The 68,702-nt window shown below is 58.2% G+C and overlaps 8 protein-coding genes across 8 annotated transcripts in view; 4 read left to right on the top strand and 4 right to left on the bottom strand.

The window, feature by feature from the left end:
• The window catches only part of VOLCADRAFT_120238 (uncharacterized protein), a gene marked incomplete at its 5' end in the record, with an annotated part of 13,000 nt that extends 9,107 nt beyond the window's left edge, over positions 1-3,893 (top strand). Inside the window, 2 exons of the mRNA XM_002946227.1 lie at positions 1-174; positions 534-3,893. The exon at positions 1-174 is cut by the window's left edge and continues 681 nt beyond it. Of these exons, the coding sequence (XP_002946273.1) occupies positions 1-174; positions 534-3,356 (2,997 nt within the window). The 3' untranslated portion in view covers positions 3,357-3,893. The remainder of the gene's footprint in view (positions 175-533) is intronic.
• A 5,010-nt stretch (positions 3,894-8,903) lies between these two features.
• Positions 8,904-13,491, bottom strand: VOLCADRAFT_120237 (uncharacterized protein; the record flags this gene model as incomplete). The annotated part of the gene is made up of 8 exons (XM_002945870.1): positions 13,232-13,491; positions 13,098-13,148; positions 12,295-12,424; positions 11,837-11,899; positions 11,085-11,319; positions 10,489-10,666; positions 9,666-9,769; positions 8,904-8,947 (listed from the first exon to the last, which is right to left on the bottom strand). Exons 1-8 carry the CDS (start codon positions 13,408-13,410, stop codon positions 8,904-8,906), a joined length of 984 nt encoding a protein of 327 aa, XP_002945916.1. The 5' UTR covers positions 13,411-13,491.
• A 5,085-nt stretch (positions 13,492-18,576) lies between these two features.
• VOLCADRAFT_86378 (uncharacterized protein) lies at positions 18,577-25,989 on the bottom strand (the record flags this gene model as incomplete). Its single annotated transcript, XM_002945869.1, has 4 exons — positions 18,577-19,626; positions 19,798-23,493; positions 23,837-24,364; positions 25,966-25,989. The coding sequence occupies 4 exons, from the start codon at positions 25,987-25,989 to the stop codon at positions 18,577-18,579; spliced, it is 5,298 nt and encodes a 1,765-aa protein (XP_002945915.1).
• Positions 25,990-26,904: 915 nt separating this feature from the next.
• On the top strand, positions 26,905-29,700 carry VOLCADRAFT_55328 (uncharacterized protein; the record flags this gene model as incomplete). The annotated part of the gene is made up of 6 exons (XM_002946226.1): positions 26,905-27,033; positions 27,555-27,680; positions 28,050-28,186; positions 28,580-28,767; positions 29,159-29,214; positions 29,461-29,700. Coding segments are annotated over 6 exons (876 nt in total), but the record flags the coding sequence as incomplete, so codon positions are not given.
• A 3,339-nt stretch (positions 29,701-33,039) lies between these two features.
• On the bottom strand, positions 33,040-38,748 carry VOLCADRAFT_86376 (uncharacterized protein; the record flags this gene model as incomplete). Its single annotated transcript, XM_002945868.1, has 13 exons — positions 33,040-33,174; positions 33,592-33,714; positions 34,062-34,182; positions 34,523-34,643; positions 34,846-34,924; positions 35,437-35,613; positions 36,157-36,348; positions 37,208-37,465; positions 37,743-37,800; positions 37,913-38,058; positions 38,140-38,219; positions 38,449-38,568; positions 38,694-38,748. 13 exons carry the CDS (start codon positions 38,746-38,748, stop codon positions 33,040-33,042), a joined length of 1,665 nt encoding a protein of 554 aa, XP_002945914.1.
• A 5,444-nt stretch (positions 38,749-44,192) lies between these two features.
• On the top strand, positions 44,193-45,292 carry VOLCADRAFT_46734 (uncharacterized protein; the record flags this gene model as incomplete). Its single annotated transcript, XM_002946225.1, has 3 exons — positions 44,193-44,279; positions 44,422-44,557; positions 45,129-45,292. Coding segments are annotated over 3 exons (387 nt in total), but the record flags the coding sequence as incomplete, so codon positions are not given.
• A 9,517-nt stretch (positions 45,293-54,809) lies between these two features.
• Positions 54,810-56,141, bottom strand: nuo21 (NADH:ubiquinone oxidoreductase 13 kDa subunit). The gene is made up of 4 exons (XM_002945867.1): positions 55,922-56,141; positions 55,732-55,809; positions 55,572-55,664; positions 54,810-55,451 (listed from the first exon to the last, which is right to left on the bottom strand). The coding sequence occupies exons 1-4, from the start codon at positions 56,034-56,036 to the stop codon at positions 55,372-55,374; spliced, it is 366 nt and encodes a 121-aa protein (XP_002945913.1). The 5' UTR covers positions 56,037-56,141; the 3' UTR covers positions 54,810-55,371.
• Positions 56,142-56,453: 312 nt separating this feature from the next.
• Positions 56,454-65,837, top strand: VOLCADRAFT_102865 (uncharacterized protein; the record flags this gene model as incomplete). The annotated part of the gene is made up of 18 exons (XM_002946224.1): positions 56,454-56,550; positions 57,361-57,503; positions 57,891-57,983; positions 58,392-58,640; positions 58,847-59,056; positions 59,268-59,634; positions 59,736-59,835; positions 60,745-60,855; positions 61,069-61,213; positions 61,419-61,579; positions 61,900-61,987; positions 62,202-62,507; positions 62,817-62,934; positions 63,300-63,463; positions 63,903-64,043; positions 64,469-64,638; positions 65,037-65,385; positions 65,724-65,837. The coding sequence occupies 18 exons, from the start codon at positions 56,454-56,456 to the stop codon at positions 65,835-65,837; spliced, it is 3,126 nt and encodes a 1,041-aa protein (XP_002946270.1).
• Between the last annotated feature and the right edge of the window lie 2,865 nt (positions 65,838-68,702).

The raw sequence follows: 68,702 nt of genomic DNA, 5'->3' as shown, positions 1-68,702 counted from the left end.
GAATTGGTTGCGGCGGCTGCTGGGGGCGGCGGCAGCAGCGGGCGGCACGCGTCAGGCTGTCCGCCGCCGCCTCCTCGGCCTCCTCGGAATCACAAGGGCCCGCTGCTGTGCGCCAACTGCGGTACCACACAGACGCCGTTGTGGAGGAAGGACCGGGAGACCGGTTGCACAATGGTGCGTGTCTGCTATGTGTGGCGGCTGGGCAATATCGGACTGGTAGTAGTGTGGGTGGGCTGGTGTGGCTGTTTTGCACGTTACCGAATGTTGAGTTAATTTCGTGTTGATTGGTGGGTTGCTCGTGATTTGGCTTGGTTAAGATGGGGCTGTGCTTTCTTGCCTGTGTAACAGAGGAGCATCTTAATGGTTGGCGATTATGCATGGCCGGGTTTGCATGTTGCACGTCCTTGTCCGGCGTCCCGTGACTTCTTGAGGGAGCGTGAAAACCAGTTTCCTTTCCCTGCTTGTCACAAAACGCACCTGCCTGACCCTGCATTTGTGCATCTCGGTTCCCCGACCCGTCTGTCTACCTGCAGTGCAACGCATGCGGTATTTACAAGCAGACACATGGATTTGATCGGCCGGTTGGCGGCCGCAACCAGCTTCCGCAGCCAGTTTCCAAGCGCTGTGCCGCCCTGCGGACCATGCCAATGCGCGGCAGCGCCGCGGGCGAACCACACGTCACTGGGCGTGCCTCAAGCTCGCATGTCGAGCCCGCCATCGGCGCCGTCGCTGCATCCTTGGCTACTGGCGGTGCGGATTCCTCTCTCTGCGCGCCTGCGCCGCAGCCGCCGCAGCCCGCAGTGGTAACCTCCGCCATGCCATGGGGAGTTTCGCCCTCTGCAAGTACCACCGCTACCAACACGACCGCCGCTGCTACCGCCACAGCCGTCGCCCGCAAGTGCACAAGCACGGACGGCGAGGACCGCTGCATAACCACCAGTGTTACGGGCAGGTCGGAAGCCGTCAGCGCTGTTGGCGGTGCAGCCGGATGGCAACACCAGCAGCAAGAGCAGCCGTGCAGTGTCAAGCGGGAAAGTGGTTCGGCGACTGTCGGCCTGGAGTCTCAGCAACTGCGAGCCGACTCGGATCAAGGTGACAAGACGGAAGGGGGCCAAGCGATGACAGCAGCTTGTCACGGTGGTAGTGCCGTGGGGGCGCTTGAACCTTCGGTGCAGTCAGGTCCGTGGCGACCGGTTTCAGAGCTGAAGCCCCCGGGAGAATCTGATTCTCATCACCAGACTTCTGTCCCATCGCCGCAGACATCAGGTCGTGGAGCGTCGCCGTCGCCATCGCCCCAGCAGGTGTCTGTGGGAGCTGTGGATGATGAAGCTGCTGGAGGGGATGCTGCGGAGCCACATCAGCGTTGTGCGTGGCGCGACGGAGCGCGTTGCAGTGCCTCCCTACAACGGCCCTCGTATGAGAGGGAAAGCCTAGAAAGAAGAGGGCTGGCGGACGAGGCTGGCGACCACGCACCGGGTAGTGATGGCGCAAGCGATGGTGCTCCCCTGGCCCAGGATTTAGGCCCCCGCACGGCTGGCGGCCGTGCCATCTCGCCTCCGCCCAGCACCGGACGCGGTGGGTCTGGAGACAGGCCTGCTGGCAGCAACAGCAGCAATAACAGCAGCAGCGGTGGTGCAGCGCCTTCCAGTGATATGGCTATCGGCGAGCATTTGGATGCTGTGGATGCGGTGGCAGGTGTTGCAAAGGTCCTAGAGTCAAATCACTCTTCAGTCACGTTAGAAGCGATGGTTGCAGACGAGGCCGTCTTCCGCAGTCGCATTCCTAAAACCCCACAGCGACTGCAGCTGAAGAAGCGGCAGCGGGTGCAGCCACCGCACGCGGACTGGGAAGAGGCCGAGGGTTGCAAAGGAGGCGACGAGAGACAGTCGCAGCATCCAAGACTATGTGCGTCCTCGCCGGCGCTCGCGCGTTACTTTGGCGGTGACGCAGAAGGGGCTGGTGGAGTCGGCAGCCGAGATACGTTGTTTATGGAAAAATTGGCGCAGCAAGCGGCATGGCTTGCGCAGATCGCTGCCGTAGGTGGTCATGACGGCGAGGATGGTCCGCTTGGAGGTGGCGGTGGGCCGTTCCAGCAGCGGCAACATCATGAAGATGAGCTGGACCGGCAGCGTCAGCTGCTCCTGCTTCTGCGACGGGACTGGAATCTCAAGCGGGGCCGAGATCAGGTGGATTGCCTAAGCCAACAGCAGCAGGACCGCTCTCAGCAGCAGGTGCCTGTCGTAAGCCAGTCGACGTTGCTGCAGAGGCGTATATCGTCCGCGGAGGTAAGAGCCGCAGGTCTGGCAGTGGGAGCAGAAGCTGCACCGTCGCCGTCTGCAGCGGTCGCAGGTCCTTTGCAAAATCAGGAGCAGCAACAGAAGCAACAGCGCCCGTCAAATCAACAGCGGGAGTTTTCACCGCCATCATCATCGCCCGCTCCCTCGGGCCCCAGCCGGCGGCTGACAGCACAAGAGCAACAAGACTCCCACCGGGGTCCGTCTGAGCAACAGCTCGAGCGCGCAGCGGGCGCCATGCGGCAGGCCGCTCCAACACAGTCATCGCTGCACGTTCATGTGCCGCTGACTCAGCAGCAGCAGCCTCTCCAGTCGCGTGTCACAGACAACACACCGCACCTGCGCGTTCATGACTATAAACCCCGCCATCACACACATCCATTCCCGGCACATAATTCGCAACCGCCGCGGCAGCATCATCAGCAGGAGGAACACCCGCCGGCGCGCCTACGGCCCACTACTGTTATTGTGTCGGGCTCAGGCACCCAGCAGCCACAATGTGTGCGGATCCACGCCAAGCCAGTGCCCGTCCACCAGTTACAGCAGCTGCAACACCTTCGGGCAGCGGGCGTATCGCTAGGGCACCTCGTAGTTGGACAGCAGCAGCAACAGCCTGCGCCACAGGAGCAGGACCCGTCTCGTAGCGGCCCGCCGCCACCACAGTCAAAGCAGCCGCATCTCTACACGCACCGGCAGTTTCCTTATGTCCACCACAACCAGCAACAGAAACAGCGCAACGGGATATCTTCAGCGCAACCTTCAACACAATCGCAGGAAGCCGAGCCCCGGCAGCAGCACCAGCCTCGCTGGCAAGTGCAGGTACGCCATGGCCCGGAGCAGCACGAGCAGTTGGGTCATCCGACGGCTGTTGCGGCTGCATCTTTCTTTGGGTCCCCGGGGCCCTATCCTGAGGCCTTGTCTGGCGTTGCTGCGGCGCAGCGGCCCCAGCGGGCCTCATCAATTTCTCATCCGGCTGTGGTGCCGTTGCGAGTTGTAAGTCCATCGGCTGTTGTGGCGACCGAGCAGCTGGCTAAGTCAATCCCAACGCTGGCTTGGATTTAAAAAAAGTATAGGATTTCTTATGTGTGAGTGGGGCGAATTCACGTAGTATGTATTGGCCTTGCGATTGCCTGTCACCATTATTAGCAACTTCTGCTGCACGCATCCCATTAATAATGGTCATTTTCTTATCGTAAGGAAGCAGGCTGCGGGCAGACGGCCGACGGGGGCCCCAGATGGACGGGCTGCTGCTGCTTCCACGGCTGTGGTATGGCAACGATGACGGGTTGGCAAGTGCGATTGGTGATTGGGACTTGTGGGTAATTTAGTTTGCGCTGTGTCACAAGATAGCAGATGGCGTCTTGCGCGGATTGGCACACTAATAGGAAACATTAGTATGGCTTGGACTACCGATAGGTCCCACCCGAGGATTGTTCGGAGGCGGCGGTGCACTACTACCCTTCCTCAGGTCGTTCTCGTGCGCGCCGAGGTTTTGTACATTTAGTGTGCATGGATGAGTAGTATGCTCCTCGCTCCGCTTCAAAATAATTTTTTTAGGTGGTGTTGTGAAATTGTACATATTTGGACCGGCTGCATTTCAGGGTTCCAGGGGGCATTTGATCGAGCTGGTTGCCGAGCTGTCTGAATTCCCGGCGCTTTGATTGGGGGTGCTTGCGGCTCATTTATGAGACCTGTGGCGAGATTAACCCCACTCACTTCTCACGAGTTCTGGTTTCTTTGCGTGGTGTGTTTGTTGTCTTTGTCACATCGGCAACCGCACCAGGGTTGTCGGGCTGCGGTCCGGTCTGCATGCTAACTAAGAAACCCCCAGTCGCCCCCTATTTTTGTGCGTTGGAGTGCTTTTGGCTTGAGATTTCACGCCGGTCTCCACGCAATCACAAAGACTGGTAAATTTAGTGTGATCCTTGATTTGACGCATACGATAGGTATGCCGCTTGCATTTAGCATTCACAACTTGCACTCTTCATCCATACATCATTTGGTCGAGCCCAGCTGGCTGGAATGTGGCGGACTGACCTCATGATACGATGTGTCGCAGTTTTCAAAGCGACGGATTAGGAAGGGGTGACGCGCCATATTCATTTTATCAGATTGTCACTTAACTTCACTTGTCGGCAAAACTCCATTGGTGTGTCGCCACTCGGCCAAAAGTCTTGTTTGTATGACAATGGCATACTGTTTGCAGGTGTGTGTGGGGCCTGGACCGATGTGTATCGCGCCGTTAACTGTGCGGGGCTGCAACGTATATAGGCAGTTTCCACATAGGCTTTTAGCTAGTCGACGGCAACTGCCTGGATTGCCGAAATAATGGCCTTCCGATGGTGCTTGTATACTACTATGTAATTGAAGCTGATTGTTCGCTTCCTCATACCAGGTCACCAAGCAAGGCTGTGAGAAGCTCACTCTAACCGGTTGCCAAGATGCGGGGTATTGTAACGTGACGAACAGGGCCTTATTACGAGGAAGTGTAACATAAGCTGTGGCAGACGGGAAAGGGGGCCGCTGGCGAAGTTAACCACCCTGTAACAACATACATACACGCATGTCGACATGCATGAAGGCACGCAGGCATGTCTCAGGCAGGGCAAGCTACGACACGGTGTACGGCTCTCAAAATCAGGGCTGGCACTCTCTGGGCGGGAAAAAAGATATCCATTACGGCTGCAACTTGAAATAAAGGTCAAGCCAGCTAGTGTGGTTTAAAGCAGGGTGTTGACAGCCAACAGGCAGCTAAACGTATGTGCTTGGATGCAGCAGGCCTGCTGCACAGGCACATGCCGTTGGGCGTTAGGCTTGTGTATGTGTGTATGTGTATATGTGCGTATACGTGTGTGTAAGTGCGAGGTAGGATGGTGCTTATAGGCGATCTGGCAGCCCTTGAGCCCTCGGCTCGTATTTGGGCGGTTTGCAGGTACGGGGAACGCACTCACGACCATGTATCAAATTCATATGTGCGTATATGTGTGTGCATCTGAGTATATGTATATGCATGCGTATGTGTTGCACACTCCCCCTTGGCTGGAGGACTAGCAGGCAGCAGCCTCTCACCGATAGGGTCTTTCAGTCCTGTCATGGTGTCCAGCACCATCTTCGCCATCGACGTCTGTCGCATCAACTGAGGGTGTGGCAACGCCGAGATATCAACGGCGACAGAGGAGGGAAGGAGTCAAACGGTGCTCGTGGGCTGCCACCTCCAGCGGCATGGCCCGCTGCAGGATTCGCTGGGTCGCCGAGGGGCGGCCATCCGGAGGGAGGCCCGGGAGCTTCTGCAACCTGCTGAGCCAGGCCCGTGAACGGCTGCACCAGGGCCTTGGCCATCTGGTCAGGCACCCCACGATGCTGCGCACGGCGCTCAGTTTAATAGAAGTATCTTCAAAAAATCCAAACCCTCATCGCTGGAGTAGCTCGTCTGCCGTTCGTTTATCTTCTCCCTCATGTGATCCACCAGGTCGAAACACTGCGTTGTTTCGTCGTCCGTAGCAACAACTGCCTTACCGCGGGAGACATTAATGGGTATATATAAAACCTCCGGGGAAACATCATGGAGAGGCACTATCGTTGTACCACCAATTATACCCGGTTTGGAGGGTCCATCAGTGCAACCTTTTCCAAGTTGTTCCGAAGCGGGCAGAATAAGCCTGCAGGGGCTTGCAGCCTCTCCTCAATGAACTGTGCCTGTGCCGTTGCGTTGGCTAGGGCTTCAAGTAGGATAGAAGCATTCACCATGTTGCCTGTGATCTGTGAGATTTGTAATCGTAAGGATGCTAGGAGAGGCTTGTGTGTACAGGCTTACGAGGATGGTTCCAAGTTTCTTGGTTAGTCGACTCTGTAACGAGGTATTGTTCATCGTGTACTACCTGAAGGCGGGTGTTAAGTAATAATAGCCAACTGTTGGGACCTTTGGTGCCACGCACGGGCCCTATGACATCCAAGAGCAGTTTCCGAAAGGCCCCAAGCTCCGTAAGCTCCTGACAGGTAAACGGCAGCTTCGCAACAGTTTCTTGCCCATCATGACACCATCGTTCTCTCAGCATCGCAATTAATAACACCCTGTAGCGCACAATTTGATTTTGAAAATGACACAGTAAAATGGTAATGCAGAAACTCAAAATCAATTATTATGGGTCTTCTTTGATCAATTTGGGATCAAGGGTTTTAGGGTTTGTTTGGGCATTCACACTATTCGTACAGATAGCCGATTGGTGGGCGGTTAAGTCCCGTTGCGCTGCAGCGGCAAACCAAACAATGGCATTTATTTTATTATCATTGCAGGTGAAGATGTTTCAGCATGTAATACTCTGTAATGATATGTTGATAGGTGGTCGTCGCGCGCTTGGGCCCCTGCACGGGCTTCTGAGCCGTTAAGCTTTCGAGCGCGGCAAACAACATATCCTGTATCGTAGGGTGGACGCTCAACTTATAAATTATTAAATTGTATAAAGTGTGATTTTCGTCAGGCATTTGTGGCATAAGCCGGAACCATGGCGGAAATCAGCCCCGCGCCGCTGAGCTGCAACGAAGCTGACTGATGCCAGTTGCTGCACTGATGCGATTCGGGCCTTGTTTCACATGGGCCCTCTGCACCAACGTCTGATTTTCTGGCAGCCCATCTGGACACCATGGCAAGCAAGAGCGACGACGTCTCCAAGCCCGAATTCCTGGGACATTTGGCTAAGTTGACTGCTCCAGCCTTTGCTCAGGTTATCAAAACAAGTGTGACACGGGACCTGGTCGAGATTTACGGGGTGTGCGTGATCTTGATTACATCCTTACTTGCTTGAGTTGGGGTAGGGTATATGTACGTGCGTAGCTTGAGTCTCCGTTAGGGCGGCCCATCGTGTGATGCTTTGCTGCAATGGAGACCTGGGACGTCCGCCGGCGGCGTGTGATTCGCTCCTTCACACTTCGAATGGTTCGGCACATCCTGTTTATGTTTCATGCCTAAATAGCCCGCCTGGTCACGGACCCATTGTATTAACTGGCCGCTGGAAAGGCCTCTGTAGGCCTCTCAAGATGCTGGCAGAGCGCCTTAGCGCGTTTTTGTAGACGATATGTGTGCCGTACTATGTACAGCCACTACACCCATGCACTCTCCCTCCGCACAAACAACGCTTGCTACATCATTGATCCTAATCATCCTTTACTATTGCAGTTCTATCCTGTTCTCTGTTGGACGACGGTTTGTAAGCAAGTGGTTACAGTTATTGCCGCACCACCCAATAACGTAGCCTGTTATTGGCGTAACCAATAACCTGGTTATGAATTTGTGGTCGTCTCAAACGTGCGAGCGTACGTTGTAGTTAATCGGGGTCGTGGTCGTGGTCGTGCTAGTATGCTGTACTAGCCGTACAATGGATTTAAGTCGCACGTGAGTGATGGTCCCGAACGAAGGTAGAGTCCCACACGATATCTCACACACATGCACACACATACATACATACACACATACGTACATATATACGTACGTTCACATAGGGTTTGGCACCACTGGTAAGGCGCGACCAATGCCCCCGCGAGATCCCGGGATCGATACCCGTTAGGGTCAAAGTCCTTCCGATGGTGGAAGGCATTGCGCCCCGAGTTGATGGACGGTGGTGACCTGGGGCAAAGTTAACCTGCAAGTCGACCAGGAATGGAGTTGCGCCGCAGTCGACCCGGCAGATTCCGTTAGATGCTGGTGGTGGGTGCGTAACCTGAGCGATCCACTGAGAAGGTGACTAGGGTGACTGGATGAGGGTGCCCCGAAATACCGGGGAAGGCAGGATTTCGCAGGGTAGCTGCCACGGGCGAAGATACACCTCCCTGTTTCACACATCATGCACGGTACAGTCCCTCGCTGTTCCTCGGTGGGTAATCTATCGGCGAGCAGGGCGCGTATATATGTGGGGTATGGCGATCCGTTTCTGTGGAGTCAGCAACGGTTTGCCCAGGCTCTGTGGTATGGTCGACCAGATCGAGGACAATAGACAGGTGTTGCTGGATTGTCCGGCACGCGAACGAATATGAATAACGAAGCAGGTGCCTTGCGAGAGATGCCGAGTGGGTGGTTTCACAAGCCTCTTCGCAAAGAGGTTTGGAAAATAATAATAATAATAGTCCCAGCCGCCACATGTGAAGACCCAGTCGTGCCGTGACACTCAGAATACGGCTAAGTACGGATACGAGGATTCATTGGTGAGCAGCAACTTATGGGTGGCAAATGGGCTGCTCGCAATAAAAACTCATGCTTGTAAGTTCCTACTCAAGCCACGACAAACAAATAAACCAGCCGAGCACTTCACTTCCATTCTACAATCTACAAACCAACCACGGGGGGTTTTAGCAGACGTACGAGGCCCTAATATAGCGCTTAGCCGGCTAGACACAATAAACATTCCGTGTAGCTGAAGGCCATCCGCAAGCAAACAAAAAAAATTAAATTTAGGAAAAACATCTTCGAGGAGCAGCATATGTTACTACCGTCTTTTCCGCCAAAAACTGGACGGCCGTTCGAATCCGTCCGTCGGCAGCATCTATTACAACTTGCGGCAGCTAGACACAAACAACAAAATCTCGCTTCGTGCAAGCAAGAAACAGTCTCACACCACCTCACACGCGGCCATCAAATCCATCGAAAAATCCCGTCCATTTGCCTGGGCGCCATATCATCACGCGCGCGGCGAGCACGTCGTTATTACACAACGCACATGCAGTTGTTGTTGTCGGCAGTAGCAGTAGTATGCCGCCACCGTCGCCGCCGTTTTTGCCGCAGTTTCAGCATGCGGATCGGCACACCGCGGTTGGGGATGGGGACAGCGGAAGGGCCGGCCGGGTCGGGGGAACCATCAGACAAAGCCTTAGAGGAGGAAGCGGAGGAAGCGACACTGCATGCAAGCATCGCATGCAGTGGGTGGTCCTTTGTGTGCTTTTACGCTCCTTCCAAAACCTGCGTGGCAGTTCGCACCTGCCCACCCACTCCACTACCCCCAACCCAATGCGCTGGTCGAGTTCCTTAGTTTAGTAGGCAGCGGCAGAGGCCACTAGCGACAGCCATTACACTACACAACACACAACAGAGACCTCCACAAGCTGGGAAGCAACAAGGGTTACTCCACTCACCACTCACCACTCACCACTACTCACCTCCCCAACCCGGCAACTCGCATAAATGACCTCAAACCTCTCAACAACTCCCTACCCCGGACCGCCCAACTCGCAAAACCCCTGAACAGGGGGCTACCCTTCGATGACCAAACCTTTTGCGATTGGAGCCGGGCCGAGCCGAGCCGAGCGGAGCCTATTGCTGTCTGGAGCCGCATTTGATGCAACGTGTAGCTATGCACTGCATATCCCCACCCCCCTGCGACCCACCATCGCCCTCCAGGGGGGCGAGCTCCAGGGCATATCGCCGCCAGGGCGGTCGTCCGCTGCCACTGGACCGCACTCGACCATCCAGCCGAAGCCCAACAAACAAACTGTTCGATTTGGAGGCCCGGGGGTAAGGGGAGCGGGAGGACGTGCGGGACATCGGGGGAAAAACACACGGACACGACACACGTGATAGGGCATGGGACGGATAGGCGGGTGGGTTGGCGGTTTCAAGCCATTAATCGAGACCTTCACGCCTCTCACAATATACATAAAGAAATCAAATGAGGAGATCTACACGTCTCCGTACTGCACATGTACGTACCCACCAGGGTTCGACACTGACCTTCCTGAAACTTGCGGGCTCCCCCGTACCTCCCAAATTTTCCTTACGGAGGGGCCCCCGTACCAGGCTCCTGTACCGGCCGAAAACCTTACGGGGGCCCCCGTAACCCCCGCAAAACCTTTACGGGGGCACTGTCCTTGGCTGAAACGCAAATATTGCAATATGACTTATGTCTGCCAAGTGTGTGGCCTTATCCTTTATATGGTCCGTCCTCTCCCCTACAAGGGACTTTACGGGCCCCGTACGGCCTCTTATAAATCCTTAAAATCCTTACGGGGCCCCCCGTAACCGGCCTTCGGCCGGTCCGGGGGCGGCCCCGTACGGGGGCGCTTCGCGCCCCAAAATCCTTACGGGAGCCACCGTAAAGTCCTACGGGCCCTGACGGGGATACCGAAAAAAGGCCAAAAACTTACGGGCCCCGTACGGGGTGTCGAACCCTGGTACCCACACAACACCCCTCAACACGCCCAGCACGCCCACCCGTTCTCCGGCTTCGCCTTGGCGCTGTACGTCAGCTGTTCCTTAAACCAGCCCTGCCACTCGGCTAGCCGCTGAGGCTCCGCTCGGAATCTCTGATCCGCTGGGGTTAGCTGGGGCAGCTCCTCCGGCTCCTCCGTTGCACCCCCGCCAGCAGCACCGCCACCGGCACCGGAAGAAGCTACAGAGCCGGCCGAAGAGGCGGAGGTGGAGGGGGAGGTGGAGGCGGAGGGTCAGCAGTTTAGGAGACATGGGCAGGTGAGCATGCAGGGGCAGAGGTTGCACGGCACCATGGTACACACTACCCCACTCGATAGACCCCAGCAGCAAACAAGAGGAGCACAGGACACCTCCCACGTGGCCCCCTCCGCCGCCGCCGCCAGGACGTGTCGGGCCCCATGTGTACCCCGCTATCCGGAACCCTGCAGGCCCACTTAGGGGGCCCCTTCCCCCCTCCTGCCCCTTCCTTACGCCCCTTTCACTTCCACCTCCATCTCCAATTCCACTCCCCTACACCCATCCCCAACCCACCTCCGTTCCCCCAGCAGTCATCCTGCATTCCCCACCCCTCACCCTTCCAGGTTATCACCATGACCCACCCAGTTCAAAGAGAACCACGGGCACCACCAGCACACCCCGCTTCACGAGCTCCTCCCGCAGCGACTCAGCCTCCCGCAGCGCCGCAGCCACCTGCCGCCGAGTGCCCGCCACCAGCACCACTCGGGCGCTGCCCCGCAGGTCCCCCAGCCGGAGGCTCTTGCCGCTGGCCAGGCGGATGGGTAACGCCCCCAGGGTCTCCTCGCGCTGAAGACGGGCCAGCTGCTTGGTGCGGGCCTGGACGGGCGGGGCGGCCGAGTTGAGGAGGGGGACGCTGGACGAGTCCACCAGGCAAATGACCCACATGCGAGGGGTCATCCAATGGGGCTGTTCGGCAGCAAGAGCGGTAAGGGCTATGTGGAGGGAAACCACCCTGGCCACCTGTACCCCTACCAGAAGCCTGCAAACTGCTTTCAGACAGCCCTTTGCCAATGGGAAGAACCGCCGTCACCCCGCGCCCTTGCAGCTGCAGCCACCCGGTCCTATTCCGCAGGAGCTATAACCCGCTCCATCCCGGATCTGACTGGCTACCTCCCCCTCCTTTGCCCCTCAAACTCCCCCCCATACGCCTTTTGGTGCGACCTCCGTACTGCCTTCCCCCCCTCTCCTCCGTCCCTCGGGAGGAACATCATGCCGAATAAACCGCCTCGCCCGCTGCTCCCATCACCACCCCGGGTTCCACTGCTAGCTCGCCCCACCCAGCCGTCCACTCGCCCGCCAGCTCCTCGCCCCAATTTCACCCCCCCCTCCTTACATCCCAGTCGAGCTTGAACAAGAATGCGAAGACCGCGACAGCGCCCGCGTCGATAGCCAGATTCTGCAGGCGTTAGCCGTTAGTACGTGAGTACGTGAGTGCGTTACAGTACGACGGAGGGAGGGCTCGGGAGGGACGCGAGAAGTAGACGGAGGAAGCGCACAAGAATGACCTGATTACTAATCAGTGATCAGCACTCCGATCTGGCGCTGTTCCATCCCGGGCTCCGAGACCAACCCGGCCTGGCACCGAGGTATGCGAAGACGGCACAGCCTGACAGAGAGCATCAAACTACCACCACAGGTGTCCAGACCTCCGCCGGCCCAACTTCTCTTTACAAACCCCATGTCAGGGTTAGGCTACACTACTGTGCTGTACCGCACATGTGGAGGTCTTCCTTCCTCCGCGGAAAACAGTGGTGCCATACAGTAGTACTATAAGCTGCGGTACATACGTACCTGCTGTACTTGCTCCAGTGGCAGTGCGCTCCTCGCCCCGCCCAGGGCCCCAATCAGCTGGGGGATACTGATAAGGAAGCCCAGGCCGGCGGATACCACCGAGAACCCGCTGAACACCAGTCGGAGGGACCTAAGGAGGGAGAACGGGGGAAAGACGAACCACACGCGATTGAAGCTGCTGCCAGGGCAAGATAGTAGCAACCGAAAGAACTGACCGAAAGGCGTCCGTCCTCCGAAGGAGGGAGAACGGGGGGGGGGGGAAGAGAACGGGGGGGGGGGAGAACGGGGGGGGAACGGGAGGGGGGAGGCGCGGCCCAGGAAACCCAGGCGTTATGTCACAGTGATAAGAGGGCCTTGCGGGAACCGGCTGGGTGCTGCTGGTGGTTAAACACACGTGTGAATGTACGTGTTAATGTACGGAATTATGGAGGAAACGCTGAGTAGCAATGAAGCAAGAAGGCGGCATGAACTGCATGAAATGAGGCAGAACGATCGGCAAAAGTTCCGGAGGAAGAGGGAAATGAAGGAAATGAAGAGTGGCGATGATAGTGGTGATGATAGTGGCGAAGAGCGTGGGGAAGGGGCCAAAGAGGGGACCCGCGGATGTTACGACGACCCCGGGGTGCAGACGGTAGGATGGAGGTAGACGTGGGGGAGTGGTTGTGGTGGGCCCTAGCGCTGTAGGCCGTTTCCGGCGTTCCAAGAGCCTCATAGCAACAGGCACGTTGGGACGACGGACACGCAGCGGCTTCTAGTGGGAGTATTGAGGAGAGAGAAACAGAGGGCGCGCCGGGGACACGCGCCTGAAGGGGGCCTCTGCCTCAGCGCGCATCTGCACGGCGTCTTCCTTGCCCCTGCCAGGGGCACGGACAGTACTTTGTGAACTGGTCAGACGACGGCTTTTGCAAAGTTAAGTTGTTCATTGCTTGCATCTCACTTAATGTTAAAAGGTGGGGATTTGGTCCTTCCTCCATCGCCGCTTGATGCAAGGCAGGGCTGCCAGCCTCTCGTTCGTCTGGCTTGGAACGGACGCACGCGGCACACATATCCGGGCGCTGAAGCTATGCATGGATTATTTGTTTGATGACCTCTTAGTTGCATCTTGGGTGCGTTCATTTAACAACGCCTCTGTGTCAAATCTCGTCGTTGGTATCGCCACTCCAAGCGGCTTAACACTTGCAAAATGCATCCGTTTAGTAGCTTTCTTTAGGATCCAAAATATAGCCCGCACGTCTGGAGCACAGCGACACACAGCTTTGCTGTACAATCTGGCCCCAAAGCTCTGGGCTTTTCCCAGGTATCACCTAACCGGCATACTGTCAGACAAAATGCTGATTTCCTGTAGTGCAAGGGAAGACCACCTTTTGCTTTTCCAGGTTTTGCGCTGAGTAACGTGCAACGAACAACGAATCGGCTAGTTATTATACAGATGTTGCAACTTGTGAAATTGTAACATTTGTTGTTTCAAATTTCAACATGGATGTTAGGAAAGTTTGTTCATCCAGTCGCCCAGCCCATATACATATCGCCTAGCTTGACGGGGCCAAACTATCATTAATGAAACAGGACCTTCCCATTTCACAATTTCCCCGAGACGAAGGATAGAAGAAAACCTTGCTTAACGAAGCTGCCAGAAAGCAATCCAGCAGGAGCCGCCCTATCCCTTTTCCCTTTCGATGGGCAGCGCAAGGGGAATCGCGCTCAGGTATGCCTCATCTCTTAGAATCCTATATCGCACGCTAGACCCGTTCGCGAGTAGCCCACACCGTCGGCGCTGCAGCTGCCCACAACAGACTTCCATGCCCTGTCGGCGTCGGCGCTGAAGCCACCCGCATCAGACCGGCATGCCCCGCAGGCAGAACTCCATCGTTTTCATCATGCTTTCAGGTCTTAGGTGTTATCATTACCAAAATTTCATCGAACTTCACTGTTACTTGAGGTCTTAGGTGTTACGGACTGTGAGGGTGTTCCACTTCCAACTTCAATTTAAAGGAAACAGAAAATAATACTTTTCTTATTTCATTTTTCATGTGCGCGTACATGTGTGTGTGTCTCCAACCCAAACATTCGCGAAGACCGGTCGCGCGCGTCGGCCTGACCGCTCAAAACGCTGGCTATGGTCATACTTTATCACTAGGACATGATTGGGAGCGTCGAGCAGCACCTTTTCGGTCCAAATTCTGCGGGTCCGGTTCCGGTCCAGTGGCCGGTCGCAAAGGCTGTCGTACCCGGTCCGGCCGGCGGGGCTAACCCATGTCCAATTGCTGTTCACATGGAACCTTTCTCCACTTCAGTCTTCAAACTTCAGTATGGCGGTGTGCACACGGGGGCGTTGCAAGGGATCTATTTTCCGGTGGTAGTTGCCTATTGAAGAGCGCTGAAGCCCGCACCAAGCTTGTCAGCCATGTCAGACTCCTTTCGCCCTCAGCCCGCACAGATTGTGAACCGTGTTACAGCTGTTGTATACAATACAGTGTCAGTGCTATCTTTCTGCACCCCGGATGTTTTCACAGGGGTTATCATTTCAACACCACCCAGAACCTTCAGAAAATGTCTCGTCACACAGAAGGTAAATGTCCTCAACTTCACCATGAAGACATGATTCAGGTTCTAAATTACAACGAAAACGACTAATCCAACTCGTGTTCAAGCAACTCCAGTGGGAGGGCTTCCTGCTGATATGTGCGCTAGGGAACGCCACACACAAGCACACACATCTCCCCTCCCCTTAGCGTTCTCTTTCGCATTAGGCCATCGCAGGTGTCCATAGTCCCATGGCCCCTACTGGGCGAAATAATGGACCGAGTGGTTGGCGGCTGTGTGCCTGGCGCTATGTGCCTCGCCTCATGCTGTCCTCCACATAGATGGTGACACTACGTAGGCACCTTCACAACGCATGGCAGCCTTGCAGCTCCTAAAACCCCTACACATGTAGCAGCCTTGAAGCTCCGACGCATACTGGTGCACACTGAACCGGGACATCGGTCGTCAGTGGTCGGGAGGTGCTGTGCGTCATGCAGTCTCAAGATTATTCCACCTCGCAACGGGGAGAAGGCCAACATATCCCCCCCCCAACAACAACACACCTCAGCCGGGGGCAGTCATCCGTTTCTCAAGCCCACCTAACGAAGAGACCCACAAACAATGGCATTCACGGTTGAATGAAAGCGATCGATTGCGATGTGGATGACACGCATACACACATACACAATGTGGGCGTGGATACCCGCCATTCGGTTTCCCCACGCCGCCGCGTCATGTTCAAGTCAAAATGCCAAAATGTGTCGTCATCATCATCATCATTACCACCATCACTACTCCTAAGTCTATCATTTGGACATGGTAATAAGCAGCATTGTCATCATCATCATCATGATCATCATGCGCCAAGTGCACAAACACAGCGCATAAGAGATGATTAAAAATGTCATCATTTTGCATCATCGGTGAAGCTAATCCCTGCCAGTGAGACTGCTGGATCAATCTTTCTGTACAGTCGTGTGCTGTCGATCCTCCATACGCGAGGGAGTCCTTCACCCTGCTCGTTCTGTACACATACAGTCATACATACATACATACATACATGCATGCATACATACATGCATACATACAATGAGCCAACGATGATTAATTAAAAAAATCGTTTTTCTCCGGACTTGATGAGGTCAGAAGTCGTCATGTCGCTTTGTGCATTTCTATATATACGCACACACACACCTGTTGTCATGTCTGTGTCAGCACTCTCGCCGCCGCCACACCGTGCCGCGTCACGTGCGCGCCATAGAGCCGTACTCCTAAACGGAAATGAACCCGCACACAAAGCGCCCAAGGAAATGGCTGGGCATGAGTCAAAAGGTTCTCAATGCCTTGTCAAATGCTGCAAACCGGAGTGGCCCTCCGAGCCACAAAATAGCAACATGAAAATACCAGAGGCGGCGACCTGACCCTTCCCCTGCCAGCCTCGGAACGGACTGGGAAAAACAAATTTGCGACCTGCCTCACTCATCCCGCAAAGACACAGTAACCTGTGTGAGTGAGCTGTTTGTCTGTTTTTGCATGTGCATGTGCGTGTGCATGTGCGCTTTTGTGCGCGACGTGACGGTGTGGTTTTGAGCAGTACCCGCCCGTCCGCCATGCACAATGCTGTACACTGTACAACGGAGCCTGGAAGGAGTGAGGGGGGGAGGGAGGGGGCCGAAATGCGAGATGTATTCCGCAGGAGAGCATCCTACACCACCCATTTATTCTCCTGTCCTCCTCTTCCATCTCTCCTCGCACCCGCAGAAACTCCTCCACACGTCCGATGCCGCCGCCCAATTCTAGGGAGGAGGGGAGGGCTGCAGGGGAGGGGAGGACGCCACCACACACACAACTCCCAAAACTCCGACTGGCTCTCTCTCTCCCCCCCTCTTTTTTTCCACACGGGCAATGCTTGTTAAGCTGATGCTACTACATGAAAAAGGCCGTAGTGCCCTCCACCGCATCTCTTCGACATAGCCACCGCCAATCAATCAGCACAATTACCACCGCCGCCGCTGGGCACAAAGTACGTTCACAGATACACAGACAGACAAACCAACACATGTTGCAGCAGAACATAAAAATACTAATCTCGTTCTGTATGATGGTGATGCTGCTGAAGACATGATGCAATGCAGCAATAATGCCGAATATCACAACAAACAGAACAACGGCAACAGAACAACATCGAAACAATGTGTTCCTCCTTCCTCTCGCGACATACATACATAAGGCAGGCGGCTGGCAGAAGTTAAGGCCTGACTTCTGCTCCCAGTCGATCCAGTCGACCCGGGTTCAAATCCGCCTGCCAGCTCCTCGGGTGTTTGAGGAGTGATGAAATGGGAGGTGGCCCCCCATCATATGGACGGTGTAGGACGTGATAATATCAACTTGCGAGCTGACCAGGAACTAAGTTGATGCGCCGTTGATCCGCTAGATTTGGTTGGATGCTGGTGGTGAGTTGCCGAACCCAACGAATACATTCTGAAGTCGGATGGGGTGACGGATTAGGGTGCCCCTCTAGCAGGGGAGAGCAGGGACTGCCCCGGGAAAGGGGGCCGCTGGCGAAGTTAACCACCCTGTAACAACATACATACATACTTGGGCCGTGGGGGCCCAAGACTCGGGACGACACGCAAAACTGGTTGCTTCTAGTTATCCCCTCCCCCTCAGACGCCCCTCCACAAGCCGCACTGCGCTCCCTGCATCTCTCGGCTTTTCCTCACTTGCGTCACCTTCCGATGGGCGGCTAGGTGGGCGGCTAGGCAGCCACCTGGGCGCCAGGTCGGACAGCAATCGTGAGGCACCAACGGCACCAACCAGGGCATCAAGCCCTCTCTGCACATCAAGCCAAAACAACCTGCCTAGTGCGAAACATGCCGTGACGTCCCCAACATACTCCTTCTTCCCCTATGTCTGGTTGTAACTCTATGTCTAGGTCTAGGTCTACGCTAAATCTGGCGGTCAGCACCCAAATACGGCAACCACCTGCAGCGGTTTGGGCCGCTGTCACACACATCCTGGAGTGTGTGGCGTTCCCTCTGGATTCCATGTCGTACATGAGAAAAACACACACGATCTCCCTCTCAGTAGGATTCATCGCCCAGACTGACCTGATAGCCAACCTAAACACACAACGGAGCCACGCGTTAGGCCAGATAAATGTAACGCACACATCCTCTGAAAAGCAGCAGCAAACAAGGGAAACCCCTCACAAACACACGATCACACAACCAACATACTTAAAGCGCGCACCAAATGCACACGAACACACTGAATCACACTTCCAGGGCCGCTCTGCTCTCACATGCATGCATGCATGCAGCATATGCACGTGCACTGGTGCACGCGCGCGTCTCCCTGCTAACCACCACCACCCCTCTCTCTCTCTCTCTCTCTCTCTCTGTCTCCAGTCCTCCGCTGTCCGTGTGCCGCATGACACCACACCACACCACAGCTTACCCGGCTGTAGCTGCTCATCTCCGTCCTCCGTACCATCTCCTCGAAAGGGTTTCCGCACGCAACAACCCTCTCCCTCCTCAGTACCTCCTCCTCTTCTTCCCCCTCCACTCTTCCTCCTCATCTCGCCAGCTTTCGGCTCCGGAGCACAATGGTACTACGCCCGTCCCGACTGCTACCCTCTCAGACACCGACAGTTTCGTGCACACGGCACCTCCCCTCCCTCTTCGGCTGCGTCCTGATCTCCCTTCAACCGCTCTTCAGGAGGTCAAGCTTCGACGCACCTAGGCCCAATCAGAAGCTCTATGGTGGCTGAGTCGCCGCCGCTTCGGACGTCACCGCCGCTGCCCCGCTGCGCCCGCCCTCCACCACCGTCCCCGAGGACCTTCTGGGCCCTGCCGGCGCTGAAAGGTAGTGCTTTGCAGCCGCTTGGAGGCCACCACTGCTGGACGGTGGCTGCTGCTGCTGCTGCTGCCGGGGCCCGTCAGGTCCATCTGCAAGCTGTGCAGCCGAATGACCCAGGGGTCGCGGCGGCAACGCCGCCGCGTGCTGCTGCGGGTAAGGCCCCCGACGAGCAACGACGAAAGGAGGACCTGGCAGGAACACCCCCGCCGGGTGCGGGTGTGTGTGGTGGCGGAGGTGTGGGTGCGGGTGGGAAACCAGGTGGGCGTGCGAGTTCGGGTGTCCCTCGGACTGCGATGGCGGCAGCAACGGTGACGCCGGACGAGGGTCAGTTCCACCGCGCATGCCCACGTAGGAAGCCTGGACTGGCGGCAGCATTCCGCCGTACAACAGCCCGGGATGCTCGTCCACTGCCAACTCCCCGCGGCCGTACATGGGCCCTAACTCGGCGTCCAGGACCTCGGGGCGCTCCAAACCACGCTGGCGGTTGGTTGGCTCGATAGGCAGTTGATGGTGCGAGTGGTTTCGGGGCCGGTGGCCGTACGAGTCCCTGTCGACTATCGTTCCGGTGTAGCTGCGCCGCGCCGCACCGTCAAAGTCGGGCTGTGTCGCGGCGGGGCTGGGTGACGGCCGCGAAAAGCTACCGCTGCCGCCTCCATCTGCGGACGTCGTGTCGCCATACAGATCGTACTTCGAAAGCTCGCCATCCGCTGGCGGCCGGTACGACAGGATGCCTTGCGCTGCTGTGGCAGCGGCAGTGACCACCGCCGCTGCCCGCTGTTGGCGCCGCCGCTGCCATGCCATGAGCTCTTCTTGCGGGTCAGCCGTCGCTTGCTCGTACAGCTCGACGTACTGCCGTAAGGCGAGGTTCTCTACCGCTGCTGCCGCCGCTGCCGTCACGATCTGCCGCCCCGGCTCGGAATGTTCTTGTTGCTGCTGCTGCAGCTGTGCCTGAGAGGATGTTGTGGTGACGGCTGTGGGTGGTGGCAGTCTTGGCCTGAGGGGATGTGGCGGGACACCCAACGACCCCAGCGAGCCCCTCTCTGAAGCGGCCGGGGGGGGACACCGCGAAGGGCCAGATCCCGGGCCGCTGCCACCCTCCGGTACACCCTCTTGCCGTACCGTCGTGCACAAAGCTCTGGAACTTCCCACTGCTTGTTCCAGATCGCCTTCCGGGCAGCCACTGCTGTCGCCGCCGCCACGGCGGCGGCCCCAGCCGCCGTTGTCACTGTGGTCGCTGTGTTGTGATTGCTGATCGGCATCCTGGCCGGTGATGTAGACGGATCCGGTCCCTGCCGTCCCGTCGGCATCGGCGCTCAACACCAGCTTCCTTGGGACCCGAGCCGCGCTCGTGGCTGCTGCCAAGGAAGTCGCCGCCGCCGATGTCGTACCCGCTGCTGCGGCCGTGGAACGGCCGACTGCCGCGGCGTCGCCATAATCATTCTCGTCTTCCTCATGGCGCGCCGGCCGGTACGGCATTCTCGTACCCGTTGCTGCTGCCGCCGCCGTCCACGCAGACTCACTATCCCGTCTAGAGCGGCGCTGCTGCTGTTGCCATTGCTGCGATTGCTGCTGCTGGGTACCGTAACCCCATCTCGCGCCGCTGTCGCTGTTCTCGCCACCACCGCTAACTCTATGCTCTTGGTCGGACTCCTCACCGCCGTGCGGCTGCTCCTGCCACCTGTCCCATCCCCGCGACACCCCCGACACTTCTTGGCGAAGAGGAAACCCCCCAGCGGACATTTCAACGACCGCACGGCTGCCGTACGCCAGCAGCTGCCGCGGCGGTGGCTGCGGTGGCGGCGCCATAGCCTGCAGGTACGCCAGTCGGCCATTTGGCAGCCGGACACACACCAGGTTGCCTGGCGGCAAAGCAGGACGCCTGACGGTTGCAGAGTATTGTACGGCAGCTGCCGCCGCTGCCGCCGGCCGCGCATCGGCTTCGTCTTTCTGTGGCCACTGCGCCATCGGGCCCGGCACGTGCACTCCAGGCGCCCTGGCCGAATACTCCCCCTGCCAGTGGTGGTGATGGTAGTGGTGGTGATCCTCCCAATGACCCGTCTGTCGCTCCCGCAGCTGCCGAACCTCCCTCTGCCTTGATTGCTCCCATTCTGTCACCTCGTCGCTGCGAAGCTCCGGAGTCGCCCTGGGCCGCAGCCTCACAAGGTCTCCAAACGTCGTCAAGTCATCTGACGCTACGGACATCGCCGTAAAGCCCGACCGCGGCGCCGTCACTGCGCGCTGCTTCGGTTGCGGTTGCTGCTTCGGCTGCTGCTGCTGCTGTGATGGCGGGCGTGCAGCCTCGCATACACCCTGCTCTGGTACCTCCTCCGGCTCAGAGTACGGCATTGATGGGCCCGCCGCAGCCGCATCGCCCCCTCCGTCGGCAGCCGCAAGGTCCCTTTCTCTCCCTTCGGGCCCTTCGGTCTTCACCTTGGGTGGCAGGAGCAGCAACAGCGGCGACGCCGGCGGCGGCGGCACCGGTGGTCTCGGCGGCGGCAGAGCCGCTGGCAACACGCCAGCCATTGACGTCCCGCCCTCTCCTTCTCCCTCAAGGCAGCGTGTTTGGTCCTCCCAGGCGTCCACGGCCCCACGAGTTCTAAGCGCCGCCGCCGCCGCCGCTGCCGCTGCTGCCGCGCCGGCGACATCGCTGCCTTCGCCGCCAGTATCAGACAGCTGCTCTGCGCTGTAGCTTGAGCCTGCCGGCCGCTGTTGCTGCTGCTGCAGCCGGGCACCGTTAGACGGCACACGTGACCCCTCTTGGAGCGCCCCGCGGCTCTCCCCACTTTCCGTTGGGACCTGCGGGGACAGCGCCGGTTGCACCTCCCAGTCCTCACGCTGCCGCTTAAGTGACTGCGAAGGCAGCGGCGGCGGCGGCGGCGGTACAGCTGCCGCCGCGGGCTGGTACACGCCGTACGGCAGCCAATCACGGAGAGAACTGCCGCGCAGGAGCTGGGGCTGCTGTGGCGCAAGAGCGCCTTCGTCTGACGGGGCGGCTGTCTCCGGGGTCCGGGCCTCGTACACACGCATCATGCCAGACGAAGCGGCAGCGCCCGCGGCGGCGGCAACGTCCAGCCGCAGCGGCGAAACGGCGATTCCGCCGTCAGGGTCGCCGTTTCCCCCTGAGGCTGTACGGCAAGGCAATGGTATGGAACGGCGCATGCAATTGTTACTGGGCCCTCCGCCAACGCCGACGCCTAAGCCGTCATCCCTGGCCTTTGCCGGCGCTTCCCGCTCGCATAACGATGCCAGAAGTGCCTCAGACTCGGGCTCCGGTTCCAAGCCGTCCGACGCCGCAATATCGCGCTGCAGTGACAGCCGTATCTGCTTGCCGCGACACGGCCCGGCGGCGGCGCCGCCGGGACCGCCCTGTGCAGACCACGCAGGCGTCGCGGCCGCTGCCGATGCGGCTGCTACAGCCGCTGCTGCTACAGCCGCAGCGGCTGCGGCGACGCGCAGCGGCTGCTGGCTTGCTGACGCCACGTCCTCCTCGTCTGTTTTCACTAATTCCGGGAGACTACCATCCCCGAGTGTGGCGCCGGTGGAAGGTGCTGTAGGTGGCGGCTGAGGCGGCGGACATGGTGCGCTCACCCGCGATGGCGAGCGCGACGGTTGCGGCGATGGCGAGCGAGGAGCGCCACGCGACGAGGCCCCGCCGACGCCGCTGCCAGCTGCTGCTCCCCCAGCCGTCGGAGCTAAAGTGGGCACCGTGCGTAATGCTGCGTGACGTTTGCCGGAGGCCTGCTGTGGCGCCGGCTGCCGTCCGCCGACGGGCCGGTCAAAGCCGTGCGTTTGCTTGTAAATGCCGCATGCGTTGCACACCGTGTCGCCAGTGACCCGGTCCTTCCTCCACAACGGCGTCTGTGTGGTACCGCAGTTGGCGCACAGCAGCGGGCCCTTGTGATTCCGAGGAGGCCGAGGAGGCGGCTGCCATGATGCGGCGGAGGCGCCAGGGGGGGGCGCGTCGGCAGCACCGCCGCCGCCGCCGCCATTGTCGCCATCCCGGCCGCGCACCTCGAAGCTAGGGTCGGAACCGGCTGATCCTGGCCGCTGGCGATCGGAGGCGGGGCGCGTTTTCCTGCGGGAGGCGCCTGCGGACCGCCCCGTCGCTGGTCTCGACTGTTGTTGCTGGTGGTGGTGCTGCTGCTGCTGCAATGACGACAAGAGCTGCGAAGCTTTAAGCTGCTGCTGGTGTGGCTGAGACCCCAGGGGCAGCGTGCCCGCGCTGAGCTGCGGTGTGGGCGTGCGTGTGGCCCCACGGGAGCGAAAGTGTCGGGAGTCCTCAGCACTGCTCTCGCTGTTGATACTCGTGTCGTCGTGCTCGGCCGCCGGCAGCGGTTGCCGCTGCCTTGCGCCTGTACCGCCTCCTGGCGCCGCGCCCCTGGAGCTATTTGGCCCTGATAATCCGACTGCAGCGGCGGCGGCACCAGACGCTATGTGCGCCCCAGGTATACGCGGTGCCAGATGCGTTGCGAGTACGGAAGCCAACGCAGGAGCCAGGCGGCCGCCAGCCATCCACGCTGCCGCCGCCGCCGGGTCGGTGACCGCCAGCGCAGCGGCAACAGCCGCCGACAACGGGTCCGCCAACCCGAGCAGCTGCTGGCCAGCGGCCGCCGCGCCGAACGGCAGCTGGCCGCCCCCAAACGTCCCGGGCAACAGCGCCGGCACCGCCGCCGCCGCAACTGCGGAAGCCCTCGGCTGTGTGGCCAGAGCACTGAGGCGCTTCAAATGGGCTGCTGTCGGCTCCGGCGGCTGCCGGCCGACCTGCGAGCGAGGCCGGCGGGGAACGTTGTCGAAGGCCAGAACACCGAAGCCGTCCTGCGGGCGGCGGTACGGCAGACGGCATCAGACGGCTTCGTGCTGGTTCGCACACCGAATGTCCGAGGCGGTTCGTTGGTGGTTCCGGAGCCCCCATCATATTTACGTATACATCACCGCCGTAAGTTGGCCCCTCCATCGACCGCAGTCAAGACACGCAGTCCCGGTTCTTCTCCATCTCCTCCTCAGTTAGTTGCTTTTCCAGTCCTTCCTCTTACCTCTTCGTCCTCAACCACCCATCAGGGCGGACCATCCACCACCAAAGGTGACGAGGCACCACCCCAAGCTCGACCTCCACACCTCGACCTCCTTTCCTCCTTTCCACACTCCTTACCGGACTCACCTGTTGACGGCCGCTGAGGGAGCGGAAGGAAATGCCTGGTCCCGCAGTAGACGGCGTCACGTAGACGCCACCACCAACATCTACCATTGAGCTCACGTCCACAGGCAGCTCGACGACCTCCATGTCCTCCAGCGGCGCCTCCTCCGAACCGCCTCCGCCTCCTCCGCGACCTCCACGGGCCTCTGACGCGGCCTCTGCCGCACCGTCGCCGCTGTCGCCGCCGCCGCTTCCCGCAGGGCCCGTAGAGAGACATAAGACTTCTTCGCCAGCATCGACGTACGGTAGATTGATGCTCTGGTGGCGCATCTGAATCAGCAGCGCTGCCGCTGCGCTGACTTCATTGTCGGCGCTGAGGTCACCGGGCGCGGGGTTCGCATGAAAGGCTGCGGAGCGGCTCGGTGACGGCAACTGCTGCCCTGCGCACTCAGTGATGTCATGTGGGGCTTGTGGCCGTATCAGCCGCAGCTGTGGCCGGGGAGCTGCATCGGGAGGATCCGCCACAAGAGGCGGCGCAGGCGAGGCCGGCTGCTGGGAGGCCGCCGACAAGGTGGCGCTTGGTAGGAGAGCGGCATCAGCGGACTGAGCTAATGCTGGAACATGAAGGTTGGGCGCTGGATGGCGCGAAAGCTGAAGCAGCTGCGCAAGCTGCATGTATGGCTGAAGCGGAACGCCCGCCGCGGGCTGTGGAGGCCCGCCATGCGGCTGGTCGTTGGCTTGCCTGCACAATCTCTTAAGAGGACGTTCTTGGAAAGGTTCATAATTTGGATGTAACTGGCTGGTTTCAGCGTAGGCTGCGGGCGAGCTGCAAGCTCCTGGGCTCCGCATGTGATTATCAGAGGTAAGAGTCAGCGCTTGCTGGTCTGGGCCGGTGCGATGCACGGTGCGCTGGGATTGCACCTGATACTGTTGATTCGTCAAGGCAGAAAAGGCTGCGGTGTATGACGCCCAGCCCGGCAAGACTTGTGGATGCCCGTGGTCACACCTGAGAGACGAAGGGCCCTGACCGATCGAGGACACCACTGAAGATGGAGAAATTCCATCTTCGCTTGTGCGATCTAGACGTAGCTCTGGTGCCAACATGCGCAACAGTATGGCTTGTGCGATGTTGGGGTCAACCTATAGGGAAAGGACGCCAATAGATTTCATTAAATCACCACAAGGCCAAGACCACATGTGTTACCTTCAGTTCTACAAAAGCGTGAACACAGTAGGTGCATACCTGCGCAGCTTCGTCTCGCGGCCCGCGCTGTCGGTTGAGGTAGGCCATCGGTCCGAAATTTAGGATAGAATTCAGGCGGAACAACAACTTGCTATTACGCTAGAATCCATAGGCTGGGCTGAAGATGAACCAAAGTCGGGTGGGACCTTCAGCAGGCAGCTTCAACAACAGTGCAAACGAATGGCGCTCCAGATGAACCCCCATCAGGTACAAAAACATTCTGTAGCCCACGACTTCATGTTGTTCGTTTTGCAAGCCAGTCACCGTGTTCAGCTACAACTTCAGGCACGTTGTTGTCAAGGGCAATGTGTCCGTTCGAAGCATCGACATATGGAGAAAAAAAAGTAAGCAAGCTTCCTAGACGCCCTGGAATGGAAAATTGGACAACGGCCGAGGAAACGGTGTCGTGCACGTCGCAGCCACTGTACGGATCAACCTGACCAAGCCCTACCGATAGCTGAAAGGTATAGGTATGACAGCTTACGTGTATGTGACAGCAGGCTGGTTCGTTGAAGGTCGTGGAGCCTGGTCTGACTATCTTGGACAAAGAGATGAGCTCAAGCACTTGTGAAAACGACTATAAATAGAGTTTCGGGCAGAAGCGTCTCGTGTGAGCGTTATGGGGGAAAGCCCGCTATCCTCCCCAGCGCTATTCGCCGTTTCACCTGCCGGATGCCCATTTCAGGGCCGTACTGCGCTTGGTGAAGCACTGTACAAGCCTATACATTCTTAATACGTTACTTCATGTTGTACGTTAAAACGCTCTCGCTGTCCACCTTTTGACCATCGTTGTCAAACGTTGACTACTAGTATGAGCCTCAGCACATTGCGCGCTCCTAGCCTTGAAATAGCTGGGAAATTATAAGGCCGTTATCATCATATTATGACCCCCCGGTTAAGCTTGACGTACCGGTAACCCATTGAAGGGCATCATCATGACAACCAGGGCGTATGTAACGATGATAAATCAAGGCATTTTTGTTAAACCTTACAGCGTTCATTGCAAAATTTGGCTACAGCGCATCGTGTAGAAGCGGAAACCTGAAGGCGTAACGATGTTACGCTGCACGAACGTAAATGAACGGGAATCTCCACCGACAACCGACGACGGGAAGCGGGCTGAAGTTAATCAGTTGCCAGTGCCGGCGATGTTTTATAATAATGCCTGACGGATACTGTCACGTAATCATCTAATTATAGAAGATTTAACGCCTCTGATGATGTCGGTAACATGCAGATTGAGCAGCAGCAGAAGCTCCTTTCGCATATCGAGCTGTTGGTATAATTCGTGCGTCGTGTACATGTCCTGCGATGATTTGTAATGTACTTGCTTGTTTGGTGGGAGGTACGGCACGCTTATTGCCACAAAAAAAATCAATTTCGCGGCTAATGGCTCAATTCATTGCAAGTGTAATTCCTGACGACAAATCGGAAAGCTTGTGACGTTCATGGACCGCCCATCATGCAGCTCTGCATGTTCTCGATGCAAATTTCTTACCTCTCTAAGCTCTGCAGCCGCCAATTCATGCAGCATTCCCTCTTGCGTTCCTATGCCACTACGCATAGGCTTGAAATCGATTCTGCTCTGGGTGCGCACAACAACTTTGCTTACCTGCCTTAGTGGTCGGCTTTCAGCGCGTTACCCCGCTAACATTGCTAGGATATTTCTTAATTATTGCTGTATTATATGAACAGGAATAAACTGTTTGCGATATTGCGCGTGCAGGATGCAACGTGTACATATCGGAAGGTCGCGACAAGGATGTAATCAACCGCCTTAAGGTGAGGACTTATGGTAAAGTAATGTAAGCAATTACGGTTATGTTTTGCTTCTTTTCGAAACCCAGCAGACGATGCCATGCCCTGTCGTGACCAGGCGGAAGCGGATGCCACACACGGCGTTGCCCTCGCCAACATCTTTGTGGATGCACCATATAACCGCACGGGCTTCACGCTCGTCAGCACACAAGCTGACCGGGTAGGTTGATCGTAGGAGCCCTTGCTGGGGGACGTGTCTCCTACTGCGGTCTCGGGCGCATGCATGACACCGAATGCCACCAAAGCGCAAGCTCGAGCTCTCTAACGCCGTCCTTGCCCCCACAAAGCGTCTACAAGACTCCAAAGCTGGCACCCTACAGTCCACAAGACAGGGCCGAACCCCCTTTACCCCAACCCAGACTTCAGAGTTGGGAAAACCTAGTTCAACCATGAAACTCTTCAGGTCATAGCACCTTTTTGAACAAATGCGCCATCTGGGTCACGCACCAATTCCTTTTTCCAGAGCTCTAGAGGGGGCGATGATAATAACGATGATGTTTGATATACGCATAGCCACGTGAGGACGATAGCATGGCGCTTGACCATGCTGTCGAAGGCTCCCGAAACCAGACCAGCAGAGCCGCGCCCGAGATCTTTTTCCAGTCCTAAGAAGCTTGTTTGTCCCGACTTGTTTGTTTTCATGGTGGTTGCCAACATAGTCGGTCCTTCCTGACCCTGCAGCTAACCGCGGCCATCGTGCGCCTCAGCCGCGCCGCCCTGCAACTACGCGACCTACGTTCCCACGTTGCCACCCACCCGCGACTTGGCATCGTAGACCACATTTCACTACACCCGCTGGGCAGCTTGGTGCGCCGCTCCGCTGCCGCTGCCGCCCACTCCGCCCCGGCGCCCTGGCCCATCCACCTCCATCGCGAAGACCACTACTACCACCACCAGCACCACCACCAGCACAAGCACCGCAAACTAGGCCACGATCACGACCACCACCGTGAAGTGCTCCATAACCACCACAACCACAACAACCACCACAGCCATCAAGTCCAGCAGCAGCAGCAGAGTGTGGCGCAAGCCGCAGCCGCCTCTGGCAGCAGCGGTAGCGGTAGCGGTAGCGGGCACGACACCGTATGGGAGCCTCCGCCACCCGGTCTCGCAGGTCTTGCGGTGGCGGCTTCCTGTGCGCAGTACGTCGCCTGGCACCTGTCTAAGGACGGGGAGTCTGAATCGGCGGTAGCGGCGACGGCAGTAGCAGGGCAGAAGCCGTTGGAGCCGGCCCCGGCGCTGCCAGTGTATCTGTACGGCTTTGCGCACCCCTCCCGGCGGTGTCTATCAGAAGTACGGCGGCAACTGGGTAGGTCGCTGCACTCACACGCACACATATACGCACGCACTCACACACACGCACGCACTCACACACATACACACACACACACAAACTGGCGCGTCTGTCTCTGCGACTGTCGACTTTGTGAACTGTTTCGTTTCGATGAGGGTTAAATGGCTGGTGGAATGGTTGGTGGAATGGCTGGCTTCTGCTTGACAGCCATCGGCCCTCACCACAACGTGCACTGCTAGAGCCCCACATACTACTGCCCACTTAACCGTCCATTACGGCGACCTCAACCTCCTTGTTCTGTGGCCCTGGATGACCAAGATCCTAACCCAAATGTCTCAATTGCCAACCGCCTCCTCCCAGGCTATTTCCGGCGTGCCGCTGACGGCAGTTGGGGCGGCGGTGGCGGCAACAGCAACGGCAACGGCACCTACCAGCCGCAGCCGCAGCCGCCGCCGCTGCCGGACCCTGATGACCTGTTGCGGTTCCCGCCGGACCTGGGCCCTTCAGAACCGCCACCACAGTCAGGATTGGTGACGATTGGTGCCGTGCCGTGGGTGGTGAATTACAATGTGCCACTACAGGACGTGGATTTGGCGGAAGGTCCGTAAAAACGCTGTTGAGTCCGTATGTATGTAATGGCATATTAGAAACGGCAAGAAACTGTGACACCGCAATCTTCCCTTGGCGGTGCTGCGTGCGTGCGTTTTCTCGGAATTTTGAGGCGGCCGGACTTTCCATCCACAGACTCCCCTCCTCTTCCGGGTCGGAATTCCTCTTTTCACAACGCAAGCAGGCGCCAGTGGGCTTGCGTGCCGCTGCCTCCTCCTCCTCTGCTTTTCCGCTTTTTCAATCGTGCTCCATCCCTTCTGGTTTTTTCCTCCTTTGATGTTTTATTAGTTTCCTCTATGGCGCTGTTGCCCCCTCGTTCGGCCGCCCATCCTGCTTGCATTCTCCTCCCTTGGTCTGCACTTCACGGTGCCCCTCTTTGCAGCGAAATGGCTGGCGAGGGCGGTTTCAGAGCGAGGCGGTGGCTTGCCTGGCGTGGAGGTACGTACGGAGGAGGACCGGAGGAGGACCCGACAGGGGTCCTGGGCGGCGGTGGCCCGTAAGCACCTCGCATGTGGCTTGAGAAAAGGTCTATGGTCGTACTGTCGATGTACGGTACGGCAGGCGCATCGTGGTCCAGTTAGGCTGCATCCACCCGCCTTCTTCCTCTTCCTTCCCCCCCGCCCAAAACAAACACACACACACACACGCACGGGCACGTTCCCCCTCCACACGCTCTCCCACCAGGCAATGGCGCTGAAGCACGCGGACGACACGGTGGAGGTGGCCTGCAACCTCCTGGACGAGACACTCTCATCCCCACATGCCGTACAGGCTCGGTTGGAAGCTCTCGCCTCCTCCCGCGGACTGGACCAATGGGCCGTGCTGTGGGGCTACCGCACCAACAAGAGCCCGGAGGAGCTGCTGCACGCAGCTGCAGCGGCCCTGGCCGCCAAAGCGGCGGAGCAGCGGCGGCGCGGGGGCTAGCGGCGGCTAGCCGGGATGTCCTGGCGCAGAGGAAGAGAGAGAGGGAGAGATAGATCCTCCGAAGGACATCCTAGGTCGGTGTAGTGGTGAACGACAATAGGCCTGGTGCCTTACGGGTGTCGCGGACAGTCCAATGCAGCGAGTCACAGCGAGGAGCGAGCGGGTCTGTATGCTGACGCTGCCGGAGTATTGCTGCTGCAGATGCAATGAAAATGTGCGAAGAGGCCTGAAGTAACTACAGTTTGTTTCCAGGAATGGATGGATGTCGTAAGCCGGTCAGGTGTCGTTCGTCTTTAAGAGAAAAGCGCAGCTCGTTTTTGTTTATGGGGAACAGGGGAACAGTGTCTGGTTAGGGAGGTGTACGGAACTCCCGCGGCACGTTTGTGCGCGTGCGAGAATACGCGGCGCGCTCTTTGGGGCTCAGTGCGCTATTTGTCGCAAGTAGACGACGATGTTCGGATATGCGTGCGGATAACTGCGTTGCTGGTACGTATGTGGCTCGGAGCATTTTGTTTTGTCGGTTGGATGCTGATGATGATTTTTTTACCGGGGACTTAGTAGTACCAGTATGCGTGTTCTGTTCGCTGAATGCATTATGGGGGGCTGCGATACAATAATACAAATGCTTGGGGTCTGCGATATGATTGTGAGCGGCATCCAGTTGGCTGGTTACTCTATCTATCTTATCTATTGCATAGTTATAGTTAAGAAACCATCACTGCTTGGCTACCCGGGAAGATTCAGTTCATTTGTTAGATAGGGCGCGCTTAATATGAGTTCACGAGCTATGTGCTGTTATTTATGAATATGGCGCTTTCAGCACTGGTGTTTTGTTTGACGGCAAGTTTGATGAAATGTGCGATTAATAAAGCGCGCAAGCGCATGATGCTTCAGGATGTTATGCGTTTCTGAGAAGCCGATGCGATTACGTGCTCGGTGAACAAGTGTGAAAGGGAGGATGTAACCTGGTTTCTAGTCTTTTGATCGTTTTCGGTTGTAACCTTTGATGCGGCATTCGGCATTTGGCTAATTCGCGATCGGGTGAAAACGGCTGAGTAGAGGGCCTTATGCATCCATTTTCTTCGAAATGTCGTGCGGCCCGATGTAACCTTATCAGGAGATCCAAAGGTGTGCGTCGCGCCTGTTCCAGTAGCGTCCGCTTTTTGTGACGCCATCTGTTTAAATATTTTTTGTTTGTGTATAATTGCGCGTAATGTGTGTAAACTGCGATGAATAGCTTCGACGCATTCTTGTGGTGCTGCATTGAAACGTTGCCCCATGCGGTGCATTTAGATGCTATATCGCTGTGGCCTGTTTATGGTAGGTAGGCTGTGTGGCCAGGGATCAGCTTGAAGTCCTTTGATCGATACACGTAACAATAGGCGGCGAGGCGATGCAACGGACAATGGTTGGGGCGGGCTTTCTAAGTGTATATCGACGTACATATGGAGACATGGAGTAGCTGTATTGCGTCGTTTAACGCTGTGTGTCCTTGCTGCCAGTTTTGCCAGCACCTGTTGCCAGGCATCTTTCCAAGCTGCTGAAGGATGAGGAGGTACACATGTGAACAGAATTTATCTGGTTCCCAGGTCCTTGATGCATTGCCTTCAGTGGTGTGTCATCTTATCGCCTCAGCCATTTCGAAACACCCGGTATTTCCCGAGTTCCTCAGCCTTTTCACGATGGTCGTTGTTACTGCGTATTCCGTGTATACAGATGTACACCATGATCAACGCAGCATGGACGGTACTATGTCCATTTCGTTTCTCGCTAACAAATTGCACGTAAAAGTCCAGTTTTCATAGTTTTGCGAGTTCGTTTTCACTTCTTGCAGGGCGCACCATTTACGTCGTTTATCCACGGGGTCGTTTTGGGGGAGTACTATGGCCCGTCCGGCGCGCCTCTCCAGTGCCTCATCTCCCCCTTAGCCACCCCGGCGAAGGGATATGTTTCCACTTTCATGTCGATGATGTGTCTAAATGTGCAAACTTACGTGAACGCCGACGTGGTGCGAGAAACGCGCCTACCCGGCACATCCCTGCTTTGCTCCCTTGGCAATTACAGGCCGTAAACTTTGACACTATACATGGGAAATAGAACCTTAGCTATCCGAAGTAAATCTGAAGTAAAGAAGTGTCGGGTTAGTCCTCAGCATGCACCCACATATCATTTCTACGCTCATCAATTGCGCACAGATTCCACAGGCACAAAGCTCCGCCTCAAAAACAAGAGCTAAGGACTTAATCGGTCATTGAGCGCCCACAAGGCAAATGCGCGTCGCCTTTTCGCAAAGCTGCTTCGTGACATTAAAAAACGCACGGGATAGAAAATTTCACGAGGCAAGGGATGGTCTCCTCCCGAAACCATCCCAAACCGAACAGCACAGCATGAGCACTGACAGCCCACACCTCAGCACTGACTCCCAGTTGCATCACCCTCATCTTCCAGCTGAAAGAAGAGAAGACCCCGCTACTCCCAGAGCACGGCATCTTCAGGACATCTTAGAAAAAATTGCCGACGAAAAAGCGTGTCACGTCGCCGCACGTTCCCAAGGAAGACCGTGGCAATTACTAAATACATGACCGGAATCCACACACACACACACACACACACACACACACACACACACACACACACACACACACACAAACACTCGCGCTCGGGCCTTCGGGTGTTCGCCATCCATGCCCACCTCAATGCTCCATTATCACTCGCTTCCCCTCCACCTTAGCGACACGGACTAGCACAGAAGGACTAGAAGAGGACTAGCACTCTAAATGACCGCAATCTGCACCAGTCGGTCACCTTCACGACCTTAACCTCTAGTGTCCTCCCCTCTCCGGTACAGTGTCCCACTATACCAGAATCCCCCGCCCCAGGTCCACGCACACAAGCCAGTTCTTGCGCTCCTTAAATCGGCCCGTGCCCCAAATCACTCCCGCCTAGTCGGTTACTTTCCTAAAAGTCTCATGAATCCAAAGCCGCCACCCGAACCCCTGTTTTGTTCCGTTTGCGGGGAACACCTCTCGCGGCGTCATCCCACGTACTGGCCATGCCGCATCCCAAGAGATCCACAAAGCAGCCCGCACCCGTTCCTAACATTTCACTCTATATACATATATTTGCGTGTGGTCGAGGGGCTTTCCAAGAGAAAAATGTTGTGGAGGGGCTTTCCAAAAGAAAGCACTGTACGCGTCCGTGTATAATTGTCTGCTTATGCGTAAACAAAGTATGAAATCGTTCCCTACTTAGGCTACGCGCCTGCCTGCCTGTTTACTACTTCGGCGCGTGCAGCTCGGGAAACAGGGTGTCTTGGAACGACGGCTCGACTAAGCCTGTTCAAAAGATCTCGGCCAGGGTGCAGCGCACGCCTCCACCTCCCACTCGCTCCAGGGTATCGATGGGCGCATGCACCAGGTCTGCGACGTGGCGCCGCATCACCCGTCGCTGGTCCTCCGTGAAGGCGTTGTAGGCCTTGGTGATGAGGCGGGTAGGAGAACGGGGCAGCGGGAGAAACAGCAGAGTTGCAAGGGCGGCAGAAAAGGAACGAAAGCCAGGGGGACCAGGAGGGAGACAAGACCGTCCTGGCAGAAGCAGGAACCTATTCCTTCCGTTCCTGTACCGCGGCCAGCCCTGGTCCGAGGCCTCTCCCGTTCCCATCCTGGTTTCTCTTTAGCTGCTCCCTTTTGCTGAATCCCACCCTCAACATGTGACCTTCTTTGAAGTCACATACGGCCATTTGTCACATACGGTCATTTGTCATTTGTCAGGTCAGTCCTACTCCCTCACGCCCAGTTGCCCACACGTGTTGTTTCCGATGCTTATTTGCCTAGGGCCCCACCTCTTATCATCCATTTCTACAACCCCACCCGCGGGTCCTTTTCCGCCCACCTGCGTGGACATGGCCATCACTGGCAGGCCCCTGCCGTCCTCCAGCTCCAGCACATTGCCGCACAGCGCGTCCATCTGGGCCAGACTGATCTCGACGACCTCGTGTGTACGACGGAGGGACGACTGCAAGGAGGGCCGACGTCGGCCGTCAACAAAAGTACACAAGTCGTCAGCGCTAGCACCCGAATGATGCAATTCACGATTTAAACGTTACGCAAGCAACTCTCTGTCACACCCATTACACGTATTTATGTGGGTATATATTTTGCATGTACACCTGTGCACAAAATTGCTCGACCGGCAGGAAGGAGGGACCCCTAAAGGGGCTGAACTACGAGGACTTTAGGCGAGGAGTGGCAAGACAACAGGTTCCGTCAGCGTTTCCAAAATAGCTTCGCCCGTCACCACTAACCACCACTGCTGCCCGACGGAATCCCGTTGGAAGGCCATCCCTTCCCTTCCCTTCCCACCAGCAGGTGCTGTCGCTCCTTGGCGTCCTTGACACTGTCCGCACACACGATGGCTACCCCCGTGCCAATGGCCATCATGACGTTGGTGTGGTACACCGACTTGCCGCGGAGGTCCGTCGACCTGAGAAACGGGTTTGGCAGGGGTGGCCAGGGGGGTCGAGGTGATGTTTAGAATTTTATTTTTTGCTATGAAAAAATAAGCGGTACGTGCGTATGGGCCAACTCTCCCTTTCCTTCTCCCTCTCTCTGTCAGCATAAGAGATGCGGGTACTACGGCAGCGCCGCATGGGGAACACGGAAAGACCCAGACCCCAACAAGACAAGACATACGCTGAGACGGTTTACTATAAATGCACGCACACATCCATGACACGTCGCACACACGCAAAACCAGACATTGTCAGGTCTGATATCGGCAAGGCAGCATCTATCCATCTTTTCCCCTTGCCCCATTCACGCACCTGAAGGTCACCAGCTCCTTGTAGCCTATATTGTGGGTCCATTCCTCCGCCAGGGAGCGATCCGCTCGCTCACTGATGTCAACATATACGACACCGTTGACACGATCAATCACCAACACACCTGCTCGCGCGAGGTTGTGGGTTACAGGAGGGGACCAGGAGTGCGAAGGTGAGATAAGAAAAGCTGTTGTTGTTACCGAAATAGTGCCGCTCCCACCGCGGAGGGGAGGACGGGCCGAAATCCGATACAAAACCACGTGGCTTCTCGCTCACCCTACGTCAACCCTTATCGCGAACCCACCCCCTCGAACCCACCCCCTCACCCGTGCCCTCAAAGTACTTCTTGTTGGCCTCCTCCCCACTCATGTCGTACAATCGACTGTAGCCCTTGGTGGCCAGAACCTGCAGCATCCCAGCCCCCGACAATCGGAACCACTCAGAGACCGCCGAAATGCAGCTCGCCATCCGGCAACCTGTGCACGCGCAATGTCACGTCCTTCCACTTTCCCTGGTGCTCCCCCCTCGCACTGCGAAGACACGTGTGAAAGCCCGTGCGCTATCCTCACCACTGCTTTTTGTGGCCTAGTTCTTAATTAACACACACATCATATGCTATAATACTCCGGCATTGTACTCCGGCATGAAAAGGACGGGTATGCTATCCTGGAGCCAAGGGCTAAGAATAGGGCTAAAGATAGGGTTAAAAAAGCTGCGTACACCCCCACCACATTCGCCCTCTCCTTCTTCGATGCCTCCTTATCACGTCTTCTTCCCCGGGCAGCTGCCCCGTCCTACAGCTGGCCTCCTAGAGCACACCCATGAAGAGCACAGACACATAAACAAACGGACGCATGCCCGCAGCCATGGCCCACACGTCCGACACCCAACCGGCCTGCCGGCACGCCGCCACTCACCTTCTTGATGTCCTCCCTGCGCTCCGCCGCCCGGTTGGGGCACTTCATCGGGTAGAACACGAGGGTGGGCTGCTTGACACCGCCCGCCGCCTCGCCCGCGGGGTGGGTGCTGAACCAGTTGTTGGGGAAGCAGGCGTCCGGAGTGCCGTGAGACAGGTGGTGCTCGAACAGGTTCACCTGTTCGACATCATTGCGTCACAATGATATCTGTTATCCCATGACGTTGAATTACTATCCTAGTTTACAGGGTTTAGAACTTTATGATATCCACAAAGTCACAGTAATTGTGGGTGGTGTGTGTAATGCCACAATGCCACAATTATGACATGATCTACATTTCTGAATACGCTACGCTTAGGTTACAAGTTACAAGTTACCAATTCCGCACGAATGCGGGGGAGTGTGTTCGTCAAAGCGCGGGGGCCATGGACGCAAGGCGGCCAGTAAGCTTTGAGAGAAGCACGAGAGTGTTCACGTCAGGGCGCGGGTATGAATTCACTCGTTCATGCCTGGGACACCCGTATGATTTGTTTAGCAGGTCCGCGACCCCCTGCGGGATTCCTCTCCAGCATCCCCACCCCGTTCCTCTTCACCACTGTCTCAGCGGCATTCTGCAGCCTCCCTCCCTCCCTCCCACCTCCTCCCCTAGAGTTCTGCTTCTCTTTCCTTGGCAGCAGCTTCACTCGCTCGTGGTTCGTCGTTCCCACCTCCTCCCCTCACCTTCACTCCTGCCACCTGGGTCAGCGCGTGATGCAGCCCGGCGAATTCCCGCAGCACCTGCCGAGTGAGCTCATTGCCTTCCCCGGGCTTGGCGGCCGCGTGCATGAAGCTGTTGTCCTGGGCCGCCTGCTCGTTAAAGCCGAAGGCGGTGGGCGCCACCATCAGCACCTCGTTGGTGGACTGACGCACTCCCTGCAGGGCCCGAGGGTGCAGGTGGGTGTGCGGAGTGGGAAATCAAACGTGCACTGTGAAGCAGCTGCAGAGGGAAATCACGTGCAGGAAGCAATCGGCAGGTTAAGGTTTAAATGCCGACAAGAGTGGTACGGCAGGACAGGGATAGGGAGAACAAACGGCTTAACTTATCGACAGTGAATTGTCGATGGGTGCATTGTCGATACCCCATTTTCGATGGCTGCATTGTCGATACGCCATTGTCGATGGGTACAATGTGGAAATGAATGGTTGTCTTGCGTGGCCGTAGAATCAGTCCTTGCCGGACATGCACACCGCAGCAGCACCCCAACCGCAGCACCCACAACACTCGCCCGCACTAACACGCAGCGACCCACATCGCAAATCCCTCCCGGGGCCCACCCGCATCACATATTCCGGGGAACTGCAGTGCCCCTCCCCAGCTCCCCACCTAACTGGTGTGGTGCCTAACCAGGTGTTGGTTGATCCCATGGGATTCAGCTCTCCGTTCTGGTGTCACGTTCCTTCGCTGTACTGTACTGTCTTTCATTGTACTGCATTGTATTGCACTAGGCAGGTCCTCTGCTTTCTGCCCAGATCAACACCCAGATCAAGACCCCTTTTGAAATCTTCATCACCAAGAAGAACTCCTCTCCCCTTCAGGGATTCTCCCCGGATATGGCAGATATAGCCGGTCTCTCCATGCCTACCTACACCACGTCCCATGCCCCTCAAACCACGCACCAGGCCACAACACCACCACCTGCCGCCGCCTGGCATATATACACACACACTCCCACGAGGGATTCCCTCTTTGTGATCTCCTCCCTCCGCCCTCCGGCTGCAGCCGCAACCGCACCTTCTTGGCCGCCACCACGGGGGTGGCCTCCTGCAGCTGATCATCCGCGACCGCCACATCCGGCACCAGCGACACGCGCTGTTTCTGGGCACGCAAGAAGGAGATCAGGTCCGCGGCGACCGATCCCGGTCCCGGCTCCAGCTCGTAGGTGTCCCCGGCAGCGGCGAGGGTGTACGTGTCGACCACGGCGCGGTGCTCGGGCTGGGAGGCTAGCGCAGCGGAGACGGCCACGGAGGACGGACCCAACGGACGAACCAGCTGCGAGGGGGTAGCAAGAAGGACGAACGACAACAACAACAACAACAAACAGACTACCGTTGGTATCTGGTCTTCGGGCGTTTCCTGTCCCATGCAGAAGTGCTCGGGCGAGCCGGCAGCACTGCCAGCGATCTGGCCGGATTCACTGAAACGTCAATTTATATTTAATACAACTATGGTAGTGATAACAAGACCCATTCGAGGGAGGGAGGTCCACTATAGGTGCATTCAGCATTTGGAAGGAGGGCAGATCAAGGTGGCTGCAGGTTGGCACCACCTGTAAATCTTTAAAGGCGAAATCCTTAGCCGCATAAAGACATGCCGAGTACAGGGTGCTGCAGGCAATGCATGAGCAGGGAGAGCCGTCGCAGGACGACATTGGGTCGAGGCACCGAGGGCGGAGCGGTGAAGTGATATGGGTCAGCGCCGGTGTCAGCGAGGCCCCACATCCGCACGTAGATCTGATTTGGGTCGGGGGCATTTCGTCGTGCTCGAGTTCCACAACCGGGTACAACGTAGGCGGTTGATCGTTGTACACGAAAATGGCGCATGCTGCCCAGTTTCTCTAACCCCGGGTTTCTGTGCATCGAACGCTGCGTCCCAGACAGGATGTAAGTATGTGCGAGGTAGATGTGGCGATACCGCTAGTAGGCCCCTCAGACCGCACTCCGTACCTGGTTCAGGGGGCGCTGCGGCTGGTCAAAAGAAGCGAAGCAGTCACGGACAACAGAGATGCGCTTGGGAAGGGAAGTTCCTGATTGAAGGGCAATATATGGCGCCAGACGGTGCGGGGGAGGGGCGTTTTGTGTCTTTCGTCTTAGTGTAGGTGTGACTCCATACGAACGTGGATGATTGTTACAATTCCCCAGAAACATTGCAGAGGTTGATCAGGGGTAGGACGAAGTTTACCCCTGAGAACGTGGTGTGGAGCTCGTTGTGTCAAGGCCAGAGCTTTGGGGAAGCTTTTGCCACCTATGGCTCACCAGCGGCTGCCTGAACCTCCGCCTTGCTTAGAGATGCGACGGCGCCCCACGGTCGGGATGGCAGGCGGACCAGCAGAGGGCTGTCGGAGTTGCCCAGGGCAACGGCCTCGAGGGCTGCCGCTGCACGAGAAGAAAAGATCGGCGGGCCAAACCAATACTTGCAATTGCCGGAAATACAATTTGCAGAATGTGTCCAAAAGGAGGACCCCGAAGCAAAGTGCCCACGTAAGCACGATTTTGCTCACGTTTGTTGATGAAAAACGAAAAAAGCAGCTTCACCATCAGGACAAGATCTAGCATATTTTTATAAGGGCGACACAAATTTCATCGTAATCCATGCGATCGGGAGGCCTGCAGACGCACCGCTCGTCGACAAGGCGCGAATTCCACACGACCAGACAGCCGCCAGCGCAGGTGCCGCAGGAAAGGCCGTGACGTATCCAAGCATCATAACTGTCTTCAGGAGTTTATGATTCAAAACAAATCTGACCAACCCTTCGTGTGCAATGCCGCTTGAACCGACCAAATTCGGTAGACAGCTTACGAGGAGGAGATAAGCGAGTCTGGATTCTGCGTGGAAAATGCGTAATAGGTAGTGAACATTAGAGCAACACCCAAAAAGGTACTCTACACATGGACGCCACGGGCGTCCGAAAGGCCGTACATGATGGCCGAGTCGCCGGTCCCAACCCATCGTAAACACACGTTATTCAGTTACGCGGTAAGGCATTGAAGATTTCCGGATCACTGCGCAACGTTAAAATGTCCCGTCGGGTGAGCATCTCGGAAGTGCTTTAGGGATCTCGAAATGATGTTAGGCTGATGCTAACGTGAGACGCATTATCCTTTCTTGTATCACACATGGATCCATCAAAGGTTTTCTAACGAAGCAGAGCCGATCCACATTTCGCTCTGACGTACTCGCGCCCCGCAGGGCGTGGTGCTTGCGTGGCCAGCGCTGACAAGCATCGCACTGGATGGAGCCCACCTGAGCAGCACACCGACCGCAGCAGCGGCGTTGTCTCTTGTCCCATCCAGAATTTTGCCTTCAATCCCTGACGCAACACCACCCACGTCAGCAGCCCCTACCTCCTCGCGTTCAGATCCCTCATCCCACTCCGCAAGGCCTTCGCAACCGCAACCCCATTCCAACGCACCTTACGCATACAAGTCCAGTCTGCCTGGGTGGCAGTCGCACCTGTTTGCATCACCGGACACGGGCAGCCAGGCAGCCGCTGCCTGGCGACTCCACGCCTTTCCTGCTCGCAGCTTCAGCACGAGCACCGCCCCAGGCGGCGGATCGGATGGAGGGAGCGGCGCTGGGACGCGTGGCAGCGGCGGCAGCAGCGGCGGAGCGGGCTCGGGCTCTTCGGGCGGAGAAACTCGCATCTCTCTTGGCGACGCTCTGAACCAGCTGGTTGATGCCGCCATAGAGAAGGTGGAAGGCGGGCAGATGGACGAGGCGGTATCGCTGCTCAAAGATGGGCTCGCCACGTTTGAACCCGCCTTTCCAAACAGGTCTGCGCAGGGAGCGAGGACGTGGATGATGTGGGTGGGGGTTTTGGACGGCAGGAACAGGTGGTGTGGGAACGGCGCCGGAGTGCTGCTGCCCGTGCGGCATACGCTCCCGGCACGACCACGGCTTAGCGCTGACGTCAGCAGCACGGAAGTGTACCTGGCCTTGCCCAATGGCCTGATGGGTCCATCCTAAGGGATGGTGGCTCCGCTTATGTAACACACTCCCCAGTCCGCCCCGCGCCGGAGCTGCTCCAACCGCTGCATGATTCAGCGACGCTTCATTTCGCACTTGCAGCCGTGGATACTGCTTCTTCTCCCTAACCCAGCATGGTGGTGGTTCCTCATAGTGGTGGCGGCTCAGGATGTACCAGCGCATCCGTGGATGTCGCGTGGCTCTCCCCTTATCTCCTGGTGATCATCACGACTCCTTGGTAATCGCTTTTCCTCTCCTGGTACTCCTCCCTTCTACCGGAAGTCCGGGACTGTGATTGAGTTTTGCATGACTTTCCGTCCGCTCTGTATCTTCCCCGCCTTCTTCGCTACCCCTCAGCCCCGAGCTGGGTGAGCTGCACAACCAGGCGGCTCTGCTGTTGCTATTCCAGGGACGAGCGGAGGAGGCGGCCCATCATGCGCAGGTAGGGGGGCCCTGTGGAAGCTGGGAGGTTCGGGAAGCTGGGGCAGGGTGTGATGGGACTTTTGGGGAAGCTTAACTTTGAACGCCATTGGCATCCACGGCCTTGTTAGAACTCGGTAATGTTCGATCACACGCCATATTACAGTCTTGGGGTTTGATCCCCGTTCCAACCTTTTTTGTACTTTCCGCCTGCCGCACGCGCATCTGCACATGACGCCCTGCTCTCAACGCACGAGCCCGCTAGTTGGCCTCCGACTGCCTTGTCTGAATTTCCTACAACCCTTGGGTTGCTCCTTTCCTGGCCCTTGCTTACCTCCTATGCATCTATGTAATGACTGTGTGCCGAACGGTTCCATAACCATGACTCGCCCCTGCTTACTGTTTCCCCATGCCTCGAGTCAGCCCCATTGGACCTGCTGAGTGCGTTTCCCTCCTTCCTCTCCCGCTTCCGTCATCCGCTGGCTTACGTTACCGGTCCTCCCACGACTCGGCGCACTGGGGCCCCCGCTAAAAATCCGCATCCCAGGCCAGCTTGGAGACCACGAAGCGGCACTTCGGGGCCAGCAGCCTGCTGACCGCTCACCGACTGCTGCGACTAGGGGTGTGCCGCTTTGCGCAGGGCAAGATGCCGGGTGAGTGAGTGAGTGAACGACTGTGTGAGTGAACGACTGGGTGTGTAGCTGCACCAGCTGCCCACTCCCCGCAGTACAGAGCAGACTCCCTTCCACTGCCACAGGACAGACGGAGACTGAAACTTCCGGAAGCTCCTCCAGAGGCTCTCGGGCACCAGCTCCATACGCTCCCTGAAAACCTCTCCTGCTTCTCCTCTTCCTCTTGCTGCACAGTCACTCAACGATTTCCCAACCACCCAACCGCCCACACGTGCACACCTCCTGCCCGGTCATACAGATGCGGCTGGTCTGCTCCGGGAGGCAATGGACCTCCTAGATGGCGGTGGCGGGGGTGGGGGTGGAGTGTCAGGAGGGGACCCCGGCTCAGTGGACGCCTCCGATGACCTAGGCAGCCGCAGCGAGGCTGGCTTCTACCTTGACTGTGTAGCGCTTGCGCACGTCAAGGACGTGGGGGGCGTGGAGGCGCTGTCCGGTACCCTTCGGGCGAACGTGAGGGGCATGAAGGTGGGTGCAGTGTGGTGTGCGGTGTGGTGCGGGTGGGGAGTTCCGTTAAACACGACGGCAGCTCCGTCCCTTATTTAACTTGTGTATGTGTAACACTGCTGAACAATTGAACGAAAGCCAGAAACAGGGACAGAGTCCCGCCTCCAAGTAATGGAATACGTAAAACAACGTTAAAAAGTAGTGGTATTTCACCGTTGCCGAAGCTCCCACTTATTCTACACCTCGTTATTTCACAAAGTCGGACTAGAGTCAAGTGGGAGCGGCGTGGGGTTGAGGCGGAAGTATTTGGTGCGGGCTTGTACACACGGCGGAATGGGCAGGGCGGCGGTATTGGCCAACGAGACGTGCTCTCAACAGTTTCAACCATTGGTAATAATGCATGACAGGATGTAGAGGCATACGTATCTTCCTCGCACAAGCTGGCAATAACAAAGTAAAGCAGCGGCGGCAGCGGCGGCGGAATCGCCGCCACCGGCACCGGCACCGCCGCCCAGGCCGCGCGCCCGTCCCAGCCCTTTTCCCAGCCCCGCACTCCCCCGGGGCTGCTGCGACGGCGGCGCCTTAGGCTGCTGCGGCGGGGGGCAACGCTGCAGGATGGCGCCGTACGCCGTCGTCGCACTCGTACACAGTAACACCGTGTTGGCTCACCAGCGTCCCCGTTACCGAAATATACCAACGTCAGCAGATGGTTGGGGGATGGAATCAGGCACAAAGCTCCGCCGCGCAGCAATGGCCTGGTTGGACCGCACGAACATTTGTACTTGTACTTTATAGCACGGTAACGCGGAACTCACGCATTTATCATCAAACGGCCGTACGCAGGAGGCGTACGGCACGGAGAGCATGATCCTATCGCTGGCGCTTGGACAGCACAGTCGGCTGGTGAACGGCGGTCTGGAGCAGAAGTCGGATTTCGCGGTGGGCGAGGCGCTGCTGAAGCAGCAGATTTTGCTGCTGTCTGAGGTGTCTGGGCCTGATAGCGAGGACGCTGCGGTGGCGCGGTACAAGCTGGCCACGTATTACTACGCGAACGACATGCTGCAGGACGCGGGTACGACTGTACGGCAGGCGGCGGTAGCGCTGCGGACGCATTACCCGGAGGAACACGATCTGGTGGGTTCCGCGTTGTGTTCCGTGTTTGCCACGGTTGTGCCTCTTCCAGTGCAAATGCCGAAACAGTGGTATGAAATGTTTTTTTGGTCCATTTTGCTGAGTCACGGTGTATGTTCGTGCGTATGTTCGTATTGTATACATTGTAAACAAAACTCAGCTCTTAGCATATAGACTGATGCGTGGAGAAATGTTTAGGACGCAGCATCGTCGCCTTTAGGTGCACCTAGGAGCAGAAGCATTATGGCGATGCATGTGGACAGATGTGGCCATAATGGCTCCGTGAGTTGGGCTGGGGCCCACAAATGCACACTTTGCACGCACCCCATGCCACACAAGGGGTTAAGAATCCGCTAGCTGTCTGCCACCCACCCTTTCCACACTAGCCAGGGATGTTGTTTCCCTCCTTCTCAACCTCTGTCCACCTGCCCTCGTTCCACGGAATTCCTTTCCGTCTTTTTTCCGGTTACAAGAGAGCTTTGCGTACCTTTTTAAGCCTGCGTTTTTATGTTCTCCCTCTTTCCCTGGATACAGCTCGTGCTGTGCAAGCACAGGTTGGGTATGATCTGCGCAGCTCAGGGCGACTATCGGGCCGCCTTGCAGCTGCTTCAGGCCAGCCGACAGCATTTCAGTGGGGAGGGCGGCCAGAGCATGCTGGCGAAGGAGGCTGACATCGGGCTGGCCATGGCCAAGTAAGCAGGGGTATCTAAAGGACAAAACGAACCCAGTTGTAGCCCTAGTGCGGACATGAAAGCGGGGACTAGGCTGCGTGCAGCCCGTTCCTTGCCGTTGTCTACCTTTTAAAATCAAAAACCTGGCTTATGATGCGCAGGTTTCGCGCTGTGGATACGGCGCGAGAGTCTTCAGCTCGACGCATGCAGCTGCAGCATGAGGCGCTGGAGTTGATACGAACCGAGGTCGAGGCACTAGCGCAGAATATTGGCCACGGGCACATGTTAGTGCAGGGTGCTACGCGCTATTATGGGCAATTATCTAAGCTGGCACGTTGAAGGCTTTCCTCGGAGTTGTCGAGGTTTAAGACGGGTTGCTGCGTACTGTCGGCAACTGCACGCAACTAACTGTAAAGCGGTTATGGGTGCATATTCAACGGCTCATTTTCTAAAGATCTGGACATATATGTTCCAAATTATCTGCACCGTAGCACGATGGAGAAGTCACTGATTTCGCGTTGACAGCTCTGCTGCTCTTGGTCCGGCCCCGATGGTCACATGGCAGGGGCGTTGGACAACCAGGCGTCCTTCTGGCTTGCAAAGGCGGCTATTGCAAAAACATTTGCAAGCAAAAAGCCTCCTGTTGATACAGGCACTCGAGACAGCTTATGCCAAATTGTTAGCAACCTGTATCTGAGCAGCTGTCATCTCGAGGCACAGAAGGACGTCCTACATCGTAAGGGTGTAACACATGTTTTGCAGGTAGGCTGCTTCAGGAAAGCTAGGGCAAAACTGGGACTTGCAGTTCAACTTTGGATTGCTCCCGGACGGGCAACATGCCATCAAACTCACCGTGCAGAAGGTCTGTATTTCTGCCAATATTAATCGTTTCGTGGCATCGTAGGTGGGCAAAGAGCTGTCTCCAACTCACCCCGCGGCCTTCACTTACAAGCACGTGCCAGTTTATGACCTGGAGGAAGAAGACTTAGTGAAGTACTTCCCCGAATGCTTCGCTTTCATCAATTCTGGTCGCGAAACGGGTGAGCGGAAGGAGCAGCAAGCTTCCACGCTTCCCATCCTCCTTAACCACCTCGCAACCCCCTTCGTCACCTAGTCAGCATCCTTAACACCTCTCCCGTAACAACCCCACTCCAAGCTTCAGTCGGACATGTTAGCATCCATAGTTCTTTCTTTTTTACCCCCATCTCGAACGGGACATTATTTTTACAAGCTCGAAACACGGCCGTGGCACACTCCAATCCAAGTCCGTTTCACTCACCCCCACACGACTTACTGGAATAGTTACATTCCTCATTCTCTCTCCAAGCCCACCCTTGTCCCTCTTATCCCACCTTGGTCCTTCATATCTCCTACCCTCCCAATCGCGCCGGCGTTCCCCACAACGCTGCACCCCCCGATCCCCCAATAATCCTTGTGACCCAATAGCACCTCTGTGACTTTATCAGTCAGAAAACCCAGAAACTGGACCGCACAGGTCACTATCGCGAACCTCTGGCTCTTTTTAAACACCGCTAGCTGCTTTTTCTCGCACTGAATCCCATTGTTTCGCTTCCCGCTACCCTTTTCCCTGCACAATTGCCTGGGTTTCAGGCGCGGTGCTTGTGCACTGTGCGGCGGGTGTATCTCGCTCAGCCTCGGTGGTAATCGGCTACCTGATGGCGACGGGAGGCCTATCACTGGACGACGCACGCGCCGCGGTCAAGGCCTCCCGTCCTGCCATTAACCCCAACCAGGGCTTCCTGCTACAGCTGCAGCTATTTCAGGAGGCGGGCTGTAGCGTGGAAGGCTGGCAGCAGTGGAACTTGGAGCGCTTCCTCCGGGTGGGTGTGGGCATGTGTAAGGAAATACGGAAGGCGGGGCTACTGTGGTGAAGCGCTGGTGATCTTTCTCGATGGCTGCGGGGCGCAGCAGGGCGGTCCGGTTCTGGGTTGCCAGGTGCATCGGCTTGGATTACAACCCCAAACCCCAAACCACAAACTCGAATTATAAAAACCGGGTCACATACCCCAAGCCACAAAACCCAGATCGGAATTAGCCCGCAGCGACCGCCCCGGTTCCCACCTGAGTTGGGGAGGCCAGGTCGGCGCTCAAGAGTCCTCGCCTTCAATTTATCCTCCACTGGCCGAGGTTTTATTATCAAAACTCTCTAAACAGGTTTTATGAATGGCCAGTTTCCTTTTGGTTTTCCTTTTAAAACTGCCTCCTCTGTAAGAGGTGTGATGGAAGAACAAGGCCCAACTGTTTTCCTGGTAACCGCATCCCCGAATCCTCTTCCTTACGTTCCTTTGTAACCCCTCCCGCCAGGTCCGTTCCGCGGCCTACTCCAGGGGCGGCCCGCAAGCCTCCCTGGCGGCGGCTCCCGCCGACAGGGCCGGCAGCCTCATGCGCGGCGCCTGCGAGGTGTCCCCGCCGGTCCTCAACCAGGAAGATTCCATCAGCCCTGTCAGCAGCCCCAAGCACTTGACGGCGCCCAGCGCCGCTGGCGACGGCGAGGGGGGCCTGGGTTATGGGATCTTTGCCCCAGCAGCGCGGAGCACCGTGGCGGCGGCCAGCGCCGCTGGTTCCGCTTCTAATGCTGCTCCCGCGGCTGTGGCTGACCGAACGGGACCACTACCTGCTGTCGCTCCACCGGCCGCTGCGCTCCCAGCGATATCTGTTTCCGCAGGTGGTCATGACGGCGCGCAGAGGGCAACGGTGGGAGACAGCTTTCAGGTGCGGGGCGGATCAGCCGGCAGCGGTGACAGCGGAGGCGCTGGCGGGACAGCGGCAGGCTGGCAGGGCGCCGTCGCTCGCACGGCGGTGGATTCTAGCTACTCTCTGCCAACACCTGGTAGCGTGGCGGCGGTGGCGGAAGCGGCCCCGGCGGCGGCGGCAACGTCACGGAACTGGGCATCGATTGTGGCGGCCGGTGCTAGTGGCGGACTCAGAATTGGCTTAGGATTTCGGCTTTGGCAGCCGTACGGAAGGCCAGGGCCGCTCTCTTCTTCTTTTGTTGTTGCTGCTGCTGCTGCAACGACTGGAGCAGCGGCGGCTTCGGCCCCGGCGGCTGGTAGTGTAGAATCCACGCACCTCGTAGTCACCCGCAGCCGGTCCTTGCAAAGACAGCTCTCCGCAGACGACGCTGTGTCGCCCATCGTCCTTCCCACGCGGACCTCTGGGCTGTCGCTTCCCAGCATCGGCCCCGTCAACGCTGACACCATCAGCCTCACCGCCTCCCCCGGTATCTCATTCAACCACACAGGGAACACCGCCAACGCTGCAGACAGCACGGACTCTGCCTTTCCATCCACCACATCCCGTCCCGCTGCTATCGGGTATGCCGCCGCCCCACTCAGGCCTGGCCCTAGTCCCGACCCTCCGCTAACCAGGGCTGCCTCAGTACGCGCGCGGACAACCAGTGGCATCGCCGACGCCGGCTCTTTGGCAGCATGGGCCGCCGCAATGCGGGCGCAGGCTCAGGAGCAGCAAGTGTGGCCTTGGCCACGGGCCCGTACATCCCTGCCGGAGCTGTCGCAAGCTGGTCTCCATCCAGGGCAGCAGCTGGCACCTGTAGCCGCAGAACCCGGGGAGGGGTGCTTCGCTTGGCAAGGCTCCAGCGCGCCACCATCGGCATCAAGGCTCTGTGCGTGGCCAGAGGGCCAGCAGCAGCAGGAGGTTAGCCCCGATGCAAACAGCGTCCGTGGCAGCAGCTCGGAAGGATTGCACCTTTTGGGCGATCCAGGAGGAATTTCTGCCGTTTCACCTGACCCGCGTGCGCTCTGGTCGTCAGAGATGCTGCTGACGGCCTTGCCGCAGCTGCCGCCGCCGCCGCAGCAGCAGCAGCAGCCGCGGCCCTCTCAGCCATCGTTTGAGGCCGGGCCGCCGCTGTCTCTGTCCCCCATTCCCAGCGACGATGGCTGCAGCGAAGATAAGTGCCAGAGCGAGACGGACGATGACGTCAGTGACAGCAGCGGGGGTGGCGCCGGCAGTGGCTACCGTAACGGCGGTAGCACACCGCAGTTGAAGTTGGAGCATGAGCCAAGCCGTGGTGGTTCTGGACAACGGCGCAGCGGCAGCAGACATGGCTTTCTGCGGCGGTCCCTAAGCGACAGACTCCAGGGCATTCTTGGCAGGGTGTTTGCGCCGCGTGCGGACGCAGCGGCGGAAAGTGGTGGTGGGGATGTGTCTGGGATGACCGGCGTACCGCTATCGCAGTCGCTTAAAGAGGAAACAACAGTAGGGAATGAGATGGGTCAAGCGATAGGTGGGAAGTTGGCTCACAGGGCCCAAGAAGGTAGCGGCTTGGGCGGCGAGCAAGGACAGCAGCAGCAGCAGCTGATGACAGGTTTGTACGGCAGCGAGGATGATGTCGCCGCCTTTACTGCCGCCTCATTAGCTGTGACGGTGGTGGCGCGCCCGGCTACGGCACTACGGTTGAGTACGGACAGCGGTACCAGCAGCAGCGCCGTCGCGGCAGCATGGCCTGACGGCAATGGGACCGACGGCAGCACCAACAGTAGTACGACAATGAGCCAGGAAAGCGGCACCAGCGGCAGCGGCGGTGCCGCTGAGGAGCGCAGCGACGCCACATCCGGTGGTAGACGGGGCGCGGCAGGACGGACCGACGGCTCTGACATACGTGTCGCTGGCGCCGCGGCGGCGCCGGGTGGGTCGACGTATGAGGGTTGGGCTCGCCAAACGCCTTTGCGATCAGGAGACGCTCTGACCAATGGTGCTTGGGCGCTGGTGCATAGCCATCCATGGGCGCAAATGCCAGTCCTCACCCCTGCAGGACTTGAGCGCACCCCGAGCAAGGTGCCCCAGGTTACCCCAGACGTTGCTGGGGCCCCCGGCGGCGACAGGGACGGCAATAGTTGTGCTACGGCTGTTGGGCCTGCGGTTCCGGAAGGTGCCACGGACGAGCTGGCGTTTGCGGTTGGTTTGCCGGGGGCCCTGGCGGCACCGCGCAGCGGAGGCGATTTAGCGGCAACCACTGGCAGCGGGTACGACAACATCCAGGGCACCATCTCCGCGGCGCGGTCGGCTGCACTGTCACATTTGCTGGCAGCGCAGGCGCTGTCGCATGGCAGTCTTGGCGGTGGCGGTGGTGGTGAGGTTGCGGCGTTGACGGCCGTCGCCTGTCCGGCGCACGTGCGCTCCGACGCGGAGATTACGGCCTTGCGAACGCCCAGCCTCGGCAGCACCGCGGTCTCCCCCCGGGGCCCTTTCCCTGGAGCCGGCAGCGACGCTTTGAGGCAGGAAAGTGCGGCAGGCCCTCACCCGCATTCCAGCTTTACCGACGGCAGCGGCGCACCGGCGTTAGCGCAGCACGTGCCAGGCAGGAACGCGGGACCTGGAGCCAAGGCATCTTCCCGTCTAGCAACTGCCACCTTTGCAGACGCCGCCAGCGACGGTGTCAGTCAGGATGACCCGGATGCCGCTAGCCGGTACGGCAGCAGCGGAGCGGGCAGCAGCCGCGATGGCGCCACCGCCGATGCAGCCGGCATTACGCATGATAAAGACGGTCACGGTGAGGACACCAGTACGGCACATAGCCTTCAGCGCTACTCAGCGCCCGTCGTGTCAGCGACTGGTTTGCAGACGTCGGCCGCTGGTATGGTTGCTGAGGCGACGCTGCCGCCTGTTGGCACAGCGGGGTCGCCATCGCCGCCTCCGGCGACGTTGCTGCCCGTCCGTCCGCTCCGCTTGTCCATCCCAAACATCCACGGTTCGAGTCGCGGTGGCGTCACCCCCGCCGCGGTGTCAGATATAGTCCGTCCTGACGGAGGCGGCGGCACACCCATCCACAAGCGCGTGTTGCGCTCCCTGACGTCCTTCCTGGGTCGTTCCCTGGATAGCCCCACTGCTGCCGCAGCCGCGGATCCGGTATGCCGCTGGGAAGGGCAGCTTGTTGCCGGTCTGGACGGCCCGCCGACTTGTACGGCAGGTGCAAGTCCCGTGCCCCAGGGCTCAAATGCTGATGTTGGCGCTGCTCAGCGGCAAAAGCTTTGGGCGGGCTTGTGGCCTGAGGCAGCAGCGGCTGCAGCAGCGCCGCCTCCATCGCCGGGTGTTAGTGATGCTGGCAGCGCCGGGGGACCTGCAGCCCAGCCGCCGGCAGCAGACCGGCATGTTTTTGACGTTGCGGGCTTGCCGGGCAGCTTGGGCGATGCTGCTGCTGCTGCTGCCTCAGCTACCGCTTCAGCCGCACAAGCGGCACACGATTTCACAGGGAATGCGGTACGCGCTGGCGTACTGCTGCCGCCGGCGGCGTCTTTACTTCCCGCCGATTCGACCCGCTCGCCAGCCAGCACGGCAGACACCGCCATGGCTTTGCCGCTGCCGCCGGCCTGGACAGGCGTGGCTCTCCAGGCCCACGGTATCACTGCCGGAGCTAATGGGGCAGCAGGCAATGGGGGGGGCGATGGCGATTACGGTGTGACGGAGGCCGGTGCCGCCGGCCGACAGGCGCCGTCTTCGAGCTCCAAGTCCGTCACTAGTGCACGTCCACTAGCTCCTGACACTGCACTGGTCTCAGCGGACGGAAGTGGCGCGGGAGTTGAGGCTGGCGTCGGATCTGCCTGGAGACAACGACAGCCAGCTGAGGCGCTGAGGGTGGCGGCCGCAGCAGAGGCGGCGGCGGAGGAGGAAGAGGTCATTGAAGTGGACTTGCTGCCCGATGCACCCTTCCGCTGGACTCTCCCTGGCGCCGACGCCGATGAATGGCAGCAGTCCGGGGCTGTCGAACCACAGGCGGCCCTCACCGCTGTGGCGGTAATCCTTGGAGAGGTTGCGGACGGAACCACGGGGTTGGCTGGGGCAACGTCAGTGCCAGCTGGGGATGAGCTCGTTGGTGACGTGGCAGTCGAGTCAACAGATACGGCTGTCGGCGGAGGGGGATCATGGCGCCCCAGCGGAGGCGGCACCCGTCGCTTTTCTCTGGACGGACGTCGGCAGGATGATGTAGCTGACGTTGACGGCCCATCACACCGCTGGCAGAGGACGTCAGCATCAGCAGCCGCCGCCGGCAGTACGGTGGCATTGGGCCCAAGCTCCAGGGCGGCAGCGACGCCGGTTTCCTACTTAACCAGCCTGGCAGCGATGGCTGATGCAGCGCTGCTGCCCGCGCCGGTTCTTGCGCTGCAGCTTGGAGCAGCGCCCCCGACTGCTTCTGCCGCCGCAGAAATTACCCCCGCTGCCCTTACCAACGCCACCGCAGCAGCAGCAACAGCCTCATCGGCTGAACCTGCCATGATTATCGCTTCCGCACCACTTTCGGCAGCTATCGGCCCATGGTGGCGCTCATCATCCACCGCAATAAACGGCGGCGGCGGTAACACGGAGGACGGTGGAATGCAGCGCGCAGTGTCTATTGGCGTGTCGCAGGGCCTGCCAATAATCACCGTGCCTCCGGCCCCCGACACACGTGACAGGGCCCCCGAAGGACACGCGGTAGCTGTCTACGGTAGTGTCGCTACAGCCCACGGGTCCGGCACTGCTGTTACCGCTACTCGTGCTGCTGCTGCTGCTGCTGTTGCCCCAGCCTACCCAGAGCCGGCTGGTGCTTGTAATGACAGCACCCCTAGCAGCACCCTCGGCACTGGCGCATGGGCCAACGCGGCCGACGGCACCACAACGGCCACGCGGCGGGCGCGCAGCTCCTGCAGTGGGGCACTAAGCACGGTGATGAGCCCAAGGAGCCACCACCACCACCATCACCACGTCGTTGATGCACTGGCTGGCGGCAGCGGCGACCGCGCGACCGGCCCCCAGGGGCTTGCTGCAGCTGCTGACGCTGCTGCACCATCTGCTCTCGTGTTGCATCAGTGGCAGCCGCCGCCGCAAATACCCGGTACAGACGCTCAGCAGCAGCAGCAACATCTATCTCCACACCTGCCCCGCTTGGCCGCGCCGCCGCTGCTTCGAGGCTCATTGGGTTCCTTGGATTACGCTTCTTTGTCCTTGCCGCTGCCCCACTTTATGCATCCTTTCGCGGTAGCAACGGCGCTACCACCGCCGTCGCAGCAGCAGCAGCAGTTGCGCAGTGAAGGCGGAGATCATCTGCACCACAACAGCTGCGCCAGCGGTAGCGGCAGCGGCAGCACGGGCGATGGGCGGGTGATGCCCTCATGGGCCGGAAGCCGCTCTTCCGCATCACTCTTGACGGTTCCATCAGACCCGGAGGCACCGTCAGGACTGGAATCGAGCCCCATGGGACGGCTGCAGCAGGGCCATCATGTATCGGAGCTTCAGCAGCAGCAGCACCTCTTGCAGCCAGGCTTAAATGGGCCTGGGCCCCGCACTGGCCAGGGCATATCGCAGTCTGCGCGCGCCACCGTGCGCAGCTCCAGCACCGGCTCTTCCGCTGCTGCCCACGCGGCCGCGGCGGCGGCTGGTAGCCTCACTACCGATTCGTCCTTGGCCCGCGCATGGGACCCCATGCGTGCTGCAGCCCGTCATTACCTGGGGCCGGGACAGCTCCAGCCCCCGCCGCCGTCATCGCAGTTGCAGCTACAGACGCAGCCACCGCCAGGGCCTGTGCCACCGCGTGTTGCGGCGTGGGAGGCCCTGCCAGCACCGACGGCCCCTCTTTCCCAGCCTCCTCCTCCAGCCCCTCTGCCGCCACTTGCAGCAGCATCCGCAGCGTCGGCAGGCTCGGCCATCTCGCTTTCCGTCCCTACCGTGAAGGCAATGCGTCTGTCCCTATCCCCTACGCCCTCCTCTGGCGGCAGTTCCTCTTCCAGTACGCAGTCCCCACGCGCCGCACCCGCGGTGGTTGACATTCCGGAGCTGGACCCGTTGGACTTTGATGCGTTGGATGCGCTCAGCGCCAGCAACTCAGCACTGCGGCCGGTGCTGACGGCGCCGGCACCGCTAGGCCGCGGCCGACCCGACCCCTCACTGCTGAAGCCCGTCCTGGGCCGTAAGCTGTTGCCGATGCCGTCGCCGAGTCGCATCATGGGGTCGCCGGCTGGGACGCCGCGCGGCAGCGCCGGCGGCGCCAGCGCCGCCGTGTTCATGTCCGCGGCGTCTGCAGCGTCTGCAACTACCCCAAGTCACCTGGCCCCTCGACGTCCACTGCTCCAAGGGCCAGTTGACGCATTTGCACATCAAGAGGGGACAGCGCTGCCTTCCCTGCCACACGTGGCCTCAGCGCGACCCCAGGGTCTAGAGCCCCAGCGTCTCAACCATGTCACCGACCTGCGTGTGCTGCCCCAGGAGTCAGGGCATGACTGCGACACGGCCGGGACACGCGCCGACGTCACTGCTGCGCATGGTAGTGCCGGCGAAAGGCCGGGTGGCGGGGAAAGGGGTTCGTCTGGTCGGAGTGCCCCGCCGCCACCGCCGCTGTCAGTTGGGAGCAGCGCCGCTGGTGGCGGCCGGGAGGAGCCGGCGGGCTTTTGGCCTGGACAGGATGTGCGATCACCCAGCACGGTGTGTGGCTCCTCGAAGTCCAATTCAGACGACGGTGAGCGGAGCGACTGGCCGGCATGATTAGGGGTGAACGAAGGGAGCATGCGGGAGTGACATGGCCGTGTTGGTGGAGAGTCGGGGATGCAGCGGAGGCATAGTTTAAGGCATGGGTTTGCGGGGTGTTGGGCTGTGTAAGGTCCTCAACGCTGCCCAGAAAGCCCGACGCTACTGCTACTTATTGCTGGTCTTGAAGATTGCTGGGAGGATGTGGATCGAGGGCAGGCGGGTTCGCTTCGGGAGCATATCGTTACGCAGGTTAGGGAGGTCTGAGCATGAAGTGGATCGCAGCAATGGGGTGGGATCTGACGAAACGACGAGTCGAATAGCTTTGATTAATTGGGCAACGGGTATGTGATGAAGGAGCCATAACCCTTCAAGCGGCCACAGGTGCAGCATGGAAGGGCAGGAGAAGCGCCATGTCTATGTGGGAGGTCCTTTCCGCGTCATTAGATCGTACTTGGTATGCAATATCGGAACTTGCGACTAGATAGTATACGTGGTAGTCACTAGGTCGTGCTGGCCAGCGGTAGCGGCGGCCGCAGGTGCCAAACAAGAATGTCAGGCGAATATCGGCGAATAAGTCTCATCAGGCATCCTTTATGCTTCGCAGCTTTAGGATTGGACCGGATGAAGCCCTGTTGAACCGGACTGGAGCATGTACATATACGCATAAAGAGCTTCCGGCGGCATTTTAGCAGGATTCGATTGGGCCTCGACAGCTGACGTCGTAATTTAAGGCGCTTAATGATGATGCAGAGAAAGGGGGAGCAGCTGTGCTATGCTACGCAGCAAGAGCCAGCCGACATGGCTAGCTATGTAGAGCTATCTACAAGCCAAGCAGCATGGCAGCGCTTTCCTGGCTGTTGGTTGCTGTCGAAAGGAGGTGGGTAAATCAAGCCGTTAGGATCCCGCGAATCGGTGCAGGAACACTACTGCGTAATATTGCGTGATTGACGCTGTTGAGCTTTCCTTCTGCCCGATGGAACTGTCCTAGTGAACGAATAAACGAAAAAAGAAACCGCACTCGCGGGTCGCAGGGGTTGCGGTCTGGCATTACACCCTAGGTAGGTGGCATTTCGTGGCGTTATGTTGTAGGTAGCATGCCTGGCTCTGAGAATGCCCTGCCCATGCAGTGATTGTGCGGGGTTAGGGTTGGGAAATTATATTCAAGGAAACCAGAAGTGAACTGCTGGCGTCGGGTTAGTCGGGGTCTGGGTAGTGCTGGCTGTGAGGGTCCATGGGCCCGTTAGCTCCCCATACATGTTGCTATGTTGAGGACTGCTAAAAAGACAATGTCAGAGCCAAAGGTAGGTCACTAGACCAGTACTTTGCTTATGCATTGTAGGCGACAGCGCTGAAGGTTATAATTTGCCTTATCCTGCAGGCACGATGTACGGTGCTTACGGGTGTGTAAGAAGTATTGTCTGTGTCGCCTTGAGGAAGAGGACGGCAGCGCGCAGGGAATAGGGACCGCGATGAGACTCCTTCCTTTGCGGGCCTGGGCTGGGGCTTGCGCCTGTCCAGGCTATGCGGATTGTTTTTGCACGTTTCGGCGTACACGTCGGGCTGGGCTGGACGTGCTCCGCTTCTGCCTAAGGTTTAGAGCGCCCTGGTTCGCGCCCCAGTGGGGCCCGTAGGACGAATGCCTCCGGCTAATTGCTGTGTGTCCCTCCGGAACAAGCCGCAACCCGCCTTGTACCGTAGCGCTTTCCTTGCCACACAGCTCTAGTCATGTCCAAGCCAAAGTCCAAGTCCCAGCACAATGAACACCTAGATTACTTTTCCAGGCCGTTGATTGTACAGCCCGTTGGCGAGAGCATAGGGGTACCAATCCTTTATCGGGTCTTTTCCTGTGTCATGTCCTGTAACGTCCGGTGGACAGAGATCCCTGCAGTCCGCGAATACGCTCGGTAGTGCTACCAAATGCGTTGAAAATGGATACCAAATGAGTTGAACCTGGGCCTCCCTGACACGGTCACGTGTGCCCGTATGCAATACCCGATACGACCAATTAAGAGGGCACACGTCATGACAAACCGCCTGGCAGACTGTGCAAGCCTTCTGCCGCTCGTGCAGGAGTGGTACGCCTAGATCATACATGTATTGTGTGTTACAGAAGGGAAACACAGCCCAAACCATCCCTACCTATAAACCACGTGCAGAAAGAACCTTCCACTCACATGTCGTGTCATGCTGAGTATCCCAATACCCTCACCCCGTACAAACACAAAACCCAGACGGAAAATTACACCCGGGATGTGCGAGCCTTCCTCCTGTGCCGGAACAGAAAAAACCCGTAAACGCAGCATGACCAGGACGGACACTATGCGGCACACTGGCCGGTAAGTCGCGAGGGGCGCACTGCCGGTGCTTCAATGAGGGCTCAGTACGCCTCACGCTGCATAATGTGTGGCATGTTGCTTGCCACCTCCTTGCTGTTCTCCTTAAAGCCCATCAGACGATCTGTATTCCGTGAAAGGGGCGATGTCAGGGCCTATCAAATGTGACGATGTGCAATGCGTCGGGTGCAAGTAAGGCGCAGGTAGGGGGGGGTCACAGTACACAGCGCTGCGGGTCACTCACGTGCACTGTCGGACATGCCCCAGAGAAGGCCGGTCTTGCCGAGAAAGATTGCCGTAAAGAGAGCCGTTGGCTTAGCCCAGTGCACCTTGGAACCTGCGCAACATTAGCGTCAATGGTAGGGCAGCAGAAAAGCGGACGACCCCAGCGCCCAGCTCCTTACCGAAGAAGTACCCTGCCGTATAGCCAAAAGCAGCCAGGCCGGCTACCGCGGACCAGTTCTCAGAGCGCATGTTTGTGACTGCAGGCACAAGGACAGTAATCTCTTAACCTTGCGTTGCCCAGATTAGTAGCATCGTACAATTTACATTATAAACATAGTTGTTCAAGGCGCTACCAGCCCAAGCACTTACGAGCATCGCTGATGCTGGGCTCCGGGTTAATAATGGGATACTGCGGGGTCTCCAAAGTAACCTTGAAGCCATGCTTGGGAGGATCATAATAGTTTGGCGGTTCGGGCCACACCATGATGCAGAGTTTAGGGCGTCTTCCGCCCGCTCACCACAGAGAAGGAGACGTGGGCGGGACTTAAACAGCAAGCAGGTGGAGAAACAGCGTGCCTATTGTAAATTATCCGACACTATGGGCATGGTTCATTGCCTCTCACTCATTGATGTAAGTGTCGTTGCCGTGCATTTCCGCGATACAACCACCACCCCGATACCTTTGCGTAGCATTTCCTGCATTACTGTTTATTGTATTTGACCTTTGGGAGGTCTGCACAATTGATCGCAATCAGCCCACTGTTGTTGTTGGTTGACGCTGTTGGCTCTTGCCCCCTGACAGTATAAAGCTGACAGTATTAAGAGCTCATACCACGAATCAATCTTCCGGTGTATTAGTGGATTACAAGCGTCAAACGCAGTGCAAGGAGCCGTTTTCTAAATGGAAGATGACCGCGCAGCGCCTGCGGATGCGACTGCAGGCCCCAGCACAAGCGGCCAGAGCCATGCGCCTAAGCCCACAGTCATCCTAGTGATTGGTGAGGCCAGCCTCCCCCTCGTGGTGGCGGGGGGGGAATACCGGTTTCCGTGGGCGGCGACGAGCTCGCAGACCGCTGACGCGTCGCGTTACCCAGCAGTCCCCACGTCGTCGCCTCCGGATGGCTGCTTGGTATAACCATGAATTTGGTAGCGCCTGCATGGCAGCGCGCCCACACACATGCAAGCACATCCCAGTTATGACATACAAGGCCCCTATAGACTTCCCGCTTGGAGCGCAGCAGGCGCCTCGGCCTGCTGTGGCCTGGCAAAGGCACCTGTCTCGGTCCTAAGCTTTTCCAGACTTTGTTCATTTGGGGTTTGGGAGGGGAGGGGTGCCACTTGCCGGTGGTGGAGAAAGTGGCCCGCTGCGGGATGTCCTGGTCCGGCATCATTCGGGGATAGCACTGCAAAAAGCCTCAGCTACTCAGCAGGTTTCTCCAAACAGCAAAGCAGCTGCCGTACGTCCCTCGCGCATCACTGCATTGGCGTCCCTGAAAAAGATTATTTACCCACCTAGCCTAACTTGTCGTAGCCAAGGGGGCATCATCGCCTTGCCATCATCCCCATGTCTGGCCCTACCTCCAAACCCCACCGCCCAATCCCTTAGGGGTGCTTTGGACGTCAGCAATCGATTACTTCAGCATTTGCATCACCACCAATCATCATCATCATCATCATCATCATCATCACCGTCACCATCATCACCACCAGACGACAGCCCCCCCAATCTCATTTGCCCGCTGACCCTGCCAACATCACTATGTAAGGACACCGTCCCGGCCCACCCACCCCCAAAACCTCAAACACAGGTATGGCCGGCTCGGGCAAGACCACCCTCATCCAGCGCATCAACTCCCATCTCCACGCTACCCGGCGTAACGGCTACATCATCAACATGGATCCTGCCGTAACGCACCTGCCGTACGGAGCCAACATTGACATCCGCGACACCGTGGGTGTGGGTGTGTGTGGGGGGGGGAGGGCTCACACAGGGGGACCGGGTTCTCTCCCCCTTCCCGCTTTTCGCACCCTTGCATGTAACTCCCCCTACCTCCCCTTCCCTCGCACACGCATACTCTCACGCATGGGTGGGCAGAGGCTGCGACTACGAGTGGATTGTGTCGGGACTTATGTCGGAGCCCGGGCGGGACAGAGCAAGGCGGCACAGATGACAGTCGGCAGAGGAGGAAGCCTGCTTAGGCAACAACATTAGCAATAGCCGTCGCAACAATAGCAATAGCCGTAGCAACAAGGAGCGCCTTACGAGGGAGAACCCTCACTGACGTGCCACCCCTCCACCACCACCGCCGCCGCCGCGGCCCCCCTCGGCCCTCCTCAGGTGAAGTACAAGAACGTGATGCGGCAGTACAATCTGGGGCCCAACGGCGGTATCCTGACTTCCTGCAACCTCTTCGCCACGCGATTTGACCAGGTGAGGGTGAGGGTGGGGTGAGGGGAGGGGAGGTGGGCCCCGCCTTTCTTTCCGCTGCTAGAAGCCCTCCACTTCTGTTGGGTCTGAGGATGCTGGTGGCGCTGTTCTTGTCGTGTATCCGAGCGTAGAGAGAGGGACGACAAGTGGGCAGGAGGGAGGGAGGGAGGGAGGGAGGGAGGGGGCGGCGCACACCGTCGAGCGAAATTCCCTGTGATGGTGATGCTTCCATGACACGCACCCCCTCTGAACCCTCCGTACCGCCTCCCCACCTCCATCCACATGCTCTTCCCCTTTCCATCGCTCACCCATCGGCCTACATACCGACCTACATACCGACCTATACACCGACCACCATTCTTAACAACAAGCTGTCTCTTCCCCTCTCTCCCCCGCCAACCCAACCCCCAGGTCGTCCAGCTGTGCGAGAAGCCCCGCGACCCCCCCCTGGAGTACGTTGTGGTGGACACCCCCGGGCAAATTGAGATCTTCACCTGGTCTGCCTCGGGCTCCATTGTGACTGAGCTGTTCGCGTCCTCCTTCCCCACACTGGTGGCCTACGTGGTGGACACCCCCAGAGTCACCCAACCGCAGACCTTTATGTCCAACATGCTGCAAGCCTGCTCCATAATGTACAAAACGAAGCTGCCCATGCTGCTGGTGAGGGGGCCCCCCGGCGGTGGCGGCCGGGTGTGTGTGGCTGCTAGTGCTAGTGCTGCTGCTACTGCCGTGGGTTCCGCTGTGGATAGAGGGAAATGGGGAGGCGGAGTGCGTGATCGGCCGCATGTCTGTCGCTTATTTTTGCAGTTTGGATGTGCTCCTGACTGTAATCCGTCCGCAATGTGCTTCGGTCCCCCTCCCGACAGCTCTTTAATAAGGTGGATGTAGCGCGTCATGAGTTCGCCCTGGAGTGGATGAGCGACTTCGACAGCTACTCAGCGGCCCTGGAGGCGGACTCCAGCTATGCAGCCACGTTGTCCCGCTCTCTGGCACTGGTGCTGGACTCCTTCTACTCCAACCTTCGCAGTGTGGGGGTGTCGGCGGTGACGGGGGAGGGCATGGAGGACATGCTGCAGGTGGGGTGGGGTGGGGTGGGGTGGGGTGGGGTGGGGTGGGCGGGTGGCGAGTGTGCCAAGGATTGTGCCGGACCCCGCAACCCGTGCAACTGCTCCTCCATCCCCCGCACTTCCTCCTTACTCAATCACTACCTCTTAATTTACCAAGAGGTTCTCCCAAGTGAAGTATCACTTCCTCCCTACTTTCCCCCACCTACCTGACCCTCCTCAGCAAGTGGCGGAGTGCGCCAAGGAGTATCGGGAGTTCTACGTGCCCGACTTGGAGCGGCGCAAGCAAGACAAGGCGGCGCGGGAGGAGGCCCGGCAGCGAAAGGAGATGGCCAGGCTGCAGGCAGATCTCGCGGCGTCCAAGGTCCAAGAGGGCCAGGGGCCTGCGGCAGCGGCAGTGGGCAGTGCTAATGGAGGTGCAGAGGATGGCGGAGCAGTAGCAGCGGGTGGGGGGGCCGGCAGCAGCACGGCTGCAGGAGCGAAGGGGACGGGAGCAGAGGGTGGGATGGCATCTGCTCAGATGGCCCAGGGTCAGGGCCAGGCTGGCATGGCAGTTGATGGCGAGGTGGATGCTGATGAGGAGGAAGGAGGTGGGGAGGGGACGGAGGAGGAGGACGAGGAGGAGGAGGACGAGGCGTAGGTACCTTTAAGACGTCCGTGCTTTGCGCACTTGCCTTGCGCGGGGCGAGAGGACGATCTGAGGATTGCTGTGCGCGAAATGTTGGTTTTGCTCTGTTGGTTTTGCTGGTGGTGTTGGTCTACAACGAACCGGCAGAGGCAAATGCATGCAGGTGTGTGTGCTGTCCTGAGGACCACGACGGGATCCGGGTCATAAAAGGACGATTAGTACAGAGTGCGGGTTATGGATAGTTAGGGGTACTAGGGACCGCGTCCCTGAGGCAGTTGGAGGCCCCCAGCTTAGCAGCGCAGTTAGGGATGCCAAGCACGTACCATGCATTCCCAGGCCCTGACGCCCACGAAGGGCGTGTGTTAGGTATTGCCAGTAATATGCGCATCTCCTATGTGTGCTAGGTAGGGGGGCTGTGCCGTACACGTCCTTGACGGTTGTACCGTAGCGTTGCAAAGCAAAGCTCAGCTGCACCCGTCCCGTGAATTGCACTATGCATTGTAGGTTGGTAATAATGTGATGGACCGGACTCGACAAACAGAAATTTGCGACAGTATGTACGGGTCGGACCCCTGGGCCATTCCCAAACACGAAACAATCTGCAACTACCATGCTGGAGATGAGTTGCCTGGATGTAGATAATTAACTAGCATAGCCGAGAACATTTACCCTTGTAAATTGTCTTCGACAAGTCGTCAAGCGTTGCGTTATTGAGGGGCTTTGCCAAATTTAAGAGCCATTTACAGATAAAAGCAAGCACGTGTTGCTTGATATCTTGATCTTGCGGGGCCTAACCTATTGGTGATCGGAGTGCGCACAAGTGACATCCGACCATGGCTGGCGATCAGCCAGAGATAATGGAGATTGACCTGACTCAGACTACTACAGAGGCAGCGCCTGTTCCCGCGCAGCAATCTCCGCTGCCGCTTGCGCTTCTCTCGGCCATTAAGACGGCGCAAGCTCAAAATGGGCTTCGCCACGGCGATTACATGAGATACAGGTGATCACTTTTTTGTAGGGCGATGCTACTATCCGGTGGTCTAACCTGTTGCTCCGCCTGTCGTGCTTGCAGGAAGCATTGCGTTTCCAGGCTGCAAACCCTTTACAAAGTCCTCAAGATGCAGCATGGCCGGACAAAATACCAGAAGCGCAAGCTGGATGTTCATCACATCACGGATGTGAGGTAAGCGGCTCTGGGGGCCCCTGCTTAAACCCGGAGATAGACCAGTCACAATTTTTCCGTACGCGCGAGACACACCCCTTATGTCACCAACCAATCTCATGTTAGTTACTTGCTTGGCACCCCCCCTTCCATGCAATTCCGCAACCTTCCTGCCCTAGCCTGGAAAGCCCTCCTCCTGAACGCGCCCTCCCTTTGCCTCCCTCCCTCCGCCAGGCACCTGCACGTGCCGCTGTTCAACGCGGAGCGGGCCTGGGCCTATGCCATGGAGCTTAAGAAGGAGGCGGAGGCGCGGGGCGGGGGCGCCGCGGGGGGAATCGACCCGCGGAAACGCCACCACCTCATCGGCCGCCTAGCCAAGGTACCCCCATAACCTACGTTCTGCTCAGGCACAAAGGGGATGTATACTGTACTGCACTTCCATTTCACTCCCCACCATCTTTACCTCTCAACCTGATGGTGGGTAGGCGGGGCCGCGCGCGTGTGGTTTTCCCCGGTACCCGGTGCACAGGTTTCCCATTTGACATCTCACCGCATCATGTCGTCCCATCATCTCGTCCCATCAGGCGGTTCTTTGGGCTTCGGAGCTGGCCCGTTTCGCCGCCGCCCGCTCCGACACCCAGGGCGCCCTGGAGGCCGAGGCGTACTGCTGCTGGATGGGGGGTAACCTGCTGCTGGAGAGGGAGTCGGACTGGGAGCTGGCACTGGCCAAGTTCACTAGGGCCAAGTAAGGGGTTGCGGACAGTGCTGCTATTTCGTTTTTAAGTCTCCTCTCGTCGCCTTGACCTGGGCCGTCCCGCTCATGGCCGGCTTGCCCCTGGTCCGTGGGGATGTGAGGGTGACGGGGGGGGGGGTTGCTGATGACGCCTCTTCGGGTGGTGGACATATTTCGAGGCACGGTGGGCCCTTTGACGCGGGCTTCCCCCTCCACCGTATCATCATGACAGTCCTCCCCCAACTGCCCCTCCCAACCCCCAACTGCCCCTCCCAACCCCCAACTGCCCCTCCCAACCCCCAACCCCCACTCGCGTTTCCGTCCTTCCCCAGGAAGCTGTGGCAGGAGCTGGCCAAGGCCTGTCCGAATCTGGAGGGGCAGTCGCTGTACCTGGCACAGGCGAGGAGGGAGAGGGGGAGGGTGTGCGGGTGCAAGGATGGGTACGGGTGCGCGTGCGGGTGCGGATGACGTGAGCGCGATAAGGGAAGAACAAGAGCTCACCGGCCATTGTCCGGTTGTGGATGCATGATGATGTACTGCCCAGGAGGTGCGGGGGTTCTGGCCGGGAGGCCCTCATCCCCCCCCTTTTCCTGAGGCCCCCCGTCGCGTACTTACCTTCCACCCATTTCATCAGGTGGAGGAGATGGAGCCCAACATCCGGTACTGCAATTACCGCATATCCCGGGCGGGGGGTGCCGTACCCGCGGACCCCTCCGCGCTGCTGTCGGCCGTGTCAGATGTGGGCGCGAGGGGGGGAGAGCTGCCCGGCGGGGGAGACCTTCTGCAGTCCAAGTTGGCGGCGCTGGCCCAGGAGGCCCAGATGGCGCAGGCCGCCTCTACGTCGTACGTGTCGTGGATGGGAGTCAACCACCCCGTACGGCATGAGCGCGTCAAGTTGGCGTTGCACCAGGCAGCGGAGTTTGGCGCCCAGGCGGAGCAGGTAAGGGGGCCGGATTATTGGACCATAAGAGTGGAATAAACACAGCTGCCGGCGTCCAGAAAGAGAGGTAAAGGGCGGGAAGGGAGGGGGGTAGGGAGGGGTGCCGTCAGGTTTCGGGCAGTTGACCCTTTTACCATTTTACCACGTCAGCGCTTTCTCGAGCGTATTTGCAGTTGCTGCATTGTCATCATCGCCCTCCTGCTCCTCCTATGATTTCCCCCCGCCTTCTTGTACACTCTTTCCTTGGCAGCAGCTTCACTCGTGTGTGGTTCGTCTTTCCCCTCCCCCTCCCGGCTCCCGCACCCCTAGGTGATGGACTCCGGGGAGGGTGATGTACTGGACTCCCGACTCGCACTGTACGACAAAGCCATCAACGCACTGGCCCAGGCAAAGAGCCATGTACGGAATGCCGTGAAGGGTCTGGCAGGTGAGCGTGGCGAGGGTGGGGGATGTCCGGGTTGGGGAATGATGTAACGCGGTGGTCAGTGGTGCGACAGCTCTCAATGAAAACCTTCTTTTTCCTTGCACAACTCCAACCCCTAGACCCCCTTTGTTGAGCTCCAGCACTTGATTTCGTGAATTTTGCTACATGTAGTTGCTCACACCTCCACCTCCACTTCCAACCCCGCACGTTGCACGTCAAATGTTACGCCTCTCGTCCCATTTCCCCCGCCCCCGCCACCTCTTCCAACGCCTTTTGGTCAGTTCTACGTCTGGTACACTCTTGCCCTGGCAGCAGCTTCACTCGTTCGTGGTTCGTCTTTCCCCCCTCTTTCCCCCCTCCTCCCGCAGGTCCCGATGCCGAGGCGCACTTCAAGGAGTTGGAGGCTCTGGAGGTGGCGGTGGAAGGTCTGCGGCTGCAGCGGACTGTGGAACGAAGTGAGGTGCACCTGGCGCATACCCGGACGCGTTTCGTGGCGGGCCTGCAGAGGCTGGCGGCCGGGAAGAAGATCAAGGTGGAACGGGGGGGGGGAGGAAATTGGAGAGGGGGAGCAATTTTATGGGGGGGAAAAAGGAAAAGTGGGGAGGGTGAACGGAAGGGTAAAGCGGTGTGTACGTGTGCTTATGTGTGCGTGGGTTTTGGTAAAGGAAAAGGCGGGTCAGTTGGCTGTGCTCACGGAGGAGGCGCTTTAAAAATAAAAGGGGGCACAAGAAAATGAAGCAAGGGGCACAAAGTCAAGCGGGGAAAATATTATTCAAATAAGTACCGTATAAGCACTACTTTTCCTTATAATGTGCTGCTAGATACAAGCATATTACTTGGTAAGGAAACTTTGGAGAGCTCCTCTTGTACGCCTTGTGCACCAAAGGCGTGCCTTTCCACGCCATGCCTACTGCCTCCCCAGATATCCCATCCCTCTTTCCCCGCCTGACTGCGACTGCCCGCCCTCGCAGGACAAGGAGCGCCACGCCCGGCCCGAGGAGGTCGTCCGTGTGTGCGACCTGCTGTCCAGGTACCTGGAGGACCTGGCGGACCTGGGGGCCAGGATGGGGGGCAGAGCGGGGGAGGCGCTGCATGACGTGGCGGCGGCAAGGGTGAGTGAGGGGAGTGAGTGATCCGGGGGTTGAATAAGGGGGGACTGTACAGGGGGAGTATAAGGGGGGGAACTGTAAGGGGCCCCGGTTTTTTAATATGTGTGGGGTGAAAAGGAAAAGGAGGGGGGTTTGGTGTCGGGAATTGGAAGGGGGAAGGAGCGGGAATGGGAGAGGGCCTGATCAAGACCTGGGCGGGAAGGGATTTGCTCAGTGCCGCTTCCCCACCTCCCTCCGCCCCTCCCCAACCCCATTACCCCTCTCGTCTCGTCTCGCTTTTCATACCAATACAGGTTGTTGCCGTACGTGCCGTACGTACTTACCACGTGGCTCACGCGCTGCTCGCTGTCGCCGTGGCGGCCGCCTCCGCCACCGCCGCGCCCCCGGACTCCGCTTCCGTCCCCTCCACCCCCGCCGCCTCTTCCAAGGCCCTGGAGGCCTGGGCCCTTCTGAGCCGGTCTCAGGACCGAGCCAGTGCAGCTGCGGACCAGCTCCGTGGGCTGCCCGCGGGGGACCCGGCTGCGGAGGTGCTGCTGCGGGGTCGTGACGGGCTGCTGGAGGATTTGGGGGAGCTGGTTAAACAGGCGACTGCATACAAGTGCGTGCGAGGCGGAGGGGGGAGGGGGGAGGGGAGTTTCATGCAAGAGCAGTGCGGGAGGGGAGGAGTGAGGAGTGAGGGAGGTGAGGAGGTATTTGGGAGCAGTGTGTGATGTTGGACGGCAGGGGGAGGAGTGGTATGCCTTGTGGAGATGCAGGGTAGGAAGAGGAGGAGGTGGTGCCGGCGGTCACAGCGTTCGTCTCTCGTCTCGCATCCACCGCACCACTATCCACTCAGACAGGCGAAGCTCTTCACTTAGCCCCATCCTCCATATCCCCCAGGTGAACCCGCAGCCGCAGCCGCTACACCTCTCACCTCCACTTCTTTTGCATTTTCACTTTGTACCCTTCCCGCCTCCCGCGTTCTCCCGCGTTCTCCCCTCTCTCCCTCGTTCGCAGGGCCGTAGCCCAGGCGGAGATGTTCGCTGCGGAGCTCAAGGCCAAGGACGAGCTGCTGCAGGCGGGTGTGGGAGGACTATCGCTAGGGGATCAGCAGCAGCAGCAGACAGCCGGACCGCAGCAGCAGCAGCAGCAGACCTACCTGTTGGAGGCGCTAGACAAGTGGGAGAGCTTCGCCGGGGGGCCCACGGCGGCGGCAGGAACGGGAGCAGGAGCGAGCGGCGCCAAGGCGCCGCCTCGGCTGCACAAGGCACCTTACGGTTTCATGGCCATTCCCGTCCGTCCCATCATGTTGGATACCGCCAGCAACTGCGTGTCGTACCCGAGCCTGGAGCACCGGCTGCGTAAAGTGGACAAAAAGTCGGTGCTGTCGTCGCTTTTCAGTTGGCGGCGATAGTGGCTGGGGGTGGTGTAGGGCGGTTACACGCAGGGTTGTGGTAAGGGCGGTTTTCAGGAGGTAGTTCGGAGCTGTTGAGAATCGGGGGTGTTGGTTGGCTGCGGGGGATAGTGGATAAGCTATGAAAAACGCGAGAGGGGGTACGGGGCGAGGCCGGCTGGTTGGGTGGTGGGTGGCGGTATGGGAGGGGTGGAGCGGGCGCATGTGTGGCACATCCCCCCTACCAGGGCTCTCGGGGTGGCAGTCTAGCTACGGAGAACACACACACACACACACACACACACACACAGGTGTGTGGCCACATAGGAGCGGCCGGGTGTGCGGCCAGGAGGATCTTCTGTCAATCGAATGGAAAAATTCGTTTCGGGCTTTTGAGTTCTGACCTGGTTACCGTTGAGTTTTAGGTGCATGGCTCCCACGAATCAGGATTACAAGCATCATGTCAAACCCGTGGAATCCAACGCTATTCCAACGCTACCAAAAAACGGATGAAACCAAGTTTAACATGTCCATAAGGAAAATATCTGCATGTTGATATGTAGACCATTTAGGGCTTTTGAGTCCTGACTGGTTGTTATCCCAGGGTTTTAGGTGCATTACTCCCACGCATTATCAGGCTTACAGGTACTCAGTCAAGCACATGGGAGCCTTCCTAGGCTAATCAACTCCCAAATGGATGAAAGTAAAACACACATGTCCACCTACAGGTTGATATAAGATTCATTTCGGGCGTTTGAGTTCCGACCTGGTTACCGTTGAGTCTTTTAGGTGCATGGCTCTCGCACATCAGCCTTAGAGACATGCATTCAAACCCATGGGGGCCCCGGGTCACCGACTCCAAAACGGATGAAACGGAATAGCATGTCTCCGGAATGGAAAGATTCTTCAATTCGGGATATTGAGTCCTGCCCTGCTTACCCTTTGGTTTGGCATGACCATTAAACTGCTTAGGGTTTTGAGGGTCAAATCCGCAAATCTCATCGGGTTTCGGCCCGGAATTCCTTGGGAATTCATGAGGTCAAATTCCGAGAATCCGACCCCATGAGGGGCCTCGGGTGGCTCCGGCGGCTGGCGACGAATGAGAGCGCATTGTCGCCACTGGCATGAAGTGGGAACAGAGCGTTCAACTGCGACATGTGCGCCCTGATACTTCAGCCCTGATATACCCTGGTACTCTAAGAGCAGGTGCTGGCGGTGGGCGCGGTAAGTGCGTTGTTTCTAGCAGATGGATGTGGACTGACGCCGTATGTGTGTTTTCCCTTGTCTGTCCCAGGGCAAGGGAGGGAAGAGCCAAATACGTGGTGGAGTGAGAGGAGGCGGAGAAATGAAGCCCGTGATGCACGCCGAGGGAGGGAATAAATTGTTTAGGCACACAAAAAGGATTGGAAGTCGCACATGCTCCCTACCCGCCTCGTGGCGGCATTCGTGGGTTCGAAACTCACGTTGTCCTTGGCGCAGGAATGTGCACTCGGCCCAAGTCTCTATCGGACAACACGCGGTTTAGGTAATCTGGAACTGGGTCGCACGAGGCTCCGGAGCCCTTGGGATTTCTGTCCTGGTTGATTTGAGTAACAACACAGATACCTTCTTGTGAGCTCTACATGTGAGGGTGTTGGTGGTGGCGTGGTACATCTTTCGTACGGCAGGCGGGTGCTACGACGGAAAACGGTTGATGTGTATGATAGCTTTGTAGGACATGCCATACATCTTATCTACGGCGAACGTATTAGTAAGACATGTTCGTGTGCACTACCACTTGACCTCACTACAAGGCTAATAATAAAGCCACGTGAAGGGAAGCTCTGTTGGACAGTGAGACGATGGCAACAGGCGCCTAGGGAGTCTTTGATGTACGTAGCTCTTAGGTCTTAAGCCTTGTGGAAGGAGGTAGAACCCTCGTTCACGAGGTCTGCTGTTGCGCTATAGTCAGTGTAGGTGTGTAAAATATTAGCCCTGAAACTGTTCACGTTTTCGGGTCCTATGCATGCACGAAGCGCAGAACGCGATGCCACACCCGCCTTTACGAAGGTACAGGTTACCGACAATGCTGCGGCGATGGCGGCCACATACAATCTCGCACTAACCCACGAATCCAATGTACCAGCAGGCATACCTTCCGTACGTAGGCAAAAGCGTGCACTAAAGCGAATTTCCGTACTACGGCAGTCGGGCGAGATAGTCGTACTTTACAGAAATAAAGCAACATCCGATACGCTTGGAGAGGGAAGGGGTCAGGGTGGAGATGGCGCCGATGGCGGCAGCTTTGTCGTACTGATGTACGGGCATTTGTACAATGGCTGCACTGCCTCGTCGCTTTTGCCGAGCCCCGAAACCAAATCAGCTTCTGTAATCCGTGGCGTTGACCAAAGAAGCATGCATGCCTGCGATGCTTTATCCTACCGTGCCCTCGTCGCCGCTTCAGCAATGCTGGCCTAACAGATATAGCTGGACCACAGCACTAACAGCTAGGATAGCGACGGCTCCGTGTTTGCCGTACAAACAGTAGGGTAATTACCTCTTGTGTACGGCATTACCTCCTGTCACGCCAAAACATCTGGAGCGCACAAATTACGTGCCATGGCCGAGTTAGTCGCTATCCGCAGGTGGTTAAGCCAACCGAAGGTAGTTGGACGAACCGCGTATTGATTTAATTGAGACTTTGGGTGTTGCCTGACTAGCGTATAAGGCGCTTTCCGTTGTGGTTTGAGGATGTTCCGTTGTTGTTCATCTATCGTTAGTCGGATGAGCGTTACGTATCCAGGATAGGGCCTCGTGTGATAAGGCCCGGCGCGGATCAGTCGGTACTTCGACATAAATGCGAGTGCGAAGAGGCCAAACATTTGTCGTTTGGCTCTCGAAGCAACTCTTCGTGAGCGTACAGACCAATAAATATTAAGGATAATATAATCATAGGAGGGTTGATAGGCCTGTTTTGTGTAACAAGACTGTGATCCTACCCTACCTCGAGACGCGCATCAGAGCAGGATTGACAGAGGGCATATACACAGCATTCCATAAGGTCCGCCCTTAGTGCTTATACCTCTAGGCTCGACAGGGATCCGTTCTCAGCCCGTCCTCGCCTATCACGATCGCGTTCATCAAGTTAATTAACTAAGCTGGAGTGAGCCAGCTGAATCAAGCCGGAGCTTTGAGGAAAGCTCCTATTGTATAATTGTTACCCACAGCCAAACCTACTCTCCACGCTTTCGTGCAGCGGGAGCGGAACACCCTTCTCGTCAAGAATCTCCACCTCCGGCTGCTTCCCTGCT

Source organism: Volvox carteri (assembly GCF_000143455.1).
Source record: "Volvox carteri f. nagariensis unplaced genomic scaffold VOLCAscaffold_1, whole genome shotgun sequence".
In the NCBI taxonomy this organism is placed as follows: Eukaryota; Viridiplantae; Chlorophyta; class Chlorophyceae; order Chlamydomonadales; family Volvocaceae; genus Volvox; species Volvox carteri.
The sequence above is the reverse complement of the archived record's forward strand: the minus strand, read 5'-3'. Positions and strand labels throughout refer to the sequence as shown.

What these genes read in the sequence shown, in the direction of transcription:
- nuo21 (XM_002945867.1), bottom strand. Translation starts at nt 56,036, where the DNA reads ATGGTGTGGCCCGAACCGCCAAACTATTATGATCCTCCCAAGCATGGC. An exon ending in GCCCAGCATCAGCGATGCTC is followed by an intron (nt 55,810 to 55,921) that starts GTAAGTGCTTGG and finishes TTGTGCCTGCAG; the next exon opens with TCACAAACATGCGCTCTGAG. An exon ending in GGGCATGTCCGACAGTGCAC is followed by an intron (nt 55,452 to 55,571) that starts GTGAGTGACCCG and finishes CACGGAATACAG; the next exon opens with ATCGTCTGATGGGCTTTAAG.